Here is a 66,618-nt window from a genome sequence, read left to right as displayed (position 1 = left end):
AGCGCCACGTACTGGTTGATAATTTAGTATTAACTCAAACAGTTTTGGCTATGTTATTAAATTTTTTTTGTTTAATTTGTTGTTAAAAAACTTACAAGAATTTATACTTTAATACTGTTTTCAAAAAGTATATTCCTTAATTAAAACACAATTATTTACAATTAATTATTATTTAAGTGCTTGCAATTGTTAAATAGCCCATTTTGTAAATAATTTAACTTTTTGTTTTGTTTTTAAATTTAAATATAAGTTCCATTCAAATTTTCACGTCATCACCAGTGAAGCATAACGTCATATATTAAATAGTTAATTCGAAGAAATACACTATATAAACTGTTTTCAGAAGTATCATTCACTACTATAGAACTCAAAACTTGTTTTTATTTAGATTTTCATAAATAACAGTGTTAAAATTTATATTAAACTCAAAATTCAAGTGTTTTTTAACAGAGCAATTAAGTACACGTCTATACTGTAACACGTCAACTTTTCCATTCAAAAAGTCACCATTCAAAAGTGATAACCAAAAAACTTTCACAATGCATTTAAAGTATATGAAAATGGATTTTATTAAACACAATATAATTTATAAATATAATAAATGAAATAAAAACCAAACACAAATTCTAATGGCCGACTTGATAAATAGCGACTATAATAAAAAAACCAACTGAATTTATATTTAGATTCTGTTGATAAAAATAGGTTTCTTGTAACGAAAAAATTAATCTGATCAAAATGTATATAAACAGCTGACACTGAAGAAAGAGTTAAAAATGGAACGTCTTCAATGATTATGCTGCCAGGCGTGTCGTCCTGTCGGTATGACAGAAACTATAATTTGAATTTCATTGGATTATAAGAATTTAGAAATTATAATATAAATGTCAATTTTTATTTTTATTTAATTTGAAATTTTAACGAATTGATATTCATTTTCACAAGAGTTCCATAAGAGGGTCAGAACTATTTATGGCCTGACAAGCTCTTCATAAAACTACCCTATCATGCAGACATTCAACGGATAGGAGACCTCTACCTCCTTGCTGACGTGAGAGGTAGTTTCGGGGTACTGAGGCCCGTGGGTGCAAACTACGATTGACGTTCATGAGTTTGCGAGTGCCTCTATCAAGTTCCTTAAGCTCCTCTATTGTCCATTTGATGGAATCACAAGAATAGAGAAGGATGGGTATTGCAAGCATATTAGTAGCACGGATCTTATGGATCCCAGACAATACGGATTGCCATGTTTGTCGAAGACGGTGCCTTTACCTGCCGCGAAGAGCTTCCTTGACAGTAGACATACTTTGAATGTGGTTTTCACCGAATCCCAAATATGTGTAGAGCTCTTCTTCATCGAGATGTTTCACAATGCTTCCATCTGTGAGCTGCACGTCTGCATCGTAATCAGGGACACGACCCCGATTACAAAGAATGATGGCACACTTATCGAGTCCGAATTCCATGCCAATAGCCTTCGTGTACTGATGGACAGCTTTGAGAGCTTGAGATAGATTGCTCTCAGAAGAAGCATAAAGTTTCAGGTCATCCATATAGAATAGATGAGTTACCGGATGCTTCCTATCTGTCGGGGGGCCACAACGGTAACCAGTTTCTTCTCGCAAGCGCAAGGAAAGGGGTCAAAGGGAGATGCAGAATAAAAGCGGGCTAAGGCTGTCGCCTTGATAGACACCACGCTTATACGTTACCAGACCTGTTGAGACAGTACGGTTACCACATCTAATAGTAAATTTGGTCTTCCACAAAGGTAACAACTCTTCGATGCATCTGATGATATCGGGGTGAATTTTCAAACATTTGAGCAGCACCAATATGAGTTGGTGAGAGGTAGTGTCAAATGCTTTCCTATAATCCACCCAGGCAATACTCAGGTCGCGTTGATATTGACGATCGTCTTGACAGATACATCTATCAACAAGAAGATTATCGTATATCATCTGCCCTTCTATCGTATATCATAGAAACTGGTTCTATGGTTGGGAGTATGCGTTCATTAAGAATGGAGGTGAAGAAATTAGGAAATATACCAACGGTACACAAGAAAAGAACAGAAAATAAAATTACCTTGGTAACTGAACTTGTATGTTAAATGATTGCAATAAAATTTTGTGATTAGTTGACATAGTAAAAACTATATCCTTTGTTTCTTTTAAATATTTTTAAAAAAATAATCCAACAAGCAACATATTGTTACAGTACACATCCATCTTCTCTGAGATCCCAAATCAGAAGCCTATTTATACCAATTTCATAATTTATATCTTACGCTCTATCGGTAAAATTAAAAAATTAAAATTGTATTCCATAAACTAACAAGATATATGAATCATTGACTAGCAAAATATTATAATATTTAAAATAGAGTAGGCAAAAAATTAATTTCAAACTGATGAATATGACGTTTAATATATTGAAAATCAAAACGTCATATCCACCGATACAAACGAAAAAAAATAGCTAATATGACATTAAATATATTGAAAATAAAAACGTCTTATCCACCGATACAAACGAAAAAAAAAATTGCTAATATGACGTTTCATACATTGAAAACCAAAACGTCATATTGAATTAAATAAATTAACCACAAAAATTGAAGAATCAAAGTCTAATGATATCTCGAACTTCAAGCAATCTAATAAGTCATCTTCAAGACGCCAAAACAAACTATTTCGTGCGTATTGTAAAAAAACTAACCATAGAATTAATTATTGTTTCCGACGAAAAAATCGGGAGACCAAAAATAAAAATTCAGATATAAATTAAAAAAATAGTAACTTTACCTGATTCCTTAAATAGTATACGTCATTTATCGTTACCTACGCAAACCATTTTTGTTTGTGGTCTGCGAATTTTAACCTTGTTCGATTCTAGATCATCTATTAATGCTATTAGTAGTAAAATTTAAAACAAATTTCAAAAAATGAGTAAAATTAAGATACTGTTAGAAGATATAAATTAAAGCGTAACGTAACCGGGTAATAATTCTTTTAAAATTAAATCAACTGTATATTTACATTTTAAAATATCCAATTATAGTTTGATACATCCATTTTATGTCGTGGATCAAATACCTGAAGGAATTTTAATGAATTTCTCAAGAATCAAATAGTGAATACGCATCTTCAGTATTCTTTGTAGCGAAAAAAATATAAATCGTATAGATTAGTCGCTGGTTACCGTTTTCTGAACAAGCATAAACTGTTCAACCCAATGAGCTCAATTAACATGGCTCATATTTTCTCTAGAAAGGTTTCATCAAAAGTCTTTTCATTATTTGATATGACTTCAGCATTTTTCAAATAAAAATATCAATTGAAACGAAACACGTCACAGCAATCGTTACGAACTTCGGGAGTTTTGAGTGGAACTATATGCCCTTTCGTTTTTCGGTACCGTCTCAAGGACTTTCTAGGTTTCTAAGTGCAAATTTGGCTGAATTCCGAAAGGACTTTTTATTAATTTACTACGATGATCTCATCATTCATTCTACAGATATTATTAGGCAATATAATATCATCAGAGGGTAGATTCGCGGATTCTTTAAAAGTTCAGAAAATAAATGAAATGCCAATTCCAAAAAATGTCAACGAACTTTCTAGGTTCCTTGGCGTCGCAACCTTTTACGCCTGTTTTCTACCCATGTTTAGTCAAAATGTGGAAATGAACTAACAAGAAATATGTTAAAAGTAAAATCACAGATATACATAGCGAAGCTATTTAATTTAGTTTGAATTAACTGTATTAACTACTGCACTAGTTTTAAAATTCCCAAATTTATCGAAAACCTTAATACTGCAAACCGATGGTAGCTCATCCAGTATTGGCGCGGTATTATTACAAAAATTCGATGGTGGAATATATTCAACCATGTATTTGTCACGAAAACGAAATCCAGCCGAAACTATATATAAGACTCATGAACTTGAAATGCTAACAGAAATGCATGCGTTGAAAAAATTTTGGGATTTTCTATTAGATAGACACTTTTAAAATGCCACGCAATGTCAATTTTATAGATTTTTACAACCTCACAAAAATTTAGTAAACTCTTAAGGTGGTTTCTAAGTATCTCACGATTTGATTTTACACCAAAGTGTATTAACAGGACACATAACAGTATGGCTGATTTCTATCGAGGCTATACGAGTCCAAGGATCACGAGGATACGCAAAATTATAATATTCCAGATGCTCAAGAAAAAAAAAAAAAAAGATTATAAAACTGAATAGTGATGATGATCCAGGTTATTCAGATTTGATAAACAAATTTTAAAACTTTCTGGATTACTTTCAGAACGAAAATCTCAACTTCGAACTAATTCAAAATAATTTAAAACAGGCTTCGAATAATGAAAATAATGATACAATGAATGTATTAGCTAGTAATACATTCGATTTTTTATCAGTTTAATCACAACATAAAAAATTGGCAACATGTAAAATCATTTACCAAAATATAAAAATGGTCAAAATGTAATAATAAATATAAGACTCACTGTTCAGATAAACTGGGAAGAACAAACTTAGAAAAATCATTATATGATTCATTATTTAATTTTGTCCTAAGTTAAAATTAAGTAGTTTTCCACCAAGTGCAACATTTGATACACTCTATGTAAATTTTGTAGGACCGATAATTCAAACACCTGATAAGCTAAGATTTATTTTTACCAAGACTTCAATAAGTTTGCTTTTGCTCAAACTTGTCGTAAGCCAACAGGTTTCTTCGAAATTTAAGATGTTTCGTTTCAACAATGGGATTAAACTGGGTTATACACCACCATATTCGCCCTCTAGCAGCAAAGCGTAGACTGTAAACAAAGTAGGTAATTAAATACAATTTGAGTTGCATGATAAAACAATATGGAGCGCGACACAAAATTGGGAAAAGTTTTTGGGTTTTCGTATACTAAATTACAACAGTAGCTACAAAAATGTATTAAATTCGCTACCAGCGAAAGTTTATTTTTGACGACAACTGTTGACACCATTTTCTACAGTTAATGAATTAACTGACATTTTAATTAGGCAACATAGGCCGTCGAAAGAACAAATTGAAAAAAAATTAAAAAATACACCAACATCGTAAAGATAGAACTATCAATCGCCTGACTGAATCAAAATTTAAATTGAGTCAACTTGTTATAGTAAGAAATTCTGCCCCGGTCACCGATAGAAAAATGTCACCGAAGTTTACACAGGAATTTAATGCACCGTTCAAAATTATAAAGTTTACGAAACCAACATCAGTAAAGTTGAAAGCAAGTAATAATAAAATGGAATTTTCGTCATCAATTGATAAATTGAGGCCATCTTATTAGCGCAAGAACCAAATTTAAAAGTAAGAATTAAAGCAAAAAAAAAATTTTTTTTTGTATTTTGTTTAATTTTCTTTTTCCGTTTATTCTTAAAGAAATCTCTATTTGTAATCATGTAAGCACATACGTTTTTTTTTTTTTGTAATCCGCTCCCAGTGATAACGCTAAATTTTGTAACAAACTACCACTGTTATGGCGCTATCTTGTGAAACAAACTAGCCATAAGTAAATGAATATAAAAATCTTTTTTAAATCGTTATACTACAAATCGTTATAAATCTAGTTGTGTTGTTGTACAAAAACATAACGAATAATCGATGTATGGGGAACAGAGATGGAATGGTTATTCTAAAATCAGTTCTTGCTCACCGACCACTAAAGCGTACAGTACTCCCTTCGTCAGTAGTCGCATGCTCAGTTAGCTTCACTAACGCGCTCATCATTTTGTAAACAACACCCAAGATGGGGTGCTAATTTCTAAAGATATTCGTATTACAATTTTATCGTTCAAATAATGTTTCTTGAAATTTTGTAATAGACTTTAAATATTTTGAAAAATCGCAATTATTAGTTTTGTATGGAACATTTACTATCTAAATATATTTATTGACATTGAGTTTGAAAGAAAAATGGCGTGCATGGAATCAGGTTTATAATTTCATACAAGGTTAGTAATTTTAAAAGATAAAAATTGTTCTTCTTACTCCAAACAAATCATTGTGTAGTTTTTTTTTACAGGATTTGCATATTGAATTTTGAAATATTTTTTTTATTTTTTTTTTTCGTAGCTAATTTGTGCAAGCCATTCGTAGCTTGTGCTTTTGATAAAAATAAATGTAATTATTCTATTAATACAAAATCTATAAATTTTCCATAATAATAATAAAAATGATAACTTATTAATTTTAGGTAATATTATTACATTATTAACTATAAATCAATGATGACGAGATGTTACTCGTGAAGATACTTATCAAGAACTACATACATTATCAGTTACGTTAGGTATCAGTTACGTAAGGATTAGGTATAATTTTATACATTTTATCTCAATTTTTCTTTTGTGTTAAATTGTTTGCAGAATTTTTTCATAGAGTTTAGCTCCTTCTATTGAAATGGGACAAATTTTACCTCCCGCTGGAATTCATACATCTAAGAATTTAGAAATTCCTTTATTAAATAGTGTAATTTTATTATCTGCGGGAGTAACTATTTCTTGAGCTCATCATAGTTTAATGAATGGTAATTTTACTCAAACATCTGAAGTACTTTATTATAATTTTATTTTCAATAATTTTAGGTATTAAGTTTTATATTCTTCAAGGATTTGAATATATTGAATTCCTTTTTACAATTGCTGATTCAGTATATGGATCAAAACAAGCAGCAATCGATACGAGGATTCGTTTTCTCAAATATTCGCGTTTCTCACTTAATATTTGAGGAAACTTATGGTGGTGTGGTTGATGGATCACTAAATAATGGTAAATCTGGTGGTATTGATGGTTTTTAAATTAATGCATGAGTGAAAAATGTTTCCAGGATAATGGAACAGTGGTATCGTCGACAATCTACAGAAATTACAAGGTACTGTCCATGAACAGTCAAATGGTTGTGGCTCGACACTCTCACTAAGCGAAACTTTTATTTAACCTTATAGCAAAGGGTCGATAAAGAAAACAAACTACATGAATTCTTTACTGTTTTCAGAAAGGGATATGAAGTAATGGATAACATCTTGATACCTAAAACCTTAATTGAGAACACATTTATTATGTTCAGGGGATATTGAATTTGAATTAATGTGGAAGAAATGATAGAAGAGAGATTGCTAGTTTCAGATCATTTAAATGAGAAAATAAAAAGTTAAACGGAGAAAGGCCTGAAAACAGCTCCCATCAGTAGAGCTAAGTTGAAACAATTAATAAGAAATCCAAAAGATAAAGCCAACAACAAACAACAATCTAGCCAGAATCTATTGAATTCGATGTCAAAATTGATCGAAGAAATATGTAGGTCAAAGTAGGAGACAAATTATTACAAGATTTAAAGAACATATGGGACATTTAAAATACGGAAGGATATAAAGTCATGTGTAGCCGCTCAAGTTATTGAAAATGATCATTTAAAGGACAAATTGAACTTAAAACTTCTAAAATCAGTACCCAACCCTAGCGAGTTGGATGCTTGTAAATTCAAGGGCTGGGTGGTGAAACAATGATCACGGACAAAAAGGCCCATAAGAACCATGCGCATCGACCAAGCACTAGTCGCTTGAATGAATCTGATTTGCTGGCGTCACTGTCATTACGAATTGACAGATACTTAGAACAGTAAAAATTGGTACATGAAACTATGAATGTGCAGTCCGAAAACAAATTAGCAACGAGTAACATACACAATGAGAGTAATTAAGATTAGCTAATTCGTACTGAATATGACTACTTAGTAGTCGAAATACGTAATTATATTGATCTAGGAAATTGGGGCAAAATTGGAAAATTTATTTCGAAATATACAACAGTTCTCATTTATTATCTTTGCAAATATTTATAATAAAAGTATGAGGATTTTAGAAAAAAAAGAAAATTGAGATTCATTTTATATAAAATACATTTATAACGCTACCCTGCTCCTACACACTGAACATTGATAAAGTGAAAAAACATGTTTTCCTGGAAATATGACTAAATCCTGTAAAATTCAATAAATAGAAAAAAGGGAATAGAAGCCGAATTCTACTTGCAATTTTCACTACTAGTTCATCAGGCAAATTAGAATTACAGGAATTCATATTACATCATATTGCAATTTGCTGATAAATTCCATCAGGCTATTGTTTATATTGCGGCCTAGGTTTGCGGCAATTTCAATAAAAATTTTGTGTTTTTCATAATTAGTTAATGAAATTGTGGCAAATTTTTAAATAAAATGTCTCTTCCAAATTATTATCACACTCTTTCAATATAATGATTCGCATACATTTTAACTTTTCCGAAATTACCTTTAGAATCTGCAATGAAATGGAAATATATGGTCGCAAAAATGTATTAGCGACATTTGATTAAATAAAAAATTATTAGAATATACAGTTAGCGGCTATCACATATTTCATTTTTAGTAGGTATTATTAATAATATGTAATTAAATGGCACACAAATTCACTAACACACAAAAGATATAAAAATAAAATAAATAGCCCCTTAATAAAATGACAATTAAAAACACAATTGTACTTATGACCCACATAAATCTATATATGCAAGTTAATTCAACGTCGTATATACCATAATCAACCAGAACTGAACTGAACTAGAGAAAAAAAATATATATACATTTTTTATCTTTACACGATTTTATCGAGGTGGTAACTAAAAGGGTAATGGTGGGATTGGGGGAAAAAATTAAAAAAAAAAATTATTTTTACATTTATGTTATTTAAATCCAAAACGATGAGTATCATTAATTAAAATAAAAATTCACTCTCCATAAATTGGCTTATTCATTTCAATTTTTCTCGTTTTGAATCGTCGCTATTGGACTTTCAATGTCGCTATTTGTCATGGTACTATGTGAGCGTACATTATTCTGATGGTCGGATATATTGAATTAAAACTTAAGTTAACTAAACTATTATGTTGCACAAGACACATTCTAGATATAATAATGTTTAAAATGTTTTATAACGAGTTTTTATTGGTTAGTATGTAATACTAAGAAGTTTGTCTAAAATTATAATTTTATTTGTACTGTTTTCTAGTAAAAATAAAACTAAAAAATTGATGCAATATTAATTTCGGCATCTTTTAATATAGCGTAGTTGTGGATTTTTTTAAATTTCTCTTTTGATATCACTATTGTCATAGAGCAATGCGAGTTGACAATCGTAGGCAAGCATCTTATCTTCAATCTTAGTGATACTAAGGCTCAACAAAAAAAAAAACAAAATTAAATTAAAATTTATCTTAACAAACATTCATAATTCTGTCTAGGGGATTATTATGATTGAAAATTATGGAAAAATAAGCTTTTTTTTTTGTATTTAATATAATCAAAAAGAATGCACGGCATTGGCTAGATAAAATATCGTTCCATGTTCAGAAATAAAAAAAGCAGAAATGTCCATTTTGTTGCTAGATTTTAATTTACGCAGAAAAACAAGAAAATGAACAACTTTTGACGTTATTCGGCTGTTTTTCACAATTTGCTCGGAAACTATGCATTTGAAAACATTTGTAAATAATTTGTATAAGTAATTTTCAGCGTTTCAGAAATAAATTTTTTGTTTGTTTAACTTAAAAACTATACAAAAATGGTGATTTTAAAATTGTAGAGCGGAGTATTTTTCAATCTGTATGTTTTGTTTTATCCGGTATATAATATTTTGCCACCAGAATGAACATATATACGTTTTGTGCAAGGTGTTCCATATTAAACAATCATGCTGATATGTTTTTAAGAAAGGAATTTTGAAAAATTAATTGGGAAATAAAAGTTTAGAGGGTGGCATATCATAGTGTTGAATTTAACATAGACTTCCATGGTTGATTTAAATTCAACTTCAGTCTATAACCGTACGATATTTCGTGGGGGACAAAGCAGATTCAACAGATATACAGAATGAAAAATAAAGGAAAGTTGTTGCAGTCTTTCAAGACAAAAATGTGAACCTTAAGAAATTAGAAGCGACGAAAAACTACCCGTGATGCAATACTAGCTGCAAGCCCCAAGCTTTGTTTAGCAATTTCTAATTTAAAAACTGAATATTACTATATAATATTACTCTACTCCCTTGCCCTTACTTATCCTCCTTCCCTGACATTCCTAATATAGCCAATACCAATTTATAAAACAAATACTTCGACATTTTATGCTTCTGCCTGCTTGTACCGGTTACCCCATATTCTTAACACTTGATACATTAGTATTTTTAAGGAATAAAATTTCTAATTTTCTTTGCCTAGTCCACTTTATTTTTGTAATTATTTAAAATATATTGACATGTTACATCTAGCATAGACATATTTAAAACTGTTAAGTATATTTCATTGGTTTTGGCTTGCTTAGGTAAGGTTAGGTTATATTAGCTCTCCACAAAGGACACACTCAGGCTATAGAGCCCATTGTGATACCATATATGTTTTTTGCCACCTTTTCCGCTTATAATTTCATTTAGCAGCTCCTTAATTTCAGAGGCTGAGTGTACCATCTTCATGCGTATACCATACACTACACCAGGCCGTCACAAATATGATTTAAATTAACTTCGTTGCGGGGCGACATTTTTTGCTTAAAATAACAGAAATTTATGAATGTTAAACAATAGATAACATTTTATTATAGATTTTAACATAATTAGATAACAAGAGATAAAATTTTAGAGTAGATAAAATTTTAAGATAAAAAAAGTAACTTTAAATAGATAATAAATAGGTAAAATATTAAGAAGATATAAAAAAATGTAATAAACAGATAAATTTAACAAGGTAGATAAGAAAAACGATATATTTACTAAACATCTATGAATGATCCTCAAAATTGATGACCTTTTGTTAAAATAGAGAGAAAAAATTTTCAATTAGCTATTGGATAACATCGAAACAGGTCGAATAGAACTCCGTTTGGTCGTTTAGTAAAGTTGAACTTCCTCTTTATGTTTGTATATCTCAAAAGCTTCCCATAGATTTAATATTTCACCAATTTGGGCAACATAAAAATTTTCCATATCTTGATCAGGACTGTGTCCTTCTTGTATTAGATGACTGGCAAGTGTTGATTCTCCTTTTTCTTCCTCCAGTATCTGCAATGTTCACCTTTCCTAATTTGGAAACTTCTAAATCCAGGTAGGTATGTCTCTCTATCTAAACAGCCTTTCCGGTATTTGTCTCTTATTTTTCCAGTCAGCATTCTCTGCAACTATTACCTACCTCGGTGGTTGCTCTGTACCATGCTGGCCTTTAACGCTCTAACAAATGAATCAGTGGAATTCCTGTTAGTGCCAGAGCTGTACAAACCCGAAGAGCAATCCTGCCCGAAGATTAATCCTTCATTGCATTTCTACAGTAGCTTGAGATTGTAGTAGATTGAAAGTTCATGGCCCCATATTGGATCTGCATATAGCATGATAGAATGGGCGACAGCACCAAGAACCCTTCTTCACCCTGCTTTTTGGACCATCAACACGCGGTATAATTTTATACAGTTTCATGGCTGCCTTCTCCGCCTTTATTGAGCATGTTTGAATCTGACCCTTCATACGATAACCTATCTCAAAAACAACTCCTAGTTATTTAATTTGCTCTTTTGTGGCAATCTCTGCCCCATCCGTATTAAGATGAACCATTGCAAACCTCCTTCGCTTGTATAAAAGAACCGCCCCAGTTTTCTCTGATACAATCTTAGGCCCTTTCCCTTTTACCGCTTAAATTACATTAACGATAGCAGTATTTGCATTTTCACTTATTTCTTCTACAGTTTTCGGCTTTATTACTAGTGCAGTATTATCAGCGAATCTGATGATACCGATTCCTTGAGGCACTTCATTATCCAGCACACTACCATAGGCCATGATTCACAGTATTGGATCATGTACGGGGCCTTTTGGTACACTCGACGTTATGTTGATAGTATTTTCGCCCATTATTATCGTTGCATCAGCAAGATATTTGTCCAGAATCTTTGCTAAGTAGAGCGGAACTCGCTTTCTTCACAATTTCGGCATAATTAAAGGCTTTTTTCTAATGACCTGAACTAAAGAGACAACGTGGTAAAGCGCTTTAATCGTCGACTTCCTCATTTAAACGTTAACCCTTGTGTGCTTCTGTACCCCTCTCCTAGCAAAATCCACCAATTTTTGTGGTGAATTGGATATTTGAAACTGTCAGCTTGATGTCCACTGACTTAACATTCGTGACATCTCTCCTCAAGAACACATGCTGCAGCCCTGTGGTCTAGTTTCCCACATTTCCAGCACACATTATTCTTTGACGCACTCTTGCGTTGCACTGTGTTCATATTTATAGCAGTTGAAGCAACGTAGTGTTCATACTTTCCTTTCAATACGACGCGACAGCTCTTCTCAATTCATACAGAACATTCGTACCGATTTTTTCTTCGCTTGTCATTTTTAAGTCGTCCTCGGCACCAGTATCATCAATGCCTCTAATAACGATTGTTTCTAATTGACTTTGCCACGTTTTCTCCTATTTGTTTGCTGAAGGTTTTCAGGCCATCCTTGGCTATATCAAAAACTTTAATAGCCACTTCGCCTTCGTATTAGTTACCGTATCCGTATCACTCCACACTTCTGTGGTTCTATTTCTTTTTTCATATTTGTAGGATGTCAACATATTTTGTTCCCTCTTTCGGTGTTATTAATAGAGTGTTTACATTTCTCTTTCTGCTTACCACCCTACCGTTTTCCATTCGCCTACATCCTTGGTATTATTTCCAGTAGCCGCTTGACTTTCTTCGCCTTTTGGGCTATTTATCTGTACGCTCTGAGTTTTTGCATGTACCTTAGCACTTATGTATACGGTGAAGTGCATGTTTTATCTGTGTTCAAGGTACTCCAGAATTTTCCTGATAGGTGTCTCCAACTCCCAGCTCGTAGCCCCAAAGTAAAATTTAGAACTAATCATATCGTCGATTTCTTCCGAGTCTTCGCCTGTAGCTTTTTTAAACAATTTAGTATTTCCAACGTGATTTTCGCTTTCTCAAGGCTTGAGTTTATTGCAGATATGTACGCTTTTACCTCTAGCTCTGTTTCGTTCGTTTCTTCAATAAACAGAGGTATCACTTACACTCTTGCTTAGCCTCCCCACCATCTTATCCATTTTACCTAGAGTGTCATTGTTCCGACAGGTAAGAAAGGTGTTTCGGTAGTAAAAAAATATTTAAATAAGCATAGCTTTTTATAGAGTGATCCTATAATTTTAGTGTCTTGGGACAACATATCTTAATTAATAAGCTACATAATTGGTATTGAGAAAAATTCGAAATATTCCCGAAGAAAAATTTTATTTACTATCTTGTTTGCCAGGTTGGTTATCACACCAAGAGCAACAATTGTAAAAATACCTTAAGTCAATCATTGGCCACATTTTAGGGGCAATTGTAACACTAATCTACAGTGGTAGAAATGTTGCATATCACCTGTGAAACTAACAATTTCCACATTGGAAGGGACAATTATTACACTCCCTAAATTGGTAGAAATGTAACACATCAATTGTGACTGTAGGTTTTGCCACATTTTAACGGGCAATCTCTAGAGTGGTAGAAATGTTACACATCAACTGCGAATGAAACAATTGCCAAATTTTAATCGAACACTACCTACAGTAGTAAAAATGTTACACATCAACTGTGAATATAACAACTGCCACATTGGAAGGGGGCACGGGGCAAGTACACATGGATTCATATTTGAGTGAATTTGTTTGCATAACATTTTGTTTTAGTTTTTCTTAAGTGATATTTTTCCAGTAAATCTTTATCTGGACTATCCATGTGTACTTGCCCCGTGCCCCCTTCCAATGTGGCAGTTGTTATATTCACAGTTGATGTGTAACATTTTTACTACTGTAGGTAGTGTTCGATTAAAATTTGGCAATTGTTTCATTCGCAGTTGATGTGTAACATTTCTACCACTCTAGAGATTGCCCGTTAAAATGTGGCAAAACCTACAGTCACAATTGATGTGTTACATTTCTACCAATTTAGGGAGTGTAATAATTGTCCCTTCCAATGTGGAAATTGTTAGTTTCACAGGTGATATGCAACATTTCTACCACTGTAGATTAGTGTTACAATTGCCCCTAAAATGTGGCCAATGATTGACTTAAGGTATTTTTACAATTGCTGCTCTTGGTGTGATAAATTGCCGTTTTGTGTTTTTCCCTAGCTTTGCCAACTCTAGATATACCATTAAATTTAGCTTGGGGAAGAGGACGTGTATTTTAATTGATAGCATTCTTTGAGATTCGTTTAATGGTGGTTCACAAGACATGCCTGCAACAATATCAGGAGCAAAATCATTTTCATAATTTTCATAAAAATTATTATTAATAAGGTATATCCCCGTGCATTGAAACCCAATCGTTATATTAGCAACGGTTGCTGATCCTAATAGCGCAGTCTTTACCAATTCGGGTAAACCACAGTCATACGTTGCACAGGATGACTTTTCATCCTGAGATCTCCAGTACCGTTAAATTTTGATTTCAATGGCCCAAAACTGACATGTCTAACAGTTGCAGCTAATTTCATGTATATGGAAGGAAGGATAATATTGTGATAAAATTGTCGCTGCAAACATTAATTAAAGGAAGACAAATGTGAGAGCTATTATTGTCCCATTTTCCTAATAAACGATTATCTTGACCTCACTTTGTATATTTAATGAAATGTTGCATGTATAACAGGAAATCTTATTCCTGCCTCCAGCCACCTTTGTTTGTAGCAGATCCATTAGAACCAATGTATCAGCATGCGTCATACAATATTGATGGAAATTTTTTCGGGGGAAAACAAAAAGCGGCGGTACATAATTACCAATTGCATTTACATCCAAACACACTGTGATTAATGTACCACGTGCTTGTGAGGTTATTGATCCAAACTGTTTTGCACCTCTTTCAGTTAAAACCTTGGTTAATGAGTTGTAGTTACCCCGGTTTCATCAGTATTATGTATGTTTGGCGGTGGAAAATTTCACAGCAAATAACGTCAAACAATGGACCCAGATTTTTATTAACATTGGGCTTGTTAAAGTTTATGCCAACTGCCAGGCTCGTTGCTTCTGGACTTTTTACCGATAGAGTAGGATCTCGTCGCATAGAAGCGTTATATCAATCCACACTTGCCATTTCTACCTCGTTTTATTTGGTCTAAGAATTTTTTTGTTTTCCTTGGTAAAATCAAATGTTAGCTTCCGTAAATATTTTATTGTTAAACCTACATATAATTTCAAAAGAGTATTACAATATTCAGCCAGTTCTTCTTGTTCAGCGGTAAAAACCTTATTATGTGGATTAAATCCTGTATGTAGAGAACCAGTTTGATCATTCATTTTACCATTCCTTGTAAGCGTCATATGATGCAGTAATATAAGTGTCTTTGGCAATATACGAATTATTTGTACTGTTAGCTTTAAAAAAATCAAAATGTAATAAAATATTTAAAAATAAATTATTGTAGTTAAATAATAATAAAATTATTTAATTGTGTCAAAAATTAACTGTTTTGCTCAGTTTAACAGCTTTTGATGTAAATTCCTTTTGATTCTAACCTGTTCTCGATGTTTCATTGTCGCATGTTCCAAATTGAAAGGTGTCCCGTATTGAAATGATGATACGTCAGGGCTGTTTTATTTGTTTTTAAAATTGGCATTTCTGCGATCATTATTATAATGTTTTCACCGCTGATCTAATCTTTGCATTTTTCTAATATAAGGAGATCCACACGAGCATGGAAACCAGATCGATTTAGTGACGTTATGGGACATTTTACTCCAAATATTTCCTGCAACAGTTAGATTATAAAATTACAATCATCCTCTTCTTTGTCTGATGCATCTATTAACACTTGGTGCTAAACCATGAATTCAAGTAAACAAAGAACAATATTCTGCAATGGTAAGAATGGTGTCTCCTTTTACACGCTTCAGTAAATTTCTGGTTTATTTTACAGAAGCTTCCCACAAACCGCCAAAGTTTGCTCCATTATTAGGATCCAATTCCTAGTTTATATGCTTGGAAGTACAGAACTAAACAATCCTATTCGAATCACTATTTAAGAATGAATTAACTTCGTTAAAATATGGAGCTGCTTCTGTGATGTTCCTTTCAGAGATTCCGGAAACTCCGGTATCCCACAAATCGGTCCAAAGCCGGCAGAAAATATTGTGTCCTTTTTGGTAGCCACACAGATTAATAAGTTTTCTTTACCTTGGAAAGGGTTAGCAAAATATTTTCCACTTTTACTAAAAGATCGATCCATTAGAATCCTGGATGGTGGCATGTCTGCCATTATAGGTTGATCAGGTTGAGTAGCTATTTTATGGCACCTAAAGCATACATGAATTTTGCGAATACACTAACGAATGGCAAAAGAATGTGCATAAGTTTCCCAAGATTAAAGATTGAACGAATTGAGGAACAGAATGCAAAAAGCTCCGATAGGACAAATGGAAATTTTTAGGAATAATTAACTAATATTTTGTATGGCTGCATAATATTGAATGGTTTAAGCAGTTACCCATCCATAATATCTTCATTTTCATGATCCTTTAATAAATACGTTCTTGGATTTGTAAGCTTCACTTGACGAATTGAAATTAATTATAGTGTCCAATGTGGATGAAAACCACGATTAAAGAAAGTTCTGAACTTACTTCTTATACCATGATCAATAACATCAAACTTTTCAGACTACTATGTTAATATGATTGGATGTTTTATTAAAAAAATGTTTTTCGTTTTGTTTATTCACTTTCGAAGGTTTCATTTTGATTTCCGAGGATATAAATTATGATAGCCTTTAATAAATTATGGTAATACTTTTGCCCATTTATAATTACCATACAAACTAAAAGTTTACACGTTGAAATTGAAAGAGATTTAAATGAGCTCAAAAACAACCACAAAGCAAAGACGATATCAAGGAAACACGAAATACAGCACAAGGTAAAAAAAAACATATTAGCCAGATTTGTTGCTCTTTATTCAGCAAATTCGTTTTTCGATCGCCTAGAAATAGTCTATTCCATTCAATTCCGAAGAATCGGTACTTATCCGTGTGATTGTTAAAGTTTTAGGAGTAAAATTAACCAAACAAGCAAATTTTTTAAATCACTGGATAAATAAATTAATTGGACCGGTGATTTGGAAGCAACATTATTACAAGAAATACAATGAAGATATTCTTTATAATATGAATGTAAGTTGCATATTCTTTCTTTGATTGTGAATTTTACCCTTTATTGCCTGAAATACCTACCCCTATGTTAAATATTACTATGTTAAAAATTTCAGAATAAATAGTAACTATAATACATATTTGAAAGAAAATATCAATAATTCAATAATTCACTTGAATATTTTACCAAATATCAATTATCTAAATATTGAATAAGACAATAATACAAATATGGCTGAAGTTTAATTTTCAATTAACGAATATATTTAATTATTAGAATATTGAAGATTGCCCTGACATGCTTGATATATTTCGGAAAATGGCTGAAGTTATAGTAACAGATTCAAACCAAGCATATTAAATTATAAGCAAGAGCAGTTCTTATAGCAGCCTTTAGCCCAAGTACATGGTCCAAGATAAAAGAAATTTCAAAAGTGAATTATGCTGACAATCGAACTCGATTAAAGGAGTGTCATACCGAAACAATTGATTTACAAACAGCATTATTTAATTTTGTTGATAAAAGTCAGGAATGACAGATGAAAAATCAGTGATGTAATTAAACGACAATATATTGTTCATAAAAATATTGTACTCAGTTTTTTTTTTATATCTGGACTCAATTCATCTTTAGGATATATAGTAAGAGTCAAGTAACCTAAAGATTTCAATGAAGCATACGATATTTGCCAAAAGGAAATCGTTATGTACCAAGCAAGCAAAGAAAGAAACTAATTCAGAAAAATTATTAATATAAATGAAATACACAAAAACCGATTTCAACAAAGTATTCACATTGAATTAAAAATGTACTTAATCGAAAAAGTTAACAAAAATATTATAGACCACATTATTGAAATTATTTTAGATGGATATGTTACACCCTCTTAAACAATATAACTGCCTGCTTTCATCTAAAACACAATTAAATATTAACTTTAAATCCTAAGATAGGATTATCGTTATGAATATATCAAACAAACTAAGGGATTAAGCCTGAAAATGAAAGATTAATAAGAAAAGTTGTAATAAATAATTAGAAATAAAAAATTATGTAACAAAAGATAAATTAAATTAAATGAAAATAAGCAAATTAAAAACAAAACAAATAAATTAAAAAATAGAATTAACAAAAGAACAATAAGTATTACAAACGTATTCCAAACAACAAAAGGTCAGGTATTTATAAAGTTGATTGCGCAGATTGCTCGAAAGGTTATATTGGCCAAACAGCCCGTTCCCTTAGCGTACGCTACAAAGAACATATAGCGCATTTTAACAATAAAAGGAAGGAAAAGCCATCAGTGGCATCACACGCCATGGAAACTGGACATCAGGTCGGTGTGTTCAAGTTGTTAGAATTAGTCAACATTCCATCGAAACTTGATGCCTACGAAAGTTTGTACATCAACAGAATGGGAAAGAACGCTTTGAATAGCGGCAAAGGTACCGTTCTCTGACTTGTACAGCCTATGTTTAGATGCCAGCCAATCAGCAAAGGGCAGGCAGCCATTGGATTCAAATAGAAAAACCAATCAAGGGCCGGTACCTCGACGAATGAAGCATATAAGACAAGCAAAAATCACCAAATTTTTAACAGGAAACTAGAGTACATGTGACTATTAAGTTCATTTCTTAATTATACTTGTGGTGTACACTTTTTACCTGTTTTATTTGAAAAAGCGATTGCCTGGTGATCGAAAAGAAACACAATTTGGGCAGTGTTTCTTTTAGTTACCTGTTTCATTTGTGTTGTCGCGAGATACTATATTCTATTATTTTTAAACTTTATTTTTATTTATTTCCCTTTTCCTATTATTATTTTATTTTTTGTTTTTTGCTTATTATTTTTACTTAATTTGTTTTTTGTTTATTTCAGATAGTCATTTGGTAAACTTTTTAATTTTCATTTTATTTTCTTGTATTTTTATTTGCTTTGTATTTTTCTTTATAATTTTGCCTACTTCAATTTCATTTTTAAATTTATTTTATATTTTTATTCTGTTTTAGGTACACTAACTAATAATTTCTTCTGATTTAGATACACTAACTAATAATTTCTTCTCTTGTAGGTACACTAATCAATAATTTCTTCTGTTTTAGGTACACTAATTAGTTATTTCTTCTGTTTTAGGTACACTAATCAATAATTTCTTCAGTTTTAGGTACACTGTTATTCTATTGTTCTTTAATTAATTCTATTATTTATTTTTTTGTTTTGTTTTTAATTTGTTTATTTTCATTTAATTTGATTTATGTTTTGTTACAAGGTTTTTTAAATCTAATTATTTATTCTGTTGTAGGTATACTGAGGATAAAAATAATTTTTAACTTGTTGATAATCTATTTTTCTCTTAATTTTTTTATTTCTGGCTTTTTATTTATTTATTTAAACTGATTTAAACTTAATATTTTATTGTGTTTTAGGTGAAAGCTGGCAGTTATATTGTTTTAGAGGGTGTTACATGAATATTTATTATTATAGTCTGGTAAATAATTTTATTTTAATTTTAATGGTAATATTTTATTATTATTTGTTTCAGGGTGTTGCGGTCTTCTCGGATTGTATTTATTTATTTATTTTTTAATTTTAACAGGTTTAATGCTACTGAAGAGGATTGCCAAAGCAATCGAAACCGGTCTAGCTAATTAAAAATAATTTTATAATCTAGCTAATTATTTTTATTGTGGGTCCTGAAGGATATATTTTAACAAAATACAACCCACTAGATTAAATCCACCACCAAATCCCTTTAAGTCGTCGCAGTATTATAGACCTTCACAAACGATGCGACTCCTGTGCAATGTAATACAAAATCAAAAATTAAACCATAATTCTAAAAAAATATAATGTCCAACTCCAAGGAGCACATTTCAATTGTTAATACTAGTCAGGTATTACCCAGAAGTAATAATTTGAGTATCGAAGAAGAACAATAATGTATTTCCCCTAAATGTAACTATTCAGCGTGCTATCATGACAAAAACTATTATCAAGAAAATTAAAACGAAATTACAGACACCCAAAACGTGAATTAGGACAGCCTGAACTTCTCTTACGAAACATCTCCGACATCAAATTTAACTGTTCCGGAAGTAACTGCCATGGTACCTGAACTTAGAGAAATACAAGCAGATCAAAATTTTATGGAAAAAGCCTTGCCATATCTGTATACATAGAGCTTAATGATATCAAATTCTATACTAGAACACTACCATATATAACTAGTACACTACCATATATAAAAATTCATAATTTAAAAATTTTAATCCATATTCGCGCTCACGGTAATTTTATCCTTCCTTATCATTGTCATATCTGTACAAAATTTGATATTCTTGAACCGGACTTGAACGTTGTCCTTCTGTGTCGTAATCCTTTGGTCTGACACTAGACCACTGTACCTCTGCCTTTTTGAGCGTAAGTGGCCGAGCGATCTAAACCGAGAGTCTTTAACGTTTGTCTACTAAGACTAAGGTTGCGGGGTCAAATCCAGTCAGCGGCAGTGTAAGCAATTATCGTTAATGGGACCCACATCATAAATGAAATTGTAAATATGGATGTAATTTAATAATAAAAGACTGAAAAATAATGATGTGGGTGGCCTCTTTTAAAAGGCGTATATGTCGGAAAAACGGAGGTTAAACCTCATATCTGTAGAAAACATAAAACTAGCTGAAATAGCGGCCATTTTAAAATATTTATTTGATCTTATAATAAGTAGTAAGACATTCAAAAGTTTTAAGACATAAGTAGTAAGACATTCAAAACTATATAATTGGCACCATAACTTTAAACTCTGGCATAACTCAAAAACTTTTACAAAAAGCGATTCGTATTTACAAAATATTCAAACTTGTAGCATTAGAGCAAAAATATAAAGAAGAATTACCAATTAACATAAAAAATTGTGAATTGTTTTCTCCAAATATACATCTCAACCAACATTTTGACATACCTTATGGTATCTAAACTTCACACAGCAACTGCCATAAATAATTCTGACATGCAACGAGAACTACCAATCAGTCATTTATGTAATAATTAAACAATTTTGTTACTCTATTAAAACCAATCCCAAAATGATCGATACAATAGTAAAATTTCTTTTATACAAAACTGAAACCTAAATTAAATCATTTATAGTATTGATAGGGTAATTTCGAAAATTCATAAAATAATTTGCCAAAATAACCAAACCTTCGACAGCACACCTCAAAAAAGATAAATTTGTAGATTACAATGACAAAAATGTCATAGAAAGTCTTGAAACATTTGTAAATAAACACCAATTTTGCAATAATCAGATTTCTCAGAACCATTTATATTAACTACAGATGTCTCAAATTTTATAAACCGCTTTGGTACACATAAAGATTTTAAATAAAAGCGAATGTAATAATTTAGCCATAGAACATAAATTACTGGCAATGGTAGCGATTTTCGATTAAAAATTTAATATGCTTGCCGATGCTACTCGATTATAATTTCAACAGCAGCAATAAACCCGGTAAAATTGATACAAACGCAGATGCCATCTTAAAATTACAAATCATGATTGAAGGTACAACAAGTACCTACAGAACATTCAGACGCAGAAAATATAAATCCTGGTGTGCGAATATCAGAACAGGCATTTAACGAATTTTCTAGGCAAATAATTATTACCCAAGATAATAAAATCAAAAACGTTAAACTACTTAAAACCGGAACACGTACACATATAATTAATACATCAATTTCTGAAAAAAACTCTGTTAAATATTATAAAATAACACGCTTCTAATAATGATCAAAACGCAATTTATGGTAACGATCAAATAATTAAAATATTCCTGGATATAAATAAAATGTTCCAAGAAACTAAAGATTTTACAAACAAATGAAAATGATTAGATATACGTTCCTTTTATATAATATTGAAAATCTAGAAAAACAAATAGATTTAGTAAAAACATATTACGAAGATATCTCACTACATGGAAGTTTTCACGAAACCGTATACAGATTAAAACGACAATACTATTTTGATAATATGATTAATATGAAATCCAAAATTTTATAAACAGTTGTCAAATTAACAACATTCTCAGACAGAAGAGGCTAGCTGTCAAACTATAAACAGGGTTATTTTCTTGAATTATGCTTTTGAAGTAGATTAATTTAAATTGATATTATTTATTGTGAAATAATAGTTAGATAGTGTTTTAGTGATAGGAATCATTCAAAACTTATTTATAAATTTTGTGTTGACATCAAATCTGCATATCATATTCATTTACATAATCAATGACGTCAATTAGAGATTGTTAGCTTAATAAAACATTACATGTCGTTTATGTCCTTGAATGGCGCAGTTGGTTAACGCATTAGAAGTTAGTTTAAATCGTTAAAATATCTAACATCTACTTCGTGATACTTTTTGATTTGAATCAAGTTCATTACCGTATCATATTAATAAATTAAATTTATATTTTTGAATTGTTAATCTCGTTTATTGGAAATTAAAAATGGAACTCAATGACCAAAATAAAGCCATGCTAAATGCGATTTTTGAAATGTTTGAGAAAATGAAAAGAGACTGACAAATGATATAAATGACCTTAAAACGGCAAAAGAACAACTTCAAAATGTACAGAAATGGAAAAGTAGGTTGAAAACTATCCAGAAATCGTTCTACAATTAGAAAAGCGAGTTAATTTAAACAACTAAATTATTCGTGGTATTAGTGAGCTGGACAATGAATCGAATTTGGAAAATCTAATAATTGAAAAATAACAGACAAAATGAAACTGGATATTAATAATACAAATTCCAACAGATATATCGCATCGGTCAGAAAAAAGAGCATAAACCAAAGCCAAAAAAAGTGAAACTGACTCAATATAAAACGAAATCAAGACTTATGATCGCAAAGCGGAAGTTGGCTGGTGGCGCCATCTACATAAACGAAAATTTTGCAAAATTACTAAGGATTCGAGAAGCGGAAAGAAGGCAGAAGAGAAATATTAACTGTCGGAATAAAATACTATAATCTTTTATCCTAAAGGGAAATTGATGATCTAGAAAAAATTTTGCAAGATATAATACGGTCAAACGAGCTAGCTTCAAATCAGAGTGGCACTAAAGCCGATAGTTGCAAGGAAAAAACTTAATTTAGTGTTTCGGAACGTGGAAGGGCTGAAGCGAAAATTATTCAATCCTAATATAAGTAATTATTTTTCTAATTTTGATATTATAGGTCTAGTTGAGATATGGATTGGTAAATGTTAAGACATGGATATGAATGAATTAACGAGATAGGCATAAGATGTCGATTGGATCTTCTTTTATAAGAATAGTATGGAGGGTAATATGCGTGAGATAAATAGAGGAATAAACGGAATCATTTGGCTTTTGATGAATGAAAGAGTGATTGAATAGGTAATTGATATATGTTACTTGCAACCTGGGTGTGCCATGCTAATTATACTTTTTTGCCGAATTGAATGAGGAACAAGTGATTTTTCATCAACTTTATTTAATGAAACAACATTATTGGTTTTAATAGTGAAATAAATAATTAGATTTGCATCAAATAAATCTAAACTTTTAATATTCTTTGTAATAGATTTGAGATTTGAGATAATTTAAAATCATTTATATTTTTGGAAAATAACTTTTGATTTAAAGAAGAGATGTTGTCACTTAAATTATCCACGTGTACGTATGTATCAGCTGGCGACTGACATTATTTACACTACCAGATAATGAAGGCATAAGCTCCTGTTGTAATAAACATTGAACTATTTTATTCGCACATTCAATTTGAACTTGGGTTTCTTTTTCAATACCACTAAAACTAGTTTGTATTTGTTTATTAATATTCTTTTTATCTTTTATTTTTTTGAAAAACCAATAACATCATCTTCTGAATCAGTTCCTTTTTTTAAACGTAAAAAAAAATGTTTAATGGAAAGAAAAGAAATTAGTAGAGTTCAAAAGAAATTGAAATGTTTCAAATTTTGATTTAAATATAGTAAAATATAAACGTGTTATAGTTAATATAAAATATTTATGAAATAAATTTTTTAAAGAGCCAATAAAGGAACATACAAAAAAAAATCTATGAAATAAAAATTGTTTGGATTTACAACGTTACGTAAATAGTAGACCAATAAAAGTAATCAAAATAAAAAAATATGAATTTTTAAGATTACGTAAAAATTGTACAAAAACAAAAAATGTATTCCAGATGTTTGAAACATCTATATAAACTTGGTTTTATAATGTCAATTTCTTGCCATTGACCATGAAAATTATTATTCTAATTTCTAATATTGGATATAAATTGTGGGAATTTACCCTTTAAGTGTATAAATTTTAATTTTGAAAGTATAATTATAACACGAAAATATATATTTCCACTTACGTGATGGTCAAAATTCACACAAAACGGGCAAAGGTTTCAACTTTAAGTATTTGAAAGAATTCAGAGTAACATGCATTAGTACAATTTGCAACTATCATTTTTTTTTAATCTCTTAACATAATTAATCGATATGTAACAATATGTAACAAAAAAATTTATTAGTAACAACATAATTTTTAGGAATTTAACAAGAAAATTTAACAGTAGAATGTAACAGGAAAATATGAAAACAGAGTAAAAAATATGTAACAGGCAAATTCAACAAAAAATATTAAAGAATAAATGTTAGTAAAATATGAAAATGAGGTCAAAATATGTAACAAGAAAATTTAACAATCAAGTATGAAAAATGTAACAGTTAAATATGAAAAATAAGTAACAATCAGGTGTAACAAGGTGTACCAATAAAATTTGTGAAAAGTATTCACTGTGGATGAAGCTTCTAAGTCTTATGTCATTCAGATGTGTGATGTTTCTTATATTAAGAAGAATCGTATGGAAATTATGACGGGTTATTTCGCAGAACAGATATTTATTTAAAAACATCAATCTTAAAGCACTATATATTGGACACTCCATCAAAATATGAAATAAGTTTTCCATAGACTATAAATTGCAAATGGGGCAGTTATTATTTGGGTTCAATTTTATATACATCCCATTGCTGCGCAATATTAAACAATGATTGCTAACTAGACGTAAAAGGTTTACTACTCGTATTTTTCAATTTTCACACTTTATGATAAGTATTCTTCTATACCAGTTAGAGATTTTCAGTCATTGTAAATGACGGAATATGCAGAATCATGCAGTCTTGACCAATTCTCATGAAGAAGTTGGTTATTAATCACCTTCAAAATCTCCTAAAAATTTTCATCCCACAACGTTACTGATTGATTTTCCGTGGTCTCTCCAAAGCCTTCATATAAAATTCGTTTAAACTGGGAACACTAATTATATGAACAATTACATATGACGGTTACTTGTGAGAGAGCCTCTAGTGACAAAACATTAAACTATTGATTGTACTTAAAGTACAGTCACGGACAGAGTAAATGTTACGATAAATTTTGTACCGTTCAAGACATTTTTTATATTTATAAATTATTATTGTTATTATATTCATTTGTCAACAATTTGTAACAGTATTACCAGTTTAAACGGTATCGAATTATGGATGCCGAACGACAAGTGCCGAAAAACACACTTGAAGATTTTAAACACCGTACTACATAATTTCTACAAAGAAATTGTCTGTGTACCAAAATCTATTGCAAATTCATTGCCTTCAAAAAGCAATAAATCATAGGAACCAAACACAAAGGAATAAAAAGACATTGGAAATTATGTGTTTTGTTGGGGAATGTAAGGATAATCTGAATGAATTTTTGAATGAAAAGGGAATAACTGAGTTGAACAAGGAAAGCAGTAAGTCGTGTATGAAACAGTCAATGTCAGCATGCAGTTTGAAAGAGAGTAAGAATTATATTCGAATGGAAAATAGCCTTAGATTCTTTGCAGTTCTGGATCAATAAAAGTAAGGAGCAAATTATTTAAATATGTGTGACAAAGATACAAGAATGCACTTAATTGAAAACTTGCATATGTAGGATATTATAATTATTAATTTATTAGATGATGTACCCTTTGGGTTATTCAATCTACACACGTTCACAATAAATTTTATAACTATGTAGGACGTAACATGACAAAAAAAAATTAATAATTCTAACAATAAAGAAAAACTAAATAAAACTAAAAATTTTCAAACTAAATGTACTAACCAAATTAACAAATTATAATAAAAATAAACATAAAGCTAGAATTTTACACACTTTCATTCCACAGGAGTCTAATTGTTGCAAGATATTTAGCTAAATCTATTTGCTTTCTCTTTTTTCTAAATCTATTTGCATATCACTTTCACAAGCACATTTCGCCCTTATTTCACCTAACCCGATACATTCATAAAATAAATTTTCTTCACTTTCTGCACACACCTCACATATAACAGAAATTCGGTTTCCATCTTAATCCCTATTCGAGGTGGCTTATAATGAGCCAGCTAATTAAAATACCTCAGATTCTGCTTTTCTTCAGCTTTTTGAAACAATTTTTTGAATCCCCATTCTAGTACCATTTCTCCAATATTTGATCTCTAATTCAGATTTTTCTGAAATATTCCCAGCTCGTTAACCAAAATGAGCACTTTTGCACCCCAGCTCTTGTATATATTAAATTCCTTTTTAAAAAGACATTGGTATTGAAGCAGTTTGAATTCATTTCCTAATAGCCTAAACTAGTGATTGAAATCATTTTTATAACAGGTACTTGGTGGTTGTTCTTCTTCTAAGAGCACATCGCTATTCGCTGTGGATTTACTTACACCAATACTTGTTTAAAAAATAATGTCCTCACTTTCTCAATCTTCTCAAAATTTCTGTTCGTCCCCCGTACCTGACTACCATACGAAAGAATAGGTTCATTCATAACTTGTAATATTTCAACTAGTTCATTCGCTGGTATCCATGGGTTGCAATACATAAACTTGCTTAATAAACTTCCTCTACGATTGAGTTTTGTTGCTTCCCTTTCAAAATGCTTTTCTCATTTCTCATTTCAATTGAATAACACTCCAAGATAATTGAATTGATTTACATTTTCCATGACTACGTCGTTATAACACCATCGCTCCTTCTTGCTTATTTTTAGTCCCTATCTACATATTACTATTTTTGATTTTGATTCGTTTACTCTTAGTTTATATTCATCACAATAATGCTTTAGCTATATTAGTGCTCTCGGAAGACCCACAATTGATTGCGATACTAAAACCATATGACCAGCATACAAGATACCAACTAAATCCACAGCTGGAGAATGAGTTTCCCTTTCTTTGATTTGAGAAGGAAAATCGTTAATGTATAAAGAAAATAAGATTGCTGAAAGTTGGCACCCCTGTCTTAAATCGTCTACTGGTAGTTCGAGATTCAGTCACTGTATCATTATCCATTTTCACACAAATACTGGACTTCTTATAAATTTATTATAATTTCTCTATTACGTCTAAGACGTTCTTTGGCAATCTCAGTTTCTTTAACTTTGCCCGCAATACTTCCCTATCAATAGAGTCAAATGCTTTTTTTAAATCAAGAAAGCAAGGATACAGCTCCTGCCTTTCCTTTGATATTGTGATATCAACAAGCACTTTTAAAGCCATAATATTATCTATTGGCTACAATTTTTAAAAATATCTTGCTCACTGCAGGAAGCAAAGTTATTCCTCTATAATTAGCTGGGATACTCTTTTCGCCTTTGTGCTTATATATGTTTTCTTTGTGCTTTCTGTATACTGTTATAATACTGCGCAAATTATGTGCGTGATCTAGACACTTTTTTAATCAATATACATTATTGACCGTTGTGTTCAAAGGCCAGTTTAAACAATATACATGTGTTATATAAAGTTTTTATATGTTTTATGGACGATATCTCGCCAGTATACTAATTTAAAGAAAGTAATGTTTTCCAAGGAATTAATAATAAGGTAAACACCAGCTAATTTTCCCAATTTGATTTCCGTACCCAACATTATTTGGTCCTGTCTGAGCCGAATCCCGTTCCCATTTTATTGTTATTCTCTGGGATACATTATTGCCATGCCAGAGTGAACATTTACTTAATTGTTTGGTTGCCATTAATTACCGTTATTTAATTTGAAATTGAATATTTTATTTTGAAATTTAATTTTGAGATTTATTTGAAACAAGAACAAAATACAAACATTATAAAACTTATTGGATTTGTTGACTCAAAATATGTTATACAATTGCTTTGTTTGTTTTGATATTATTTTATTGCACATGTCGAAATGAATTTCATTTGGTTTGATTTGGCAAATTGATGGATTAATAATTAATTGATTTTGATATTTCATAAACTTGCCTGATTAATTAATTAATTGATTTTTGATATTTTACGGATTTGCCTGATTAATTAATTGATTGATTTTTTGATATTTTACGGATTTGCCTGATTAATTAATTGATTGATTTTTGATATTTTGTGAATTTGCCTGATTAATCAATTAATTGAATTTTGATATTTCATAAGTTTGCCTGGTTAATTAATTGATTGATTTTTTGATATTTTGTGGATTTGCCTGATTAATTAATTAATTGATTTTTTGATATTTTATAAATTTGCCTTATTAATTAATTAATTGATTTTTGATATTTTATAAATTTGCCTGATTGATTGATTGATTGATTGATTTTCATTTGAATAAGTGGTGGTTTTATTAAATCACTTTTGGATAAACCCTTTGTTTTCCAAACTTGTTAACAATTGATCGATTGAATGAGTAATTTATTAATTTATATTTGTGATTTATTTATTTGATGGATTTGCTTGTTTAATTGATCGATTTTTGATAAATAGGTGGTTTGCTTAAATTATTCTTGTTTAAACTTTGTTTTCCAAATTGTTTTGTTTTTTTTTTCCTTTTTTATCATCAAAATGCCTACTAGTCAGGAAAAAGCGGCTTCCGATCTCCAGGTTTTAATTGCCAGGCGGGAACGATATTTTCAAAGTATACAACAAGCGTTCGATTTAATTCCACGTTTGAATGATTTAAACACATGCAGGCAATTTAAAGCAAGATGTAAAACGTTGGACAAAGCATATTCCGAATTCGATGCCGTTCAGAATAAAATATTAGAAACAAACGCCTTAGCAGCTGTAGAACATCGAATATCAGACGTTTTAGCATCCTCACAGGCATTTGACGATTTGTTCTATGCTGTTAGAGCTGCGGAAGCTTCTTGCCGTGAACCACAAAGCGTTCCAGCTCCTTCCGCCCCAACAATCAAAACAAAATTGCCTTATATCACTCTGCCGACATTTGATGGGACTTATGAAAAGTTTGATTCATTTAAATCGTTATTTGATATATTGATTCATAATCAAGGCCATCTCTCACCAATTGAAAAGTATAGCTATCTACGTTCTTCCGTCTCCGGCACTGCTCTGACTGCCATACAAGGTCTACCATTTGCGGAAAATTCCTATGAAACTGCCTACAAAACTTTAGTCACTAGATTCACAAACAAAAGAGTTATTGCATCTAATGTGTGTCAGAAGCTATTTTCTGTGAAACCTTTTACGCAAGAAAGTCAACTTACAGGATTTTTAGAAGATTTTAATGTTCAAGTGGAAGCTTTAAACAACCTTGCTTTAACTAGCGTTTCGGATTTCCTTATTTCGTTCATGGCTCTTAGGCTGCTTGATCCTCAAACACGTCAAGCTTTTGAGGATACAAGAGCTAACGATCCTACTGTACCAACTTATGCCGATATCCGTAAATTTGTAGAAGGGCGTATTGCTACATGTGAGGTAATTAACTCTTCGTCAACAAAGACAAATTACCCTAAGCCGATGGGTTCTATGAAAGTTCCAGTTAAAAGAGTCATGGTTGCTCATGCTTCTCCTCCACTGAAGCCTAGTGTGCAATCAACCTCTTCCAAGCCTGCAGATTTGGTCACACCTGTCCATGTTGTGCTAAATCTCACCGAGTCGTAGAATGCAATCAGTTTGGTAATATGACTATTACGCAACGCTATGAAGTTTTACGTAAAAAACTTTTATGCTTTTCCTGTTTTGGACCACACGCTCGATCGACATGTTCTTCTAAATTTTCATGCACACATTGTGGTTCCAAAGCCCATCATACCATGCTTCATAATGATAGTAAAGCCAATATTCCTCCTATATCATCTGCCAGTGAATCTACCGTTGCACTGTCAGGTAATATTATGCCTTTGCCGTCTGTACATCAGCATAAGCAAATCCTATTGGGAACTGCTATAGTTAGTATTCCTGATGTATTTGGTCATCATCATGATGTCCGAGTTTTAATCGATCCAGGAAGTATGATCAATATTATTTCCCAATCACTAAAAGAACGCCTTACTTTACCAATGACAGCGTCTAACATTCGCATCTCGGGTATAGGATCCGGGAAACCCCAACCAGCCAAAGGTACTGTTGTTTGTACTGTCAACTCAAAACATAGTCCGTTCTCTATCACCGTTGAAGCGGCTGTGCTACCAACCATAGCAACTAAAATTCCGGCCGTCCCAGTTGTACAAAATATTGTCAATAAACTTTCTCAGCTACAACTTGTCGATCCTCAGTTCTATAGCCCTGCTTCGGTTGAGATGCTCATCGGAGCACAACATTACGCCAACCTTCTGACTTCGGAACCTGTAGTTCCAGGTCATCCCTCTCTGGTTCCATCCATGTTCGGAACACTTGTTATGGGTGAATGTCCATCGATGTCATCGAATGAGTATCAATCATATTGGATATTGCACTCCAACACAGACCTTTCGTACCAGTTACAGAAGTTTTGGGAAGTTGAAGAATTGCCTGTCAAAACTCCGTTGAACCCAGAAGATGTTAAGTGTGAGGAACAGTTTGTCAAAACTCATCGCCGTGATTCCGATGGAGCTTATATTGTACGATTGCCATTTCGTAATGGTGAAGCTCCGGAGCTAGGTGATAACCGTGTCTCTGCACTAAATCGTCTAAGTAAATTAGAAAAACGTTTAGAAAAACAGCCTACGTTTAAAGATTTGTACCATGTAAATCTTCAAGATTACCTCAGTTCTGGTCACATGGTACTTGCCGAGAAGAACTCGTCTTATGTTTTGACCTATCATGGAGTTACGAAAGATAGCTCCACAACTAAAGTTAGAGTTGTATTTAACCCTGCTGAGAAAACCAATGCCACCTTCCCTTCTTTAAATGAGTCTTTATTAGCCGGTCCTAAGCTTCAAAAGAGTACTAACAATATTGTTTTGAATTTCCGCTTGCACCGAGTTGCTATCACAGGGGATGTAAAACAAATGTATAGACCCATCAAATTGGATGCAAGAGATAGTAAATTTCAGCATATATTGTGGCGTTTCGGTCCCTCTCAACCTGTACAACAGTATGAAATAACCCGTGTTTGTTTTGGCATTACTAGCTCACCTTACCATGCCCTCCGTGTGATGAAACAATTAATTCAAGACGAAGGATTTAAATTTCCGACTGCTGCGAAAGTTCTAGAAACTGACATGTATATCGATGATGTGTGTACCGGAGCTTCCTCCATTGCTGAAGCCCGTCAGCTACGTTCCGACTTATCTGTTTTGTTATCGACGGCTGGGTTTGAGTTAAGAAAATGGGCAAGCTCTCATGCCGCCGTTCTAAGTGACCTACCTCACGAATATAAGGAAAAGCCTCACAAATTTGGTGACATTGAAACTATTCAAGTTCTTGGAATCCAATGGATATCTGAGGATGATGTATTTTGCTATCGAATTGAAACCATCCCTAATTGCACCACTAAACGCCAAGTTTTATCACAAATTGCCCGTACCTATGATTTACCAGGATTTTTGGGACCTGTAGTTATCTGGATGAAGATATTAATGCAAAAAATCTGGCTACAAGGAATCGACTGGGATGATCCTTTACCGTCTCGTATGATTGATCAATGGACTCAGTTTGCCAAAGAAATGCCTTGCCTTCAAACCATCAAAATTCCACGTGATAATCTCGACACTTACATTCATCCACCCGAGCTTGTTGGGTTTTCTGATGCCTCTAGCTCTGCAATGACTGCTGCTGTCTATTTGCGAGTCGTTTGTTCGGATCAACGAGTGTTGATTAGCTTGATCCGTGCTAAAACTAAAGTCGCTGCAGTAAAACCAGTCACTATTCCCCGCCTTGAGTTAAATGCCAGCTGCATGCTTGCTAAGATTATAGAATCTTTATTGCCACTCCGCGCTCGTCTTCATTTAGAAAAGCTTTACCTATTTACAGATTTAATGGTAGTTTTGTCATGGCTACGAACCCCTGCTCATCTACTCAAGGTTTTCGTTGCTAATCGTGTTGTTAACATTTTAGATCGGACTTTACCAACTCAATGGTTCCATGTTCCAACAGCTGATAACCCTGCCGATATTGCCAGTCGTGGCTGTAAGCCAAGTCAGCTTGTAAACCATAAGTTGTGATGGTCAGGTCCCGATTTTTTGCGCGAAGATTTTTCTTTATGGCCAAGGCAAGAAGTAGCCTCGGTTCCTGACCTGCCCGACCTAAAAGAGGTTGGCCCATCATTGATAGGCCATGTTACAGGTGGAGATGATGGTGTTGTTCTTCTTCTAGAACGTTTCTCATCTCTTGTTAGAGCCAAGCGAGTTATAGCATGGATGTTGAGATTTAAGAAAAACACTTCGCTTCCCAAGGAACAACGTAATTTCCAGTGTTTATCTGTCGCCGAGCTTCGAAACGCCGAAATAGTATTAATAAAAATCACTCAACATTTTTATTTGCCACACGAAATAGATTCTGCCCGTCAAGGAGTTCGACCTAAATCGTTTCCCTCTTTAACACCTTTTCTCGATAATGATCTCCTCAGGGTTGGGGGTCGTTTAGCCGAAGCTCCAGTGTCATATGATGCTCGCCATCCCTTTATCTTACCTGCCAAATGTCATCTTTCTAAGCTCATTGTGGAACATTTTTATATTACCAGCCTACATGATGGTAATCGTATCCCAAGGTGGGAACTATTGCGTCAAGTGTCCCAACATTGCTGGAAACGGTGCAGTGGTCCCGTGAATATCTGCACACTTTAATTCAACGACAAAAGTGGTGGGATCACGTTGAGAATGTAAAAGTGGGTGATGTCGTGGTTATCATAGTCGAAAACCAGCCCCCGATCAAATGGCCATTGGCAAGAATTACTCCTTGTTGCAAACTAGTGTGTGATTTTTAAAGGACTTTGGATAAATCTTTTAAAATTTTACCAACCGTGGCATCGATGAACAAGTGGAAGCGTTTTTTAACCGCGATCTTGGTAGTTGTGATCGAATCTGAAAAGAATAAAAGTTGACGAAAAAAAGGACGCTCTAGGATTTGAGTAATAGTCTATGAAAGACTACAACACTGATGGTGCTATTGTCGTAATACCTTGAGCACCTGGAATATCTGGCGGAGTAGCGTAACTTGGTGAAGTTGCGTCGACAATGGTACCCAATCCAGCAGTGTTATTTGTTGTAGTTGTTGAGTTGATGACGATTGTTGTAACAACCGTTGGAACATCTGCTGATGATGTCGTGTGTTTGTTGGACCGTGTAGTCGGCATCCTCTGGCAGTTCACCTAGACGATTGCGCTCGTACGAACAAAGAGGAAAATATTAGTACGTATGTATTTTTTTTTTTTTTCAAAATTTATTTTAAATTATGAGCAAATAATCCTTTTTTTTTTTCTAATCCAGACTCGATCAACTACCCTACGCTATGTGCTACCAACTGTGGCATTTTTAAAGGACTTTGGATAAATCTTTTAAAATTTTACCAACTGTGGCATCGATGAACAAGTGGAAGCATTTTTTAACCGCGATCTTGGTAGTTGTGATCGAATCTGAAAAGAATAAAAGTTGACGAAAAAAAGGACGCTCTAGGATTTGAGTAATAGTCTATGAAAGACTACAACTCTGTGGTCAATACCGGTGAAATGTCAAAATATTTGATACCAACAAAGACGCATGTATGTACAATTTTTATTCTTGAGTTAATTTATTAAATTACAATATAAATATTCTTTTATTGTTTTAGAATTTTACAAAAATGTCACTCAAAAATTATCAATGTTTTAACAGTGATATGATTATTAAAAAAATCACTACTTCAAACAATTACACAAGGCGACATAACCTTTTTAAAGTAAGTTTTTGTTCCTTTATTTTTTTCTATTTTTTACAAAATGTGTGATCCTAGTTTGAATTGAACAGTTCCGATTTTGGCGTAAAATTCTTCTTGTTTAGTGAACCAATTCACTATCCTCTGTATGTGACCCGTGACTCGATTTATTCATGTATTACACAGGGCAGAATACAGCGAAGATTAAATTCCGCGAAGTGCAGCTCCAATCGAGGACCAAGACACCCATAAATAGTCTGAACTCGTGGTCAGCTACACTTCTAAGCGCGGTATTGGTTCACTTACAACACAAAATTTATATGTTTAATTAAAATCGAATCGGAAATGTTCAATTACGTATTCTAAAACTACGTATAGTAAACGTTCGAATTTTTAACAGGTAAATCTCCAACTACGTCGATACGGAGTGGGTCAAAAGGAAATAATAACCGTAAAGCACCGTACCTTAAAAACCTTAGCAACCACCACAGAGAACCGACCGATACACAACCCAAAAACACAAACAACACCAGCCGTTGATGGAATGTCCAGGTATAATTAATTAATCGTTCATGTAAGTCCACTTCTTTGAATTTATACCAATTATCTGTCTTTCCAGAGTAAATTATTGTGGCAAGATATCCAGTGTCTTCACGATAGTATAATTCTAGAGTAATTCCGTCGTTGATTTACCCCAATCCACCTTTCGACGATGTAATATTAAAACGTGCTCGCGTTGCAGGCACGAACGTGTATATTATTAATTTTTAATAAATTTTATGTTTGATGTGTACCATTCAACGGTGATTTTTCTCAAGAGACCTAATTTTTAAATTGTCTAAGCTTTTTAGCTCGGTTCTGTATTCATACGCGGACTACGTTGTTTTTGTTTGTTAAATTTTAATAATTGTTGTGCATGGTGGCCATTCACACGTTATTTCATTCATTGCGTGTACTAACGTCCGTTCACACGCTAGCGTGATTTTAATTCAACTTTTTTAATTGGATGATTTTTTCTTTGTTTTTTTTTTTTTTGTGTGTGTGTTTAGATTTAGATAGGGTTTTTTAAATATTTTTTTTGTGTGCTTCTTTTTTATTTATTTATTTATTTCTATTTTTTTTTTTATTTTTTACTTTTGTAAATATTTCTTTTCGTGTTCGTGTTTTTAATGATTATTACTTCTTCTGTCCCAATCCGTATAATGTTTTTGATCGCGCTTATTACTCTAATTTAAATGATTTTTAATTACTGTCAACCAAACCTACAATCAAAATACTGTGAACCTTATTGAACGGTTCAGTCTCCCCCACGTTAGGGAGAAATACTATTGTAACATATTTCGGAATTTATTATGGGCTTTGTACCTTATTTTCGTCGACGTGGGCTTTGTACCTTATTTTCGTTTCTAAGTCTTCGAGGTCGCATGAAACAGGGGTTGTAAAGCGGAGTATTCTCCTGGGTGTCGTCCACCGGGGAATAAATTTTCTGGCCTCGTCGAATTGGGGACCACCATGGCCTCTCTGTAGCACAATTTGGCCCTCTGTGAAAGGATGTTCTGGTGGACGTTTGGCGTTATGGAAGCGTTTCATTTTGTCATGTGCCTTCGCCAATGACTCTCGGACCTTATCGAGATCTGGTGGGGGATCATCATGGATTATTTCGTGCAAATTCCACCGGAGGTCCAATGGAGTTGGAACTGCTCGTCCTAAAAATACCGTCGAGGGACTGCATTGGATCGATTCGTGGAATTGACTATTATGTGCAAATTGAAAATATGGGAGAAATTGATCCCATTCTTTGTGGGTGTTTGCGTATTGACGTAACATAATAGTCATTCCACTCTTGAGGTCCCTGTGGATTCTTTCGACGAAAGAGTTACTCGACGGTCTATAGAGTGCGCACAGAATGTGTTTGATACCCCATCGAAGGCACATGAGCCTAAATTTCTCACCGGTAAATGCCTTATGGTTGTCCGTAATGAAGTGTCGAGGTGGACCGAAGCGTAACCAGACCCTGTTGAGCTTGTCAACGGTGGTAGCCGCCGTAACACGTTTTACGGGAATGGCCTCCAACCATTTAGTGAAGCTATCCGCCACTGTGAGCACATATCGGAACCCGTTTTTAGTCATGACTAAGGGGCCAACGTGATCTATGTGGACCCTCTCCCACGGGTGTTCTGGAGTTTTAGAAGCTAATGGGGCCCCAGGTGCTTCATTATGTGGTTTACACCGCTGGCATTCCGGACAGGACCTAACATAACCGCGGACCTCCTCAAACAGTCGTGGCCACCAGAAGCGACGGGCAATGGCCCTATAACTTTTTGTAATGCCGGGGTGGTTTGAAGCTATTCCATCGTGGTGATAGTAGAGAAGCATTTGTCTCATAGTTTTAGGTACAGGGATACGTCGCAACCTATTCTTCCCTTCAATTTTTAGAAGAAGGGAGTCCCGTAACTCATAGCCTATCACATCATCTCCGGCCCGTAGGCGCTCGATGATGAGCCGTAGCTCAGGATCTTCCTCTTGCTGTCGTTGCAGAGAGGTAAAGGTTTGTGGTACCTCGTCTAAAACTGAAATTTTTCCTGTAAGTCCGTCTGTAAAATTTTTATGGAAGTTGTCTGTGGGACTTTCTTCGTCGTTTGATATTTTAATTGAAAATAGCCTTGAAAGGGCGTCAGCTACAACATTGGTGGGGCCTTTTATGTGTTCCACGTCAAACTCAAAACGTGAGAGTTTTAGTACCCACCTTCCCACTCGGCCAAGCTGTTTTGGGTGGTTCATAACCCAGCTTAGGGCTCCGCTATCGGTGTTGAGTAGAAACCGTGTTCCTAGTAAATACTGCTTGAATTTCTCCAGGGCTCAGACGACAGCGAGACTCTCCAGTTCGTATGCAGAATATTTAACCTCCGCAGGGGTTAATTTTCTGCTAGCGTACTGGATGGCTCTTTGGCCTCCGTCTAGTTCCTGAAGCAATACAGCAGCAATTGCGACACCTGAAGCATCGGTTTGTACGATGAAGCGTTTTTTAAAATCTGGGAAGGCAAGTACTGGAGCCTCTGTAAGAGCCTGTTTGACCGCGTTGAATGCTTTAATTTGGTCATCTCCGAAGTGGTACACCACGTCCTTTTTCCTGAGTGCGTTCAGCGGGGCAACTATTTCGGCGTAGTTGGGGATGAAACGCGAGAAGAAGGAAGTCATCCCCAAGAAGGATCTCAGTTGCTTAATGTTGCGAGGTATTCGCAGGTCCAACACAGCCGCTACCTTCGACCTATCCAAAGCTACACCTGACGCGGATATTATATGCCCTAGGAATTGAATGCTAGGTAGACATAGTTGCATTTTGTCCGGTCGTACAGTTAAGCCGGTATCTCGTAGCCTAGTGAACACTATCTCCAGGTGTTTTAGGTGTTCTTCAAAGCTCGAGCTGTAAATTAAAATGTCGTCGAAGTAAGGGATAACACATTTATAGCGGAGGTCTGCGAATAACCCGAAGATCAAGCGGTTTAGAGCCATTGGGCTGACACTTATTCCGAAGGGAGTAGTCCGGAACAAGTATTGGCCTGTTGGCGTAGAGAACGCTGTGTATTTTCGGCACCCAGGGGACAGCATTATTTGATAGTAAGCGCTAGTTAAATCGATCACTGAATAGCAGCGTGAGCCACTCAAGCTCTGAAAAACATTCTCCATATTAGGGGAGGGAAAGCCGTCGAAGATAACTTTCGCATTCAGACGCCTATAATCGATACACAGCCTGTTTGAACCATCCTTTTTCTTTATTAAAAAGGCTGGAGCCGAGTATTCACTCCGGCAAGGTTCGATAATGCCTTGCTCCAGAAGGCCGTTGATGTGTTGCTCCATTTCAAGCGCTTTAGGGGGTGAAAGTGGATAGGGTGGGCTCCGTACCGGTATACTGTCCTTTAAACGTATGGTGTACCAATAATCACGAGCACAACCTATTTGGTTGGTGATTGTGTCACTAAAGCGATTCAATAACGTTTCGAGACGGGAAGATTGAGTTTTCGGCAACGTAGGTGATGTGACGATGTTATTTATTGTACAGATTGTCCCTGGACACATGGGGATGGGTTTTTTCGGGTTGAACATGAAGGTCACTAAGTATTTTTCGAAATTTAAAATAGCCTTCATGTGTTTTAAAAGATCAACACCCATTATTAAACTGAAGGTTAGGCTTGGTATTATGTGAAACGCTGTCTTCCAAGTAAATCCGCCAATTCTGATAGAACACGTCAGTAACTGATGGACATTAGTGACAGTACCACCCGCTAATATGGTTTGGGGCGTTGTGGTGGAGAACTTGCCTAAACCAAGCTTTACTGTAGTTGTTGCCAGTTTTTTATCACAAAAACTATGAGTGGCCCCTGAATCCAGAAGGCAATCGTACGTACAAGGTCCTATGGTTACGGGTATTGTAGGTAGGCTAGTGCGTTGTGCACGAATTGATAATAGTTTGCGACGTCCCATTAGACAACGATGGGGGAGACGAGACGGGGTTTGGTTGATTGTATTGTAATTGGAGATTTCAACTAGTTTTTTGTAGGTTTAGACCTACTGGAGTTCTGCTCCATTTGTGCGTACATCACTTGTCTATCCGTTATTTGACGCACCTCTTGAGCTACTAGGTCAAGTATTTCGAATGAATCCGGTACCATCCTAAATTTACAGATATCATATGTCGCCCTATTCATGCGAGCCCAAAGAATTGTAATGATCTCCTGCTCACTAAGGTTGGCTCCGATGATTTTAGATTTGAGTTTAATATCATCAATGAATGCCGTGAATAATTCCTCTGGACGTTGCCATCTATACAGGTGTTCTGATATGAGCAGGGACCTTTCGGCCGGCGCAAAAAATACGTCTAATATCCTAAAGCAAAGGAAGTCCCAGGTGGGATAAGATTGAATATTTGTAGCCCACCATCTTTGAAAATTTCCGTCACAAAACTGGAGGAGATGTATTAGAAGAGGTTTCTCCTCCAGGATGTGTAGCTCTGCGAGCTTTTGGATTTCCTCCAGGAATTTTATTATGTTTGGTTTGCTGGAGCCGTCACACCGAGGGAAGTCTTTGAAGTACGTATCTATGTTTACCTGATACTTGATTTTGTACATATTATCTCCTAAATTACTATGCGATAAATTTATTAACGACTTATTCGCACTTTGATTGCAGGATTGGCTACATGATATCTTACTTATGGATTCACATAAATATTTTAATTGGAGATTTACCTCATGAATATCATGACTCTTGATGGTGTGGCGTCCTCCTCTCCTACTGCTGTTGTTGGCGCAGGTTGACCAGTCGGACCTGCATGTGCTGGTGGCGCAAGAACAGGATGATGTGTTGGAGTTGTATTCGATTGCGTAGTTGGCGCATGATTCACATGATTTGGATACGTTGGAAGAGTTTGTCCGTACTGTGGAACACTCCCCATCCCATAACCAAAATACTGATGCGGTTGTGCAGACGACGCAGGTGGAACCATACCAGGCGCCGGATTCAATATCGGTACGTTTCCAGGACTCGTACCAATATTTGTTTGTGGTACATTTCCAACCAATACTGTCGTGGGTAGGGTGGAATTGACTTTCGACACTGATGGTGCTATTGTCGTAATACCTTGAGCACCTGGAATATCTGGCGGAGTAGCGTAACTTGGTGAAGTTGCGTCGACAATGGTACCCAATCCAGCAGTGTTATTTGTTGTAGTTGTTGAGTTGATGACGATTGTTGTAACAACCGTTGGAACATCTGCTGATGATGTCGTGTGTTTGTTGGACCGTGTAGTCGGCATCCTCTGGCAGTTCACCTAGACGATTGCGCTCGTACGAACAAAGAGGAAAATATTAGTACGTATGTATTTTTTTTTTTTTTTCAAAATTTATTTTAAATTATGAGCAAATAATCCTTTTTTTTTTTTCTAATCCAGACTCGATCAACTACCCTACGCTATGTGCTACCAACTGTGGCATTTTTAAAGGACTTTGGATAAATCTTTTAAAATTTTACCAACTGTGGCATCGATGAACAAGTGGAAGCATTTTTTAACCGCGATCTTGGTAGTTGTGATCGAATCTGAAAAGAATAAAAGTTGACGAAAAAAAGGACGCTCTAGGATTTGAGTAATAGTCTATGAAAGACTACAACTCTGTGGTCAATACCGGTGAAATGTCAAAATATTTGATACCAACAAAGACGCATGTATGTACAATTTTTATTCTTGAGTTAATTTATTAAATTACAATATAAATATTCTTTTATTGTTTTAGAATTTTACAAAAATGTCACTCAAAAATTATCAATGTTTTAACAATGATATGATTATTAAAAAAATCACTACTTCAAACAATTACACAAGGCGACATAACCTTTTTAAAGTAAGTTTTTGTTCCTTTATTTTTTTCTATTTTTTATAAAATGTGTGATCCTAGTTTGAATTGAACAGTTCCGATTTTGGCGTAAAATTCTTCTTGTTTAGTGAACCAATTCACTATCCTCTGTATCTGACCCGTGACTCGATTTATTCAAGTATTACACAGGGCAGAACACAGCGAAGATTAAATTCCGCGAAGTGCAGCTCCGATCGAGGACCAAGACACCCATAAATAGGGGCTGTCTGAACTCGTGGTCAGCTACACTTCTAAGCGCGGTATTGGTTCACTTACAACACAAAATTTATATGTTTAATTAAAATCGAATCGGAAATGTTCAATTACGTATTCTAAAACTACGTATAGTAAACGTTCGAATTTTTAACAGGTAAATCTCCAACTACGTCGATACGGAGTGGGTCAAAAGGAAATAATAACCGTAAAGCACCGTACCTTAAAAATCTTAGCAACCACCACAGGATACCGACCGATACACAACCCAAAAACACAAACAACACCAGCCGTTGATGGAATGTCCAGGTATAATTAATTAATCGTTCATGTAAGTCCACTTCTTTGAATTTATACCAATTATCTGTCTTTCCAGAGTAAATTATTGTGGCAAGATATCCAGTGTCTCCACGATAGTATAATTCTAGAGTAATTCCGTCGTTGATTTACCCCAATCCACCTTTCGACGATGTAATATTAAAACGTGCTCGCGTTGCGGGCACGAACGTGTATATTATTAATTTTTAATAAATTTTATGTTTGATGTGTACCATTCAACGGTGATTTTTCTCAAGAGACCTAATTTTTAAATTGTCTAAGCTTTTTAGCTTGGTTCTGTATTCATACGCGGACTACGTTGTTTTTGTTTGTTAAATTTTAATAATTGTTGTGCATGGTGGCCATTCACACGTTAGCGTGTACTAACGTCCGTTCACACGCTAGCGTGATTTTAATTCAACTTTTTTAATTGGATGATTTTTTCTTTGTTTTTTTTTTTTTTGTGTGTGTGTTTAGATTTAGATAGGGTTTTTTAAATATTTTTTTTTGTGTGCTTCTCTTTTATTTATTTATTTATTTCTATTTTTTTTTTTATTTTTCACTTTTGTAAATATTTCTTTGCGTGTTCGTGTTTTTAATGATTATTACTTCTTCTGTCCCAATCCGTATAATGTTTTTGATCGCGCTTATTACTCTAATTTAAATGATTTTTAATTACTGTCAACCAAACCTACAATCAAAATACTGTGAACCTTATTGAACGGTTCACTAGTTCCGACCATCTCACCCGACCCGTTCGTAAATTGTTGGTACTCCCTGTCCTTCCGTAACCTTATACAGTCCACTTAGTGCTTTCTGTGTCCCGTTTCATGTTAAATGTTCCCATGTCCCGTGCTTTATTTTATTTTTATTTCGAGTTTTGTAAAAGTGCCAAATTTTGCTATCGCTATAGCATCTTTATTTGTATTTGTAATTGTTTTAAATATGGTTTGCCAATCGCCGATTTCACAATTGTCTAAATGGTTTAAGGTGCAATCCATTGCAGTTGAAAAATGTTCATTTTGGTGGGGGATAATGTATGGACTTTCCTTACTGTACGGATCCCTTAACCATTCCCTTTACACTGGTGCCTACACAAACGCACAATGCGCAAACTGTGCGTGATCTAGACACTTTCTTAATCAATATACATTATTGATCGTTGTGTTAAAAAGCCAGTTTAAACAATATACGTGTGTTATATAAAGTTTTTATATGTTTTATGGACGATATCTCGCCAGTATAATAATTTAAAGAAAGTTATGTTTTCCAAGGAATTAATAATAAGGTAAGCACCAGCTAATTTTCCCAATTTGATTTCCGTACCCAACACTAATATTTAAATTTTTGGATAGATTATAGTATTTAGTATCAGTTTCAATATTATATTCTTGAATTTCTCCTACCTTTCCATTTACATCTCCAATAACAATACTAGTTCTGCAACTGCGTACTTATATTCCATATCCAAGATTTTTTTTTTTTAACAGTTAAAAAATTCTGAATTTAGAGTATCTTGAACACTTTGGTGGATTATATATCGCACATATAAGAAATTTTTTACTTTTTATGTCCCGTAGTAGCCAAACGTAGCCATTTACATTATTTAAAAAAAAATTATATTCTCTTTCAATTCCTCCATTTGATGTACTACAATCCTTCCAGATTTTCTTCCGATTTCTTCAACTTCATTCGGGTCTCTCACAAAGAACTAATATCCATTAATATTAACTACCGCATCAGCTTCACACCATGTTTCAAGTAATATGATTATGTTATACTTGGAGATAAATTCTACTATTTGTTTATTGTACTTGATTCTGTTCATTCCTTCTATATTTCAAAATAGGGTTAAAGCTAAGCCCGTCTTCGTATTTATATTTGCTCCATTTTCTAAGCATCAAACGGAACTTTTTTTTACTGAATTCTAGCTTAAATAATGTTGTCATGAATTAATTACCTTCGGTTCTCATGATTTTCTTTTTGTTCATCATCGTTAATTTTTCTCCCAATTCCAAATGAATTTCCTCAATCTCTTCTCCGTCGTCACTTCTAATGCGTTTATGTTTTGTAGTATCCGTTTGTCGCTTTCTATTTACCTTTTTATATGATAACATTGTTGCCTTATTGATATCTTTTACTATATATTGTATATATTTCATTAGCAATAATCAATTTGTCGTATTTCATATGTCATTTTGCCAAGCTTGTTTCTCTTTTTTCAGAATTTGTCTAAATATCTTCTTTCTTCTCTTACTTCTGGTGTGAATTCTTCATCGATTAAAATAGTTGATCGTTTGAGTTTCTTTCTGTATTTCATTATGTTATTCCTAGTGCTTTCATTGTGAAATCTAACATGTATGGGTCTCGAATATTTGCCATGAGAACCTTATCTTTCTGCACATTCTATTTCATCATTTTTACAGATTATTTCAAGCTTTTCAACGATGATTCTATGTATCAAATTTTACAAATGCATTTCGTGCTTCTGCACTACTCCTTTAAATACCACATTACTAGCCCCTAGATCCCGCTCTATTCGTAGTATTCTTTTCTTTTGGCCATTATTTTCTATTCTCAAAAGTTGATTATCCTACTTTAGCCTTACCATTTCCAATTCAAATATTGATCATTTATTTTCTTCAATTCCAATCTCAAAGTTTTTATTCCCAAATTATTATCATCAATTATTCTACGAAATGTAGCAGTTTCTTCAGTAATAGCTTTTAAAAGTTTTTCGGCATCAACCATTTTTATTAACCTTTCCAATTAAATATGTTGAATAAATTTTCACCAATTAAGTTAAAGAATCGATTACAAAAATTATAAACATATCAAGAAACAACTCACAGGATGAAATTCACGCTTTCAATTCTATGAAGTTTTATAAGCAAACGCCCCAACCAGCTGAGCTACGGGCTTGTGTTATTATTATGCCTAAATATCACCTCACGATGTTCTAATATTGTGTTGTGATCTTTGGTTATTTTATACTAACCTATTCCCCGATTATTGTAATTAAAATATGTCTTACCATTTTTCAACACTTTTCATTTAATTCGAATGTTAAATTTCAAAACACTGCTAGCACAATATGTTTCTTACACACATTTACTTGACAGAACTTTGACTAAATAGATTTTCAAATAAATTTCGTATAAGACAAAGCAAACACAACTTATTTGTTTGACAGTTACGTACTCCAATGATTAGGATTAAGGTTAGGAGTAGAAGAGTCACAGGGATTTCAGCGCAGTTGGATGGTACACTTTTCAAAAAAGGGCAAACCTAGGTGAATGTTGGAAACCTCGGAAGTTGGAGGGGATAGATGACGTCATTGACCAATAGTAAATCAAGATGGCGTCGGGAGGTGTGGTGTTGGGGAATAATGGCTGCCTAAGCATTGATGACGTCATTGGCTTTGACCAATAGTAGCGCTGTAAAAATCAAGATGGCGTTGGGAGGTGTGGTGGGGTGAGGAATGGCTAAACGGGGGGGTTGGCTTTAACCAATAGTGGCGGAGAGTGAACAGGGGGCGGGATGTAAGGGCAAACCTAGGTGAATGTTGGAAACCTCGGCATTGGCCAATAGTAAATTAAGATGGCGTCGGGAGGTGTGGTGGAGGAGAATAATGGCTGCCTAAGCATTGATGACGTCATTGGCTTTAACCAATAGTGGCGGAGAGTGAACGGGGGCGGGACGTTGACATTAGTCAGCAATTTTCAAGAATATGTTAATTTGACCTTGAAAAATATTGTAATTTGACACTTTATACATGATAAAATTCAAGACACGTGACCGGATGTTAATATTTTTTTTTTTTATTGAATTAGCAATGTAATATGACACTTGAAATTTACATAATAAAAATACATGTTCAAACTTGTTTGAATGGACTTTGATCTTAAAATAATTTTACACGTGTCAACAATTTTCAAGAATATGTTAATTTGACCTTGAAAAATATGATATCATCATCTTATAACAAGTTCAAACTTGTTTGAAATAATTTTACACGTGACCGGATGTTAATATTTTTTTTTTATGATTAAGCAATGTAATATGACACTTGAAATTTACATAATAAAAATACATGTTCAAACTTGTTTGAATGGACTTTGATCTTAAAATAATTTTACACGTGTCAGCAATTTTCAAGAATATGTTAATTTGACCTTGAAAAATATGATATCATCATCTTATAACAAGTTCAAACTTGTTTGAAATAATTTTACACGTGACCGGATGTTAATATTTTTTTTTTATGATTAAGCAATGTAATATGACACTTGAAATTTACATAATAAAAATACATGTTCAAACTTGTTTGAATGGACTTTGATCTTATAATAATTTTACACGTGTCAGCTATTCTCAAGAATATGTTGAAATAGATATCATCTAACCTTGAAAAATATTGTAATTTGACACTTTAAGTATACATCATAAAATTCAAGATACGTGACCGGATGTTAATATTTTTTTTATTGAATCAGCAATATAATATGACACTTGAAATTTACATAATAAAAATACATGTTCAAACTTGCTTGAATGGACTTTGATCTTAAAATAATTTTACACGTGTCAGCTATTCTCAAGAATATGTTGAAATAGATTTGACCTTGAAAAATATGATATCATCATCCTGCTACAAGTTCAAACTTGTTTGAATAAAAATACATGTTCAAACTTGTTTGAACATGTTTAAACTTGTTTGAATCGCATTAGATCTTAAAATAATTTTACACGTGTTATGAGATTAGATAATAATTTCTGCTGGTGGGGGGGATTTTTGGAGTGGTGGTAATCATATCAAAAAGGCGCTCGACATTACGGTAATATCAGTTTTCATTAAATATTCATAATATTAATCAAAATGAATAGAGCAGAATTAAAATTATTAGATAGTTGTTTAGTGCGACCATGCATAAAAATGGACTACTTGCCACTAAAAAAAAAATTAAAAATACTAAAAATGGAGCGGATTCTAACGATACATGGACCATCAATAAAAGTTTTACTGGATATAAGCCTAGATGGTACAGAAAACGAGGGGGTTTTTCTACCATCTAGGTTTGCAGTGTTGACGGACAACATGATTAAATTATTTAACACAAAACCGGGGTATTTGATGGTGGAGGAGAAAATTGGAAGAAGTCACCAATTAACGCTGCGCCTATTCGAAGATGATGTTAACGAAGATTGTGTTGACATCGAAGAGGAAAGTCAAGCATTATTTTAAAATCATTCCTATATTGAATTTTGTTACTGCAAGATATATATATTTTATTGTTATACATCAGAAATTTCCGAATAAAAAATCATTTTATAAAATCTATGTATTTTTATTTTTAAATATTTATAATACAACACTGTTTTTTTAAATAAGAAACTTACAATAAAAATAATATTTTTACAATGTGATATTTTTTATTTTTTTTATAAAACACAAATATGTTCACAAAAGGGGTCCACTATGGCATTTTTTTTATTGTTACAAGTATGTTCGCAAAAACACCGTTCATACTGAGTTCTCAATAGGTTATGATGTAATTTTAAAAATAAATATAAAATCTAAACAGGTCTAATAAGAAACAGCTCGGTTTAATACTGGTCTGTATCTAAACAGGTCTGTATCTAAACAGGTCTGTATCTAAACAGGTCTGTATCTTAACAGGTCTGTATCTAAACAGGTCTGTATCTTAACAGGTCTGTATCTAAACAGGTCTGTATCTAAACAGGTTCAACTTAGCTAGCTGTTTCGCTGTCTGAAGCGTGTTATCACATGAATGCTTGCAAATTAAGTGACCCATATAGTTGATAGACAGTGCTTAATAATCTAACAAGCATCATCATTCAACCCATATAATATGCTCTTTATATGGAATAATAATAAATCAACTTTTACTACAGATTAGATAAAAAAATTTACCCTGCTGTATTATCGGAGTAATTTGGAGTAATATTGGAGTAATATCGGAGTAATTTGGAGTAATATCGGAGTAATTTGGGGTAATATCGGAGTAATTTGGGGTAATTTGGAGTAATATCGGAGTAATTTGGAGTAATATCGGAGTAATTTGGGGGTAATTTGGAGTAATATCGGAGTAATTTGGAGTAATATCGGAGTAATTTGGTGCAGTATCGGTTTGATTTGAGTATTTGTATGTTTGCACTTATTCCAGAATCTAATCAAATTATGAACTTGATATTTTTAAGTCATCATTTAAGGTAAATTCATTATTTTGAATTAGAATTCATATTGATTCACAAACATCTTCTACACTTATACCTAGGATTGGGAAATATGATGGATGTATTTTTTAAAATAATAAAAATGTTTTATCTTGATAGACTGTTTTATTTTTAATAGAAAAATTATTCATAGAACGTATTACTAAATGATTTTTAATAAGAAATTACTAATTTTATGTTAAAAGTTAATATCAACTTGTTATTTAATTATATTTTTTTTTCGCAAGTGATGAATTATAGACAGTATTTCTTTTCCAACATCAGTAGAATATAGACTTCTTAATGTATCAATTAATACATTGGGATCAATATTATAATAAGAAATATTTTCATCAACCTCTAGGACACTCTTACTATTCATAGCTGATTCATATTCCAAGCAATGTAATATGATACTTGAACGTGTTAGATAATAATTTGCAAATCTGAATTCCAAGAAAAGAATATTATGAGTCTGCAATTTTCAAGAATATGTTAATTTGACCTTGAAAAATATGATATCATCATCTTGTAACAAGTTCAAACTTGTTTGAAATAATTTTACATGTGTCAAAACACGTGACCGGATATTAATATTTTTTTATGATTAAGCAATGTAATATGACACTTGAAATTTACATAATAAAAATACATGTTCAAACTTGTTTGAATGGACTTTGATCTTAAAATAATTTTACACGTGTCAGCTATTCTCAAGAATATGTTGAAATAGATTTGACCTTGAAAAATATGATATCATCATCCTGTTACAAGTTCAAACTTGTTTGTTGTAAGTTTCTTATTTAAAAAAACAGTGTTGTATTATAAATATTTAAAAATAAAAATACATAGATTTTATAAAATGATTTTTTATTCGGAAATTTCTTTTTTATGATTAAGCAATGTAATATGACACTTGAAATTTACATAATAAAAATACATGTTCAAACTTGTTTGAATGGACTTTGATCTTAAAATAATTTTACACGTGTCAGCAATTTTCAAGAATATGTTGAAATAGATTTGACCTTGAAAAATATGATATCATCATCTTGTTACAAGTTCAAACTTGTTTGAAATAATTTTACATGTGTCAAAACACGTGACCGAATGTTAATATTTTTTTATGATTAAGCAATGTAATATGACACTTGAACGTGTTAGATAATAATTTGCAAATCTGAATTCCAAGAAAAGAATATTATGAGTCTGCAATTTTCAAGAATATGTTGAAATAGATATCATCTAACCTTGAAAAATATTGTAATTTGACACTTTAAGTATACATGATAAAATTCAAGATACGTGACCGGATGTTAATATTTTTTTATTGAATCAGCAATATAATATGACACTTGAAATTTACATAATAAAAATACATGTTTAAACTTGTTTGAACTTGTTTAAACTTGTCTGAATTCCAAGAAAAAATAATTAGTTTGAATTACGATTATAAAAATATCAAATTACAACTTTTTTAGTGGTGGGGATAATGCTATAAAAAGTGATGTACGTAGCTGTTGAAGTATCTCTTTTGAAATTCACCTTTGCTTCAGTTAGTTTTTTCCGCATATATTTTTTACGTTATTTTTATTATTATTATTATTATTATTATTATTATTATTATTATTATTATTATTATTATTATTATTATTATTATTATCACATGAAAGCTCACAAGTTAAATGACCTATACAGTTGATAAACAGCGCTTAATAACCTAACAAGTATCATCAATCAACCTATATAATATGCTCTTTATAAGGAATAATAAATCAACTTGTACTACAGATAAGATAAAAAAAAATTTTATTTAAAAAAAATTACAATTTTAGAAACAAGATGATGATATCATATTTTTCAAGGTCAAATCTATTTCAACATATTCTTGAGAATAGCTGACACGTGTAAAATTATTTTAAGATCAAAGTCCATTCAAACAAGTTTGAACATGTATTTTTATTATGTAAATTTCAAGTGTCATATTATATTGCTGATTCAATAAAAAAAATATTAACATCCGGTCACGTATCTTGAATTTTATGATGTATACTTAAAGTGTCAAATTACAATATTTTTCAAGGTTAGATGATATCTATTTCAACATATTCTTGAGAATAGCTGACACGTGTAAAATTATTATAAGATCAAAGTCCATTCAAACAAGTTTGAACATGTATTTTTATTATGTAAATTTCAAGTGTCATATTACATTGCTTAATCATAAAAAAAAAATATTAACATCCGGTCACGTGTAAAATTATTTCAAACAAGTTTGAACTTGTTATAAGATGATGATATCATATTTTTCAAGGTCAAATTAACATATTCTTGAAAATTGCTGACACGTGTAAAATTATTTTAAGATCAAAGTCCATTCAAACAAGTTTGAACATGTATTTTTATTATGTAAATTTCAAGTGTCATATTACATTGCTTAATCATAAAAAAAAAATATTAACATCCGGTCACGTGTAAAATTATTTCAAACAAGTTTGAACTTGTTATAAGATGATGATATCATATTTTTCAAGGTCAAATTAACATATTCTTGAAAATTGCTGACACGTGTAAAATTATTTTAAGATCAAAGTCCATTCAAACAAGTTTGAACATGTATTTTTATTATGTAAATTTCAAGTGTCATATTACATTGCTAATTCAATAAAAAAAAAAAATATTAACATCCGGTCACGTGTCTTGAATTTTATCATGTATAAAGTGTCAAATTACAATATTTTTCAAGGTCAAATTAACATATTCTTGAAAATTGCTGACTAATGTCAACGTCCCGCCCCCGTTCACTCTCCGCCACTATTGGTTAAAGCCAATGACGTCATCAATGCTTAGGCAGCCATTATTCTCCTCCACCACACCTCCCGACGCCATCTTAATTTACTATTGGCCAATGCCGAGGTTTCCAACATTCACCTAGGTTTGCCCTTACGTCCCGCCCCCTGTTCACTCTCCGCCACTATTGGTTAAAGCCAACCCCCCCGTTTAGCCATTCCTCACCCCACCACACCTCCCAACGCCATCTTGATTTTTACAGCGCTACTATTGGTCAAAGCCAATGACGTCATCAATGCTTAGGCAGCCATTATTCCCCAACACCACACCTCCCGACGCCATCTTGATTTACTATTGGTCAATGACGTCATCTATCCCCTCCAACTTCCGAGGTTTCCAACATTCACCTAGGTTTGCCCTTTTTTGAAAAGTGTACCATCCAACTGCGCTGAAATCCCTGTGACTCTTCTACTGTTAGGATATGTCTACTGTGTGATAGAAATGAAAATATTGAGCATTTGATAGAAGACTGTAGAGAAACCACCGTTCCAGAAAAAGATCTGTCACATACATATGATGAATTCTCGACCACAGAGATTTTAAATGTATGGAAACCTGAACTAGAACAGCCAGTTTCACAATACTTGAAATATTTAATGAAACACTGTATGTCTCAACTACCCATAATTGGAATTCATTAATTTTACTTTATTTTTATTTTTATTTAATAAGGTTTGTTTTTCTTTTTGAAATTTTGTTTTTTCTTTTTCTGATATTGTAATTATTTCCTCTTCAATCAGTCTTACTTAATTTCTATTGAATTATTAATTTTTTTAAATTTGTTTCTACACTGTCATTTATATTGTAAATTGTAATCTTGACTTGTGTCAAATAAAGTTAAATTCTATGTAAATGTGAACATCATCCATAAAAATTACAAAAGTCTAAGTCCAACAGGCAACTAAACCTTTAGAATTTCTACAAATAGATGTTTTTTATAAAGGTGACTCTAATTTTCAGGCAATAAGAAATAAATTTAGTAGATAATGCACTTTGAAGCTGATTATTGAAATAAATATAAATATTTCCACTATAAAAATTTATTTGTTGTATAAAATGATTTATTGACAATTAGTTTTGTTCATTTTTTCTAATCCCGTGATAAAATTTGGCTTTGAATCTGATTCCGGGAATAAAAGTACATAATTCCGGGATACACACTTAACATAGGTAAGTTAAAAAATTGTTTTATTTAATGTAATTAAGATTAAGGAGTATTATCATATAAAATTTGATTGAAAAATTTTAAATTTTTAATTAATTTAAAAAAAAAAAAACATAACATTGCGGAATACTAATGACAATAAATCACTGGTATTATAAATATTTTTGTTATTAAATTTATGACGTTAATAGAATTGTTATTTTTTTAAATTCTTTTAATAATAGTAAAAGTTATTTTAACATTAATAATGATCAAAAATTAATTTAAATAACAAAATAAAATCAAGTTTCAATTTTCTCTTGTACAATGTGATACTCCCGGAATTGTATACATAAGTAAAAACTCATTATTCCGGGAGTTAAACACACATTATATACTTATTATAAAGAGCAACTATTTAAGCATAAATTAGTCAAATTAAAAAAAATAAAATATTTAAATAAATAAACATATCCCGTAATTACCTCACAAAATTCTACGGTATCTACTGCTTCAATCGGTATAAAATATTTCAATAATTATAACACCAATTTAAAATGAGAGTTAAAAATAATTACTTCTTATTTTCCCTACTTACGGTAAACTCCCGTAATATGGTTCACTTACACTGATTTAAGAACATAATTCCGGGAATCATAATTTAAAGAAAATAATGAATTAAAATAATTGGAAAAAGCTTTAAAACGATTTATTTGTTCATTTAACTCAATATTTTTACATATTCAAAAATGATAAACTTTCCAGTAAACTAAAAAAAGCTTAACAATCGGACACTGTCATCTTACGTTTACAGACAACATATTTGTTTTAAAACAAGATGTTCACCGATCGATCACTTTTTCGATTGATATGAGTATTTAAGTGTGATTTGATTTGTTCAAAAGTCGATTTTTTTGGTAATATTTTAGTGCTACAGGCTCTGTTATTTTTTAAAATTAAAAATTTATTTAGTGTTTCTTATTTTTTGATTAAAATAAAAAACTCCCGAATAACGTACTAACCCGTAATAATGTACATTTACCTTATGTAGAAGTTTACTCCATAAAAGCTAGGATCTCAAAAAATGTTCTTGAGGATTGAAAAAATTCATGAGCGGACATGGTGTACCAAATAACTGCATACACAACGCTGGTATGAAATTTGTAGGAAACAACTTCACTGATTAAAAAATTTTACGATATAAACAAACGCACCACCTGAACTCGTACTTCTTCAGGGAATTCAACAATCAAAATATTTCATTATGCACTCATTCAATTAATGCTAGTAATAAAACAAAAAATTTCTAAATTATGCTTTAACCGACAAGTAAGTTTAGCTGTTTTAGCGTATAATAATTTAATCCACAATGCTATTAAGCTAACACCATTTGAAGTAATACATGGAATTAGAGAAAATACATTAATAACCCTAGCAACAAACAACATAATGACGAGTTTTAGTTATCAACACAAAGAAGAAATGAAATCCGTCTACGACCAAACCAAAAATTTGAATAAAATGTTTAATTATTCGTAAGAATCTAATAATTAAAATTCGTATAGGCCCTATAGATATATCAGAAAATTAACTGGATTCATAAAAAGCAGTAGAAATTTACAAAAGATTACAAAAAAATTTTTATGACAAATAATACTAAAATAAATAAGCAAAAAATTTCAATAAAAATGTTTAATTCTTCGAAAAACGTTAATCGTATCGGTCCTCCAGATATATGAGAAAATTACCTTGATTCATAAAAAACACTAGAAATTTACAAAAGATTTCAAAAATACTTAGAAGACACAAAAATAACATAAAATTAAGATTAGAAAAAGTAAACAACAGAAAAAAATTTCTTGTTACAAATGAACAGTCACTGGAAAATTGATGAAAAATAGCGACATGAGCAATACCTACGGATTACTCCCTAAATAAGACACACGTTTTAATCATTGAATTCATATAAATATTACCTTCTTTTTATCAACAATTGGTAGTATAGATCATACAATCAAGGACTAAAATAGCTTAAAATCATACTAAACCAAAGCAAATAAACGAGATTTAGTTAACGGGTAAAGATCAATAATTAATGTAATAGCTGGTAGTATTTATGATGACGCTGCTTATAGAATCAATAAAAGTAACAAACAATAAATCCCTATTAGAAATTTAATTGAATATGTACATCATAAATGTAAATACTCTTTTATAAAAAGTAACACTTGATACCTCTCTACAGCGGTGGATTAACACTAGAGGCAGTCGGGGCTAGTGCCCAGGGCGGCAAAATTTGAAAGGTGGAAGAAAATTTGTTTATTGTCATCAAAATTTCTCAATAGAAATTTTTATTCTTTAAATAAATCATACATCATTTAATAGATAATTCAAAAAATTCGACTCATACAATATTTGTCAAAACGAATTAATTTAATTAATTCATTTCTAAGAAGATTTGAAATGGCAATTTTTGATTTTTTAATTTGCTGGAATCATAAAATTTAAATTTGGTTTTTCTTTGGAAAAATTAAGAACGATTTTGAATTTTTTTGCAAATAGACCAATAGCTTAGCTATTCTATGCATCGACTCGGACGTGCTTCAACGTTTAGATTGTGAAGATTTAATCGAAAAATTCGCAATTAAAAAATTCAGGTGTGTTTGCCTGTGAAAAAAATTATTATAATATTTTTTTATGTCATATCAAAGTATATAATATATAATAAATTATTTGCAATACATTAGATATTTTAATTTTTTTTAAATAAAATATCAAAACTACATAACTTTTAGTGATATTTCAATGATGGGGCGGCAGAAGTTTAAATTCGGCCCTGCCGGCTCTATTCAATTATACAATATAATTAGCAATGGCAATTATACAATATAATTATCAACTACCATCCGAAATCTTATAAATACTAAAAAATTAACGATAGACAATATCGTTTGGGAATTTGGACCAATGTTTCTATTGTTTGGAAGAAGGTTTTAATAGTCAATATTAAATTTAATAAGTTCATTATAAGTTTTATATAATCCGAGCATCCATAACTGTATTTTTTTTTAAAGAAACTAACAATGTTTAATATGTATTGTAGCAAATTTTTTGAATATCTGTTACCATATGTTACATAAAAATATATCTTTGGGTAAATTTATACTCTAATAAATAACGTCGCTTAAAAAAAATTATCAATAATTAATTAAAAAATGAATAAATGAGAGTTTGATGGACATTAGAAGCGGATACCAGATGTTAAAATTGGGCCCAAGTCGGGATTGAGAAACTAAACCCAATCCATTCCCAGAGGATTTATCCCAGATCTAATTCCTTGCAAAGGAACCCTTATGCATCAGTGTAGAGAAGAGGGCAACTTAGTCAAAGTCTGAAAGAAGATATAACAGATAACCACTATACTCGATATCGATAACAATTTATTTTAAACGGCTAAACTATAACATGAGTTTACACTGAAACTATTTTAACAAACTTCTTAAACAAACTTAAAATAACAACGTTTGAAACTATAACTTTAAATCTATAAATTACGTTTACCGTAGTGGTACGAAAATTTTAACCAAAATACTAACAAATTTAAACAATTGACTTTAATACATATAAACCATTATTTTACTAAACGATAGCATGAGGTTAATTAAATATTAACAAACTTAGATACCACCTCAGAAGCTACAAATTCAACTTATCATACTTTAAACCTACATTGATTTAAATTATAAAATAGGGTGTGTGTCACCCGAATAAATCATAAAAACTAACACGTTTTAAATGTACTTCAATTTCCACTACACCCTGTCGTATACGAAATAAATTATATTAACAAGCAATATGCGTACTCAGAAAAATTATTATAAATTAAATTTGTACACGCGTATTGAATAACGAAAACCTTAACTCGAACATTAGTTAAAACTACACAACATTATTGCAAAATTAACGAAATAGAACCCCCAACTAACGACGTTATACTAATACTGTTAGGATGGTAATTTCAACATCCTACGAATGATTGTCGCGACCAATAACCCCGACATAGTGCACAAAAACGTAATTAAAAAACGTGTTAGGTTTTTGAAACTGTATAAATAATTTAAGCGTCGTTTCACGACGGAACCTAAATGAGAAAATTCAATTCATCCTAGAACCAACGGTTATATAATGACTTTAAAATTACTTGAAAAATATTACCTCGACATGTCATGGGTTAGAAAATAAATTTATGCAAGCAAGATCGAAAACAAGGAAAAAATTTTCACATTACCTTTTAAACTGCTATTATTTATTTACCGTACATTAAAGTATTGTATTTTAACCCATCATTTTTCAATTATAATATCCAACCACGCTTAATCCTATCCAACCATGTTTAATCCTCCATATAAAAATTTTGTGGTCCGTTCTTCAAGGCGACCAAACTATAAGAGAGTCCTCTGATGCGTTCTTTCTACTAAGTAATGAATCTCTCTGCCACCATAAATATTTAAAAAAAACAAAAACCCTAGCATTTTTTGACATTTAACTGTAAAATAAATATATGAAGGTAGATGCTAACCACAATATGATGGAATATAAAGACTGTTTCACACTATGAAGATATATATATATATATATATATATATTTTCCCTTTTTCCCTGCATATGCTTGGTCTTGCTTGCATTGTGAATCAAAACAGAAGAATAAAAAACTTTAAATCTTTAAACTTATTAAATAAAGAAAATTAACTGATAATGTCTCTGAAGGAGCTTACTTATTTAAATAACTTATGTGTATTAGTTATCACTTCCGTAGGGTTTGATGTATTGTATGTGGGATTTTTTACCAATTTTCGAGTCGATTTCTTGAAGTTCCACAGAAACTGGTGTTGTGAATCTAGCGATTTTATAAGGACCACTGTATTTATCCATGAACTTCTTATCCCGTTCAGTTGTTGATGTCAATGCATGATTTTTTAACATGACAGTTTGGTTTATTCGAAACTTTGATGCGTATTCTAATGTTCGTTTTGATTTGTTGATAAAATACTCTTTAAGATTTTTGCTTACAAAACTTAAGTCCGGCTTTTCTGCACATAAATCAATATTAAGTGCGAGATCCAGAGAAGTATACAATTCTCTGCCAAAAAATACAACCGCAGCTGTGCACTTAATCGTTTGGTGGAAAGTGCGATTATAATTATATACGACGTATGGAAGCATGTTACTCCAATTTTTATGTTGCTGGTCGTATTCCTTCATAATGGTCGATAAATTTGTTTTTATATTTTGATTATTACGTTCACAGAGATTACTTCTGGGTTGTAACCAGAAGTAAAAATTGCTTTTACTCCATGAGCCATTAAAAATCTGCAAGCTTCTGTGATCTAAAAGCCGATCCGTTGTCTGATGTCAATAACTTAGGAAAACCATATTGTAAGAAAGTTTCTCTTAATACTTTTGTAGTCACTTCCGCCGTAGATCTGCGTGTAGCTTTTGCGACAACATATTTGGAAAATCCGTCAACAATCACTAAAATAAAACGGAAAGAATCAGTAGATGTAATTAGGGGACCAATATAATCTATATACAAATGGGCCACACTTCATTTGGAGGTATTAAAGCCAGATTTGGAGCACTATTTGAGTTTATTTGACGATTTTGAAGACGCATATACCCTACACTCACTCACGAAAGTTTTTACAGTTTTAAATAATTCAGGAGCCCAAAATCTTTTTGCTATATCACGATAAGTTTTTAACGTACCATGGTGCATAGTAGAGTGAAAATATTCCAGAACAAAACTCAACATGGTATTCGGTAACACGATTCTTTTGTTACGATTTTTTCCGACGAAACGACAAAGTAAACCATCACGAATAAAGAAGTTTTTAATATTTTTGCCTGACTTTATGTCAGCGTAAACGGAATTACAATATTCTGAAAGCCTTTGAGCTTCGCTTACTGATAAATACCCTTGGGGAGTAGAATGAACTAACGTATTTAATAAAGCCACTGGGTCAGATTCTAAAATACTTTCCTCTTTAACATTCTTATCATTAACATCAAATAAACGTGACAGAGCGTCACTCACAAAATTGTGTTGTCCACGAACGTGAATCGGGGTAAAGTTAAAACGTGACATCTGGAGAATCCAGCGCGAAAGTTTATTGAAAGCTTGTGGTTGTTTGAAAATCCAAATTAATGACCTTGCGTCAGTTTCAAGAACGAATTCTCTCTCCAAAAGATAATCTTTGAAATGAGCTAAAGATTTTACGACTGCCAAGAGTTCAAGTTCATGCGCACAATATCTAAATTCTGCGTTTTGGAGTCTTCTAGAAAAAAATTCTATTGGATGCCTGCCATCGTCAAAATCTTGGCTTAACGTGCCAGCAATACCTTTGGAACTAGCGTCCGTGGTCAAAATAAACTTTCTTTTAAAATCAGGAAATCTCAATAATGGAGGCGAAATTAATGCCTTTTTTAACTTTTCAAAAGATTCGTAATGTATAGATTCTATAATGAATTTTGCATTTTTCTTTTTGAGGGCGTTCAAGGGTGCCACTATTGTGCTAAAATTTGGAATAAATTTTGAGTAGAAGGCACACATACCAATAAATTTTTGTAAATCTTTTAGTGTTCTTTTAGTTAAGTTTTCTAGGAAATGATAAATTTATAATTGCTGCCCATTTATCCGGATCGGGAACTCGACCTTGATTTGAAATGACAAGGCCCAGAAGTTTTAAACGAGTCATACAAAGTTTAACTTTATCCGGGTTCACCGTTAGGTTTAATTCTTTAAATTTTAATAAAACTCTATTGATTTGAGATAAATGTTGGTCCAAGGATGAACTATAGATGATTAAGTCATCATAATATTGTAAAAAAAATTGCTCTTTTCTAAATTGAGCGAATTCCCTGACTAGATATCTATTTAAACCTTGATCGGAATTTACTAAACCAAAAGGCAACACTGAAAAGGCATACTGACCTACTTGCGTAATGATTGCTGTAATATGACGCGAATCCTGGCTTAACGGAATTTGGTAAAACGATTGATTTAGATCAAATATTGAAAAGTACTTTGCGGATCCTAGACTGTTAAAGATTGTGTTCATTTTACATGCACTGAACGGATCGAACTGAATTTTGGTATTTAAAAATCGATAATCTGCACATAACCTAACAACACCCGACTGTTTAGCTACGAAGAATACTGATGAGGCGTAGGGACTCTGACATGCGAATAATATACCCGACTCGACTAATTCATTAATATGTTCTTCCAATAAAGGTAGCTTGTCTGGAGGCAAATAGTATGGACCTTTCCTAACCGGTTCAAAATCTTTTAGAATAATTTTGTACTCATAATTTCTAGCTCGTCCCGGAGTTTTGGTAAGAACCATAGGATAACTACTTATAATATTGTTAAGCCGTTTTCTTTGTAACTCGTTTAATTCAGCCTTAAATTCCGTAATGACCGCGATTGAGTTTTGAAGAAACTTTTGTTTTACGAACGGAATGGATACCGAAAGATTAAATGAGAACTTGACGCGTGAAATTGAAATATCTAACAAAATACCGCATGTAGACAGAGTATTGGCACCAATTATGACCTCGCATGGTAAAAATTCGGTAATAAAGAATTTTGCAGTAATACGAATTTAGTTTAAAATGTAGAAGACAAAATTTGTTCAGCTTTAAAGATAAAGCGCCAGGCAAATACGCTTCGATTTTCAGTTACTTGAATTTTTATTCTATGGGGATCAAAATTTTTTGAAGACATCTTGAAGTAATTAAATTTAAAGTGCTACCTGAGTCGAGCAACGCAAGAATTGGATAATTGTAAAATGAGACGTACACTAACGGAAGTTTTGTTTTGAATATGTCGAGGTTCAGTAATTAGTTTTTTGGATTCGGTGTATTGGAGCTGGGCAAAAGAAACATTGCCATTCAAGGCCTCACCATTTTGGTTTGCGATGGGCGAATTCTGGTTAGATACTCTAGCATTCGAATAACGAGAATTATTATATCTTCTTCTGCGGCATTCTGAAATATGTGTGACCTCTTAATTTACAGTAGCTACAAGTGGACTACCCGACGATTATATTGAATATGTGTTAATTGAATTATAACTATAATTTGCATTTGAATTGGATTTGTTGATAGTTGAAGCCAAACATTGTGAGTTACCTTGATCGCAAGAATAACCGTTGCTAGATCCACAGACCGAATTTGAGTTCGAAGTATGGACCGAAACCATGTTCGGAACCCTATTTGGGCAATTATGTCCCTTTAAGGTGCAGCATTCAAAGCTACACATAGCCTGAGGGGCGTTTCCGTCAACAACCGAATTTCTGTTCGGAGACGTATATGAATTTAAATTTGTAAGGGTGCATATAAACTTTATATTGTATTCAAATATCGCTTATAACCAATTTTATCTATTGGGAGATTTTATATATGTTTTATTTTACGAACAAATTCAGCCCTATTGCAAGATGTTTGAAAGATTTCTTTTCTATTTATTATTATAGTTTTGTTATTATTTTTCTTAATTTATTTTTATTATATAACATTGTAATTATTTATTATCATTATATATGAGATATTTTTGGACATCTAATAAAATAACATGAAAATAAATAAATTATTTTAAATTTGATCAATCGATTTGATGTTATAACAGAAACTATTGACAAGGAACAATATATTTTACTAAATATTACTAATACCACTAGGTATCGCAACCGCACTGAAAGAGCAATTTTAGAACAACAATATCTCTTAAACAATAAATAAAGAAATTCCAGAAATAAATGAACACAATTTTACTAGCAATCCAAGGTATTTTTGCCGATATATCTTGAATACACAAGAAAATTATTAATTTATAGAATGTTGAACATATGTACGAATTTCTAAAGCTATTCTCTGTACAAATATCAAAAGTTGACAAATATTATATTCACAAAAATATTTCCTCTCACAGAAAGCCATACCAGATTTCATTTACCTTCCTAATATCTCCTACATAATAATAAAAAAATCATATTGATTAAATATAGCAATTTCAAGCGAACAGAAGATGATTAAATCATCGACCCCGTATAAAAGGGTAACGAATAATTGCGAAATAAAAATTATTGGAAAAGACGATTGTATATTGCATTTATTTCTGGCAATCATAAATCATAACAATAACAATAAAATCGATTATTATAATCAACAATAATATAAAACTAATAATAATAATCTCAGTTCGAAAAGACGAAGGTTTAGTTGCTGTTATGGTGTACATTTTAAGATATATTTTGTAATAAAATATAATCTTCATTATTCAAAATTAGTGGAACAAAGTTAAGCAACTTAATAAAGCTCGGTGGTTCGAAACCAGGCAGTAAAAAATTTTTTTTAATTAATTTTAAAAATTTGTAATTATTATTTTTAATTATTAATAATTTTTTCTTTTTTCATTTAATTATATACAAAACTTTTAAATACCTTTAAGTGAATTTTTAAATATCTCTTCTTTCTTCAATTATACAAAAAACTTTTAATATCTTTGAGTGAACATTTAAATTATGTCTAAATTCCTAGTTCTGTAAACACATCGACTGCTTTGATTAGTGAAATAAAACGTTCTTTCCAGTTCTGCCGTTTCTTTTCATAAAATGTACATTTGGACAATAATTAATATATTAGTTTTATAGTGATTATATAAAGCATAAAGTCGAGAATTATTAACAAAAATTACCTCAGTTCTAAACATATACAAGTTTATATTGGAGGGATTTGTTACATATTATTAAATACTTCATCCTTTTGTTGTAAGTTTGAACTTGATATTAAAAAAAAAAAATAAATTGAATAAATTAACTAAATAACTACTAACAATCTATAAGTTGTTAAATTTGTGAATAAACTTAACATAGTCTAATAGTTAAATATTGTATAGTGGACAGCAGTAAATAATAATTAAATTAAAAACAAATTAATTATTTTTTTTAGATAAAATAAGCCTCTCTGTCTCTTCATTTTAAACAGTTTTATTTTAAATATCTCGTGCAATATTTTAGCTAAACATAATAGTTTTAATAACTTTAAGGGAACATATAACTTTTAAGTGAAATAAGGCTTTCCTTCAAGGATGATGTTTTTTGCATAAAATTTACATTTGGCATCTTACAATTAATATATAACTTTTCAAGTGACTACTTTAAATCAAAAATCGAGAACTATTTTCAACCATAACTTCTATGATACATTCTCAGTTCGAAAATACATTTAAGTTGATATTGTAGTGATTTTTAATACTTTCTAAACATGAGCCATTTTGTTGTAAAATTTGAACTTTATAATCAAAAATTAAACTATAAATTCGTTCCATTGCAAGCAGGCTGCAAACATCTAAAATACGTTTTGCTATTGCGAAACTGATTACATCTTTGATTACTCAAAATAAAGAAAAAATTATGACAAGCATTGATGAGAAGATTAAGCCGTTAGTGGAAGAACATAAAATCCTTAAATCAGAAATACAAATTTTCAGCAAAAATACAGTTTTAGAATAAGAAAAACAACATCATATTACACGGAATAAAAGGTACAGATACAAATTACGCAAATCTATACGAGAATGTTACTCAACTAATAACCCAAAAATTGAATGTAAAAGTAGAAAGTTCAGATATTAACAAACTACATTGAATTGGAAAACAAAATGAAGGGAAAATTAGACCGGTGTTGATCTCTCTCACAACTTACAACAAAAAAATCGAAATACTAAAAAATAAGAAGATACACGAAATTACCTACGTTACTGAGGATTTCTCCAAAGAAACATTAGAAAAGCGCGAAGAATTCCACCCTCTAAAATTAAATTAGTGAAATTTTCACTAATTCAGCTACTGAAAATTTTTTCACTGAAAAATTAGTGATTTTACTAGATTAATCAGTGAAACATTCACTATCTCAATTAGTGATTTCAATTTTGAATAATTCAATAGTAGTTTTCATCAGTTAGCAGTTGCTTTGTCACTAATTATATTAGTCAGTTTAGAATTCACTAATTATGCAGTTATTTTTACTTGGTTATCAGTGATTTTATGACTAATTTCATTGATGAATTTGATTTTCACTAATTTTTCAGTGATTGCTCCCCTTTTATTTAGAGTATGCTCTTTATTTACTAGTATGAAACGAGAAATATAACATACTTGTATGAACCAAGACATAACAGTATAATATCTCAATATTTTAGTTTTATGACCAACGATCCTTTCGTTACTTTAACAGTTTCAAATGATCTTTCGTGCCTAAATGGCCGAGCGGTCTAAGGCGCTTGCCTTGGTCTGTTTGTCCATTTAGACTTAGGTTGCGGGTTCGAATCCAGGCAGCGGCAATGTGAACAATTTATAATTAATGGGAGTGCAAAATTGATCACATTGTCGTCGCTTGGATAAGAACGAAGTAACCGACTCCACCCACATCAAAATGTAATTGTAAATATGTTTGTAATTAAATAAATAATGATTAACAAATAATGGTCTGGGTGGCCACTGTTATAGGCGTATATGTCAGAAAAACGGAGGTTAAACCCCATTATTATTATTATATATAAATGATATTTCGTGCAAAGAAGACTGTCAAACTTTGATTTAAAAATTTTGATCCTTAGTAAGTGAACTCTTTTCTTTTGTAATCAGTTACATTGCAATGTTTTCAATGTTTCAAATCATAGTTTAACCGGCACACAAACAAAGGAATGGAATGTGCAATTGACCGGACCTAATGTAATTTTTCAAAGTTTTTGGTTCTAAACACGTACTTTATGCATACAAATAGTTATTTTATATGTTTCTAGGAAAAGAGGAATTTGAAAAAATTTTTCGTAGGAGTAACTGCGAACCCCAAAGAAAGCATTCAGAATCGGGGCAATCTGGAAACAGTGCATTTATTCAAGGCGATGGAAGTAGGCAAAAAACTGGAACCCATGTTTGCATTTGATTGACTATACATATGTTATTATGTATTAAATTTGGAGTATCCAAAGGAATTAATTAATTTTTACAATTAAATCGATTCTTATATTTTTAAGATGGGAGTAAAACCCAAAAATATTGTATCAGCTATTCATATAACTATGTAATTCATTAAAATCATTCATGAAATTCATTATAGTTTTAACATAAGTTCTAAGTAAGTAAATTTATAACATATGATGAACAAAGTCAATAAAATTTTTATTAAATGCACATATTTTTTCCTTTTCCTAATAAAAAAATTGTTTTACTTGGAAGTACCTAATTGAATAGAATAGTATTTTTAACTGATAAATTAGTAAATTCTGCTAATTCACAACAATGAAAGAATTAGTAAATTCTGTTAATTTAATTGGTGATTTTCTAAATATGACATTATTACATCTAAAAGATGTAACTAATGGATTAGTGAAAAGTACTGTCACTATTAAATTAGTTACTTTCACTCAAAAATTAGTGATTTAAATTTTCACTTATAAATTAGTGAAATATATTTCCATTTATCAATTAGTGAATCTTATTTTCACTGATGAATTAGTGATTTCTTTTTTAACTGAATCATTCTGTGAATTTTCACTAATTCTAGGTTGCTGGATTTTAACTGTAAAAATTAGAAAGAAAGGGAAAAAGGAAATGAAGTATACATCAGAAACAATAAAATTATAGGGAAATCCAAAGAAAACGAGAAAAGAAAAAGTGAAAGGTTTTCAAATGAAGACATGATACTTGGTCAATTCAGCACTGGAAAAACGAATAACAAAGGACAGAAACTAGTGAATTTAGCACTTGCACACAACCTAAATTATAAATTCTTTATATAAAAAAATAAAAATAAAAAATGGACCTGGATATCCCCTGATGGGCAAGTAAAAACCGAAATAGATTTCATACTCTCTAAAAAACCCCACTTCTTTAAAGATATTAACGTTTTAAAGCAATTTAATTTTAATACAAATCATCGAATGGTAATAGCAGAACTCTACGCAAACGTAGACATACAAACACTTAAATCCAACCAGCCCAGATTGTAAATCCCATACCAAAGAATTTATTGGAAAATATAATGACAACCATGGAAAGCAGTAACACGAGACAGGAAAAATACAAAGCATATCAAAGAAAATGTGCATTTCAAAAAAACCAGATCGGCGAAGAGGCAAGAACTCCAATAAAAATCAGGGAAACATTACTGGAAGACAAAAAATATAATAAAAAACAATGAGCAGTAATAAGTAAGCAAATTAATAAACAAATCAGAACACACAAAAAAGAAGAAAGATATTACAATACCACATTGAAAAAACAGGAGAAATTACAACAGCTTTGAGGAGTTAAGAGAGCACACCTGCTGGATTCCAAATATTATAAATAACGATAAAAAGAACGAAGCAAGAAGACCTCAAATCACCGAAATAGCCACAAAATTCTACAGGACACTGAGGAGCACACTGACACACTCTTTCTATCAAAAGACCATAAAGATCCTGTTCCCCCGATATTAGATTCGGAATTAAGGAGTGCAATACTTTCCCGAAAAATCTATATAGCTCCGGGAGACGACAAAATAACTAACGAAATTCTAAAAACATGTCTACAATCTATACTTAAGGCCATTACACTCCTAGTCCATGGCATACTTTCTAACGAAACTATACCAAAACAATGGAAAAATTTGTCCATTATACTACTGCACAAAAAAGGTGATAAGGATGATATTAATAACTACATACTAATCAGCTTATCATCAAATTTATATAAAATATTTTCAAAAATTATATTAAATCGAATCAGTAAGGACCTAAATGAAAATCAATGCAAAGAACAAGCCAACTTCCAGCGTGACTTCACGACAGTCGACCACATGCATACTATAAAACAACTAATTGAAAAAATTAGCAATGGCAATTATACAATATAATTATCAACTACCATCCGAAATCTTATAAATACTAAAAAATTAACGATAGACAATATCGTTTGGGAATTTGGACCAATGTTTCTATTGTTTGGAAGAAGGTTTTAATAGTCAATATTAAATTTAATAAGTTCATTATAAGTTTTATATAATCCGAGCATCCATAACTGTATTTTTTTTTAAAGAAACTAACAATGTTTAATATGTATTGTAGCAAATTTTTTGAATATCTGTTACCATATGTTACATAAAAATATATCTTTGGGTAAATTTATACTCTAATAAATAACGTCGCTTAAAAAAAATTATCAATAATTAATTAAAAAATGAATAAATGAGAGTTTGATGGACATTAGAAGCGGATACCAGATGTTAAAATTGGGCCCAAGTCGGGATTGAGAAACTAAACCCAATCCATTCCCAGAGGATTTATCCCAGATCTAATTCCTTGCAAAGGAACCCTTATGCATCAGTGTAGAGAAGAGGGCAACTTAGTCAAAGTCTGAAAGAAGATATAACAGATAACCACTATACTCGATATCGATAACAATTTATTTTAAACGGCTAAACTATAACATGAGTTTACACTGAAACTATTTTAACAAACTTCTTAAACAAACTTAAAATAACAACGTTTGAAACTATAACTTTAAATCTATAAATTACGTTTACCGTAGTGGTACGAAAATTTTAACCAAAATACTAACAAATTTAAACAATTGACTTTAATACATATAAACCATTATTTTACTAAACGATAGCATGAGGTTAATTAAATATTAACAAACTTAGATACCACCTCAGAAGCTACAAATTCAACTTATCATACTTTAAACCTACATTGATTTAAATTATAAAATAGGGTGTGTGTCACCCGAATAAATCATAAAAACTAACACGTTTTAAATGTACTTCAATTTCCACTACACCCTGTCGTATACGAAATAAATTATATTAACAAGCAATATGCGTACTCAGAAAAATTATTATAAATTAAATTTGTACACGCGTATTGAATAACGAAAACCTTAACTCGAACATTAGTTAAAACTACACAACATTATTGCA

General features: G+C 31.9%; 2 protein-coding genes across 2 annotated transcripts; both read left to right on the top strand.

Moving 5' to 3' along the window:
* Window positions 1–30,272: 30,272 nt before the first annotated feature.
* LOC123302818 lies at window positions 30,273–32,735 on the top strand. The gene has a single exon (XM_044885909.1). The coding sequence runs from the start codon at window positions 30,273–30,275 to the stop codon at window positions 32,733–32,735; it is 2,463 nt and encodes an 820-aa protein (XP_044741844.1).
* A 7,837-nt stretch (window positions 32,736–40,572) lies between these two features.
* LOC123302817 lies at window positions 40,573–41,361 on the top strand. Its single transcript, XM_044885908.1, has 3 exons — window positions 40,573–40,641; window positions 40,710–40,817; window positions 41,200–41,361. Exons 1-3 carry the CDS (start codon window positions 40,573–40,575, stop codon window positions 41,359–41,361), a joined length of 339 nt encoding a protein of 112 aa, XP_044741843.1.
* Window positions 41,362–66,618: the final 25,257 nt, after the last annotated feature.

Source organism: Chrysoperla carnea, chromosome X, assembly GCF_905475395.1.
Source record: "Chrysoperla carnea chromosome X, inChrCarn1.1, whole genome shotgun sequence".
In the NCBI taxonomy this organism is placed as follows: domain Eukaryota; kingdom Metazoa; phylum Arthropoda; class Insecta; order Neuroptera; family Chrysopidae; genus Chrysoperla; species Chrysoperla carnea.
The sequence above is the reverse complement of the archived record's forward strand: the minus strand, read 5'-3'. Positions and strand labels throughout refer to the sequence as shown.

Excerpts from the sequence above, each read along its gene's own strand:
- LOC123302818 (XM_044885909.1), top strand. The coding sequence starts at position 30,273 with ATGACTATTACGCAACGCTATGAAGTTTTACGTAAAAAACTTTTATGC.
- LOC123302817 (XM_044885908.1), top strand. The coding sequence starts at position 40,573 with ATGAAAGACTACAACTCTGTGGTCAATACCGGTGAAATGTCAAAATAT. Across the intron at positions 40,642-40,709 it reads TGATACCAACAAAGACGCAT|AATTTTACAAAAATGTCACT; the intron begins GTATGTACAATT and ends TTATTGTTTTAG. Across the intron at positions 40,818-41,199 it reads GGCGACATAACCTTTTTAAA|GTAAATCTCCAACTACGTCG; the intron begins GTAAGTTTTTGT and ends AATTTTTAACAG.